Source organism: Salvelinus fontinalis, chromosome 20, assembly GCF_029448725.1.
Source record: "Salvelinus fontinalis isolate EN_2023a chromosome 20, ASM2944872v1, whole genome shotgun sequence".
Taxonomy (NCBI): domain Eukaryota; kingdom Metazoa; phylum Chordata; class Actinopteri; order Salmoniformes; family Salmonidae; genus Salvelinus; species Salvelinus fontinalis.
Genome location: NC_074684.1, coordinates 29595677 through 29667765, shown reverse-complemented (window position 1 = coordinate 29667765; position 72089 = coordinate 29595677). Strand labels below are relative to the sequence as shown.

Genomic DNA, 72089 nt, shown 5'->3' with positions numbered 1-72089 from the left:
GTCAGAAATGTTCCACAGGGATATTGGCCCATGTTGACTCAAATGCATACCACAGTTGTATCAAGTTGGCTGGATGTCCTTTGAGTGGTGGACCATTCTTGATACACACGGGAAACTGTTGAGCGTGAATCAAAACCCAGCAGCGCTGCAGTTCTAGACACAAACCGGCGCGCCTGACACCTACTACCATATCGCATTCAAAGGCACTTACATGTTTTGTCTTGGTCATTCACCCTCTGAATGGAATACATACAACCCATGTCTCAATTGTTTCAATACTTACAAATCCTTCTTTAACCTGTCTCCTCCCCTTCATCTATACTGATTTAAGTGGATTTAACAAGTGACATCAATACGGGATCATAACTTTCCCTATAGATTCATTTGTTTTGTATACTCAGTGTACTCCTACTGCAGCAATGTCATCGTATGTGTGGTTTGCCACTGGCCCACTGCAGTTGGGAAGTAAAGTGAAAGTCGAACAATCACTTCCGTTGTTTGTCTGTGCCCATACCAACATTAGAAAATGAGGTGGATATTATTGATCTGACTGAGTTCTAATCATGCCTGCCTCTTTGCGGACGAGTGGAATCATAAACAGTTGTTTGTTTGTTATGTTCGCCTGCGTCCCCCGGATTTACCTTTTAATTAAGCAGCACATTCACCACTCTCTCAAACATCTAACTCCGCCCTCTCGCGGCATAGGCGAGGACCTGATACGTGAAACGAACTATCCCAGGCTTGAGACGTGAAACGAACTATCCCAGGCTTGAGACGTGAAACGAACTATCCCAGGTCGAAGTCGGCTCAAGTAGGCAACTAGAGACGCTGCTTACAGATATTATTGTGTATAGACTGTACTTTGGCATGAAACAAAACATGTTTGAGCGGTAATTCAAATGAACCTAGATCACTGCAGTTTACAGTCTATACACAATAATTGTGTACTCACTTGATAACAATAAGACATTCAGGATTGCACTATGTTGTTGTAGCCTAAAACGTAGGCCTAATCAATAGCGGAGCTTTGCGTGCCCTAAGGACCGCAGAGCAGAGCACAGACTGAAGGAACACACTGCCGTTTCATAATCTGACGTCCTCAAGTGATTTTTTGTATTTATTTTACTGTTGAAAAGCGATATCCCAGGTATAAATACAGTGAAATAAACACACTAAAGTGTAAATTATGAGAACATTTTTGTTTTTTTAGACACAACTGCAAATTTCAAGGAGTAAGGCAGTCAAGGAGTTGGTCTAATAGAAATCTGTGATGTCATCGATCTCCCCCCTTGCTTGACGAAAAATAGAGGAGAAACAGAGATCAAAAGATGAAAGCCCTCCACTATGTGATGACGTACTTGGTGATGACGTACCTGGACCACCTATGGAGATGTACCTTTTGTTAAGTAAATCAGGTGTTAAATGAAGTGAAAAGGAAACTGGAGTGCCACTTTAACGTTTTCTTGCACTTGACATAATTAGCACACAGCCCTAATATTTAGCTAATGAATGGCCTAATGTCTAGCTAATATTTAGCTTCTTACTTCGGCTCCACATTACTACATTTCAAGGTTTATTAGTCATGTGTACAGGATACACATGACAATAATAGTATTGTAGCAGCAGTTGTGATGTGTGTGGGTGAGTCCATGCATGCTAAGGTGTTGAGAGTCAGAGCAGGTGGTCAGTCCCACTGTTATTATAGTAGCAGAACTACAAGTAGGTCTAGCTAACGTTAGCCAACTTGAATGAAATAAATGTCAAATTACACTTAAACTTATACTTGTTTACTTCACTTTTATGCTCTATAAATTGACTCCTTTGAATAATTTACTCTGGCACATTTGGCACCCGCGCACTGCAGTAGGGAAGTAAAGCAGAAGTTCAATCTCTCCCTTCCATCTAGCTGTGCCCATAGCAACATAAAAAAAGAAGTGGATATTCTTGATCTAACTGAGTTCTAAATGCGCCTGCCTCTTTGAGAACGAGTGGAATCATGAACAGTGGTTTGTTCATTATGTTCGTCTACATCCCCAGGATTTACCTTTTTAGCAGCACATTCACCACTCAAACATTTAACCCCGCCCTCTGGCAGCACATGCTGAGGGCCAGAGACGTGAAACAAACTATCCCAGGTTGGAGTCGGCTCAAGTAGGCAACTAGAGATGCTGCTGACAGCATAATCAGACCTAGTCTGTATGCAGTTACTTTGGCATGAAACAAAACATGTTTGAGTGGTTGTGTAATCACTTGATTTAAAAAAAAAATGTATTTAACATTTATTTTAACTAGGCAAGTCAGTTAAGAACAAATTCTTATTTACAATGACGGACTAGGAACAATGGGTTAACTGCCTTGTTCAGGGGCAGAACAACAGATGTTTACCTTGAGGATTTGATATCGCAACCTTCACGGTTACTAGTCCAACACTCTAACCACTAGGCTACCTGCCTATTGTTTATAACAAGAATAAATTAATCATTGCACTATGTTGTTGTAGCCCAGATACCCTATATATACAAAAGTATGTGGACATCCCTTAAAATGAGTGAATTTGGCTATTTCAGCCTCACCCGTTGCTGACAGGTGTATACAGTGCATACAGCCATACCATCTCCAAACACAAACATTGGCAGTAGAATGGCCTTACTGAAGCGCTCAGTGAATTTCAATCTGGCACCATCATAGGATTCCACCTTTCCAACAATTCAGTTCGTCAAATTTCAGCTCTGCTAGAGTTGCCCCGCTCAACTGTGAGTGCTGTTATTGTGAAGCGGAAACGTCTAGGAGCAACAATAGGCTCAGCCTCGAAGTGTTAGGCCACACACGCTTACAGAACGGAACTGCAGAGTGCTGAAGCGTGTAGCGCGTAAATATCGCCAGTCCTAGGTTGCAACACTCACTACTGAGCTCCAAACTGCCTCTGGAAGCAACGTCAGCACAAGAACTGTTTGTTGGGAGCTTCATGACATGGGTTTCCATGGCCGAGCAGCCGCACACAAGCCTAAGATCACCATGCGCAATGCCAAGCGTCGGCTGGAGTTGTGTAAGCTCACCGCAATTGGACTCTGGAGCAAAAGGCTGTATCACATCCGGCCATGATTGGGAGTCCCATAGGGCGGCGCACAATTGGCCCAGCATCGTCTGGGTTTGGCCGGTGTAGGTCGTCATTGTAAATAAGAATTTGTTCTTAACTGACTTGCCTAGTTAAATAAATGTTAAACAAAAAGAAAAAAAAGAAACACGTTCTCTGTAGTGATGATTCACACTTCACAATCTGGAAGTCCAACGGACGAGTCTGGGTTTAGCGGATGCCTGGAGAACGCTACCTGCCCCAATGCATAGTGCCAACTGTAAACTTTGGTGGAGGAGGAATAATGATCTGGGACTGTTTTTCATTGTTCGGGCTAGGCCACTTAGTTCCAGTGAAGGGAAATCTTAATGCTACAGCATACAATGACATTCTAGACGATTCTGTGCTTCCAACTTTGTGGCAACAGTTTGGGGAAGGCCCTTTCCTGTTTCAGCATGATTATGCCGCCGTGCACAAAGCGAGGTCCATACAGAAATGGTTTGTCGAGATCGGTGTGGAATAACTTGACTGGCATGAACAGAGCCCTGACCTCAACCCAATCAATCACCTTTGGGAGGAATTGGAACGGTGATTGCGAGCCAGGCCTAATCGCCCAACATCAGTGCCAAACCTCACTAACGCTCTTGTGGCTTAATGGAAGCAAGTCCCTGCAGCAATGTTCCAACATCTAGTGTAAAGTCTTCCCAGAAGAGTGGAGACTTTTGTAGCAGCAAATGGGGGACCAACTCCATATTAATGCCCATCATTTTGGAATGAGATGCTCCACATACTTTTGGTCATGCAGTGTAGAATACTTTGCTTGTCTAAAAACGTAGGCCTAGACCTAATCAATAGTGGAGCTGTGCATGCCCGAGGACTGGAGGAACCCACAGATCTGCCATTTCATAATCTGTTAAAGACGTCTTCCAGTGATTTTAGAAATGTTACTGTTGAAAAGTGACATCACAAGGATAAATACAGTAAGTACACACACTAAAGTGTCATAAAATCTGTTATGAGCAAAAAAAATCATGTTTTTTAGCCCCATCTGCAAAGTTCAAGGAGTAGGGCAGTCAACGAGCAGGTCTGATAGAAATCTGTGATGTCATCAGCCTCTCCCCTTGCTTGAGGAACAATAGAGGAGAAATAGAGAACAAGAGAGGAAAGTCCCCCCCCCCTCCCACTATGTGATGACGTACTTGGTGATGATGTACCTGGACCACCTATGGAGATGTACCTTTTGTTAAGTAAATCAGGTGTTAAATGAAGTGAAAAGGAAACTGGAATGCCACTTTAACCTTTTCTTGCACTTGACATAATTAGCCTACAGCCCTAATATTTAGCTAATGAATGGCCTAATGTCTAGCTAATATTTAGCTTCTTACTTCGGCTCCACATCACTACGTTTCAAGATTTATTGGTCTTATGAATAGGATACACATAGCATACACCATCCAATGAAATGCTTACTTGTAGGTTCCTTCTCGACAATGCAACACCAATAACAAATAATAAAAGATAAAAATACGAACATAAAGTAAATGGTTCAGTATAATAGAAAAAACATTTAGCATAAGTAGAATACACAAGGCACAATTTATAGTCCAAAATTTACACGTTTTGGGGAAGAGGAGATTGAGGGACAAGTGTTTAATTAAATTGTGCAGCATTTAGCAATCATAAGAAGAGTCTAGTAGCAAAAGTTGTGATGTGTGTGTGTGTGTGTGTGTGTGTGTGTGTGTGTGTGTGTGTGTGTGTGTGTGTGTGTGTGTGTGTGTGTGTGTGTGTGTGTGTGTGTGTGTGTGTGTGTGTGTGTGTGTGTGTGTGCTAAGGTGTGGAGAATCAGAGCAAGTGGTCAGTCCAAGTGTTCAACAGCCTGATGGCTTGTAGATAGAAACTGTCTCTGATCCTGTTGGTATCAGAGCTCATGCTCCGATATCGTCTGCCCGACAGTAAGAGATTGACCATCTCGTGGCTGGGGTGTTTGGGGTCCTTGGTGATGCTGCAGACCTTCCTCAGGCACCGTTTCTGAGAAGCTGTCCTGGATGGGTGGGAGCACGGTCCCAGTGATATACTGGGCCGTCTTCACCACCCACTGGAGGGCCTTGCAGTCGTGAAATGCGCAATTCCTGTACCAGGCTGTGATGCAACTGGTCAGGATGCTCTCGATGGTGCAGCGGTAGTATTTGTAGAGTACTCAGAGTGGCATGCCGAATTTCTTCACCCGCCTTATGAAGTAGAGACTCTTTTGTGCCCTCTTGACAAGAGTGGTGGTGTTGTTGGTCCATGTCAAGTCCTCGGTGATGTGGGCGCTGAGGAACTTAAAAACTGCTGACTCTCTCTACTGCAATCCCGTTGATGTGGATCGGTTCATGTTCCCTCCTCTGCTTCCTGAAGTCAGCAATCAACTCCTTTGTTTTGCTTTGGTTTTAGAGAAGGAGTGCACAAAATAGACATGTCTGTCAGTCAGATGGCTAGCTGCTTGCAGAGACTTCTATTACAGTAACATTGAAGGGCTCTGGCTAATATTATTTAGCCAGCTAGAAGGATGAAGTAAGAAGCTAACGTTAAACGGCACCTACTTCAGCAGGAGCAAAAAATAGGCTAAAAGCTCTAATAAGATAATAATAATACTACATGGGACTTAAATAGCTCGTCAAGGACCCAAAGTCGCTTTACAATTATCGAGTCAAAACAAATCATCAGACTAAACAAAAACATGAACAAAGACAGGGGTGAAGGGAGAGAGAGTGATGTATCAATGTATCAGTGTATGGGGAGGGTAGGGTTGGGGTTAGGATACAAACATGATTTAACTATAATTAAATGAGTTGACTCTTCACTTGGGATGATTTCAATGAACAACAAAAGGAAGGGAATATTGAATGATCCCCAATTATCCATCGCATCTCCCAAAAATGTTTTTCAACATACATCTGTAAAATGATTATCTAAAAACTAAACCTTTGGTTGTTGCCTGTCAGGCTTCCATGTCTTCTCCCTGGACCTCCTCAATGTCCACTTATTGAACATCAGTGTCAAGTTGGGGTGGGCATTCTACGTTTTGTGTTCTATGTTTTCTATTTTTGTGTGTTCTCAATCAGAGGCAGCTGTCTATCGTTGTCTCTGATTGAGAACCATACTTAGAACCATACTTTCCCACCTGTGTTTTGTGGGTAGTTGTTTTCTGTTTAGTTTGGCTACCTTACAGAACTGTTTGTTTGTCTCTTTGTTATTTTTGTTCGTAGTGTTCTGAGTTAAATAAAAATCATGAACATGTACCACGCTGCGCTTTGGTCCACTCCTCATTCTTCATCAGACGAGCGTTACAATCAGACTCTGAGGCCTCATCTTCACTGTCACTTTCCAACCTTGTTGAGGATGGCTCGTTGTCAGACTCAAAAAGCATCAAATTTGCCCGAACGGCCACCAATTTTTCAACCCTTGTATTGGTCAGCTGGTTGCATGCTTTGGTGTGTGTTTTCCCAAACAAGGACCAGTTGTGCTCTGAGGCGGCTGATGTTGTTGGGATTTGGAAGATGATGGAGGCAACAGGGGAAATAGCCTCAGAACCACAAAGTCCTTTCCACCAGGTGGCTGATGAGATATGTTGGCATGACTGCCATATTGCATCTCCATCCTAAAGCCCTTGCTTGGAAGTGTACTTCGCCAGACTGCAAAGAACCTTGCCATCATCCAGGCCAAGGTGGCGAGCCACTGTAATGATGCCACCATAGGCCTTGTTGATCTCTGCACCAGACAGAAAGCTCTTGCCAGCATACTTGGGGTCCAACATGTACGCTGCGGTGTGTATGGGCTTCAGGCAGAAGTCTTCACGCTTGTTGATGTATTTCAAAACTGCAGTTTCCTCTGCTTGGAGCAACAATGAAGTGGTCAGGGCAGTACAGATTTCTTCTCTTACATCTGCAAGCAGAGTCTGAACATCAGACAGGATGACATTGTCTCCCTAAATCCGTGCAATGGCTACTGCTATAGGTTTCAGGAGTTTCAGGCTGCTTACCACTCTCTCCCAAAATACATCATCCAGGAGGATCCTCTTGGTGGGGCTGTCCATATCGGCAGACTGTGATATGGCCATTTCTTGGAGAGACTCCTTCCCCTCCAGGAGACTGTCAAACATGACGACAACACCACCCCAAAGGGTGTTGCTGGGCAGCTTCAATGTGGTGCTCTTATTCTTCTCACTTTGCTTGGTGAGGTAGATTGTTGCTATAACTTGATGACCCTTCACATACCTAAACAGAAGCTGTTCAGGGGTCTTATGGCTTGGGGGTAGAAGCTATTTAGGAGCCTCTTGTACCTAGACTTTGTGCTCGGGGACCGCTTGCCGTGCGGTAGCAGAGAGAACAGTCTATGACTAGGGTGGCTGGAGTCTTTCTTTTTCTAACAATTGTTAGGGACTTCCTCTGACACCACCTGGTATAGAGTTCCTGGATGGCAAGAAGCTTGGCCCTTGTGATGTACTGGGCCGTACGCATTACCCTTTGTAGTGACTTGTGGTCAGAGGCCAAACAGTTGCCATACCAGGCAGTGATGCAATCCTTCAGGATGCTCTCGATGGTGCAGCTGTAAAACCTTTTGAGGATCTGAGGACCCATGCCAAATCTTTTCAGTCTCCTGAGGGGGAATAGGTTTTGTCGTGCCCTCTTCACAACTTTCTTGGTGTGCTTGGACCATGTTAGTTTGTTGGTGATGTGGACGCCAAGGAACTTGAAGCTCTCAACCAGCTACACTACAGCCCCTTTGATGAGAATGGGGGCATCCTCGGTCCTCCTTTTCCTGTAGTCCACAATCATCTCCTTTGTCTTGATCACGTTGAGGGAGAGGTTGTTGTCCTTGCACCACATGGTCAGGTCTCTGACCTCTGCCCTATAGTATGTCTCATCGTTGTCGGTGATCAGGCCTACCACTGTTGTGTCATCAGAAAACTTAATGATGGTGTTGGAGTTGTGCCTAGCCGAACAGTCATGAGTGAACAGGGAGTACAGGAGGGGGCTGAGCACGCACCCCTGAGGGGCCCCGTGTTGAGGATCAGCGTGGCGGATGTGTTGTTGCCTACCCTTACCACCTGGGGGCGGCCCAACAGGAAGTCTAGGATCCAGTTGCAGAGGGAGGTGTTTAGTCCCAGGGTCCTTGCTTAGTGATGAGCTTTGAGCTTTTTTATAATGTTGAACGCAGAGCTGTAGTCAATGGATAGCGTTCTCACATAAGTGTTCCTTTTGTCCAGGTGTGAAAGTGCAGTGTGGAGTGCAATAGAAATTGTATCATCTGTGGATCTGTTGGTGCGGTATGCAAATTGGAGTGGGTCTAGGGTTTCTGGGATAATGGTGTTGATGTGAGCCATGACCTGTCTTTTAAAGCATTTCATGGATGCAGACGTGAGTGCTACGGGTCATTATTTAAAAAATGTTTACCTTAATTTAACTAGGCAAGTCAGTTAAGAACAAATTCTTATTTACAATGATGGCCTACCAGAGAACAGTGGGTTAACTGCCTTGTTCAGGGGCAGAATGACAGAGTTCTACCTTGTCAGCTCGGGGAATTAGGCAGGTTACCTTAGTGTTCTTGTGCACAGGGACTATGGTGGTCTGCTTGAAACATGTTGGTATGACAGACTCAATCAGGGAGAGGTTGAAAATGTCAGTGAAGACACGTGCCAGTTGGTCAACGCATGCTCGCAGTACACGTTCTGGTAATCCGTCTGGCCCTGCAGCCTTGTGAATGTTGACCTGTTTAAAGGTCTTACTCACATCGGCTGCAGAGAGCGTGATCACACAGTCGTCCAGAACAGCTGATGCTCTCATGCATGTTTCAGTGTTACTTGCCTCGAAGCGAGCACAGAAGTTATTTAGCTCGACTGGTAGGCTCGTGTCACTGGGCAGCTCTCAGCTGTGCTTCCCTTTGTAGTGTGCAGTAGTTTGCAAGCCCTGACACATAGCTGTTATTTAGCTTGTCTGGTAGGCTCGTGTCACTGGGCAGCTGTCAGCTGTGCTTCCCTTCGTAGTCTGTAATAGTTTGCAAGCCCTGCCACATCCGACGAGCATCGGAGCCGATGTAATACGATTTGATCTTAGTCCTGTATTGACACTTTTCCTGTCTGATGGTTCGTCGAAGGGCATAGCAGGATTTCTTATAAGCTTCCGGGTTAGAGTCCCGCTCCTTGAAAGCGGCAGCTCTACCCTTTAGCTCAGTGCGAATGTTGCCTGTAATCCATGGCTTCTGGTTGGGGTATGTACGTACAGTCATTGTGGGGACGACGCCCGCGATGCACTTATTGATAAAGCCAGTGACTGATGTGGTGTACTCCTCAGTGTACTCCAGTCTGTGCTAGCAAAGCAGTCCTGTAGTTTAGCATCTGCTACATCTGACTACTTTTTTACTGACCGAGTCACTGGTGCTTCCTGCTTTAATTTTTGCTTGTAAGCAGGAATCAGGAGAAAATAATTATGGTCATATTTGCCAAATGGAGGGCGAGGGAGAGCTATGTACGCGTCTCTTTGTGTGGAGTGAAGCATTTTTCCCCCTCTGGTTGCACATTTAACATGCTGATAGAAATGAGGTAAAACTGATTTAAGTTTCCCTGCATTAAAGTCCTCGGGCACTAGGAGCGCTGCCTCTGGATGAGCGTTTTCCTGTTTGCTTATGGCGGTATACAGCTCGTTGAATGCGGTTCTAGTGCCAGCATCGATCTGTGGTGGTATGTAGACAGCTACGAAAAATACAGATGAAAACTCTCTAGGTAGATAATGTGGTCTACAGCTTATCATGAGATACTCTAACTCAGGCGAGCAAAATCTCAAGACTTCCTTAGATATCGTCCACCAGCTGTTGTTCACATATATGCATAGATCCCCGCCCCGTGTCTTACCAGAGGCTGCTGTTCTGCCCTGCCGATGGAGTTTATAACTCACCAGCTGTATATGTTCTTAATGTCGTCGTTCAGCCACGACTCGGTGAAACACAAGATATTACAGTTTTTAATGTCCCGTTGGTAGAATATATACTAGCGTTTAAAAGTTGAGTCACTTCGAAATTTCCTTGTTTTTGAAAGAAAAACACTTTGTTTGTCCATTAAAATAACATAAAATTGATCAGAAATACAATGTAGACATTGTTAATGTTGTAAATGACTATTGTAGCTGGAAACGGCAGATTTTTTATGGAATGTCTACATAGCCGTACAGAGGCCCACTCCTGTGCACCAATTGCACGTTGTGTTAGCTATTCCAAGTTTATCATTTAAAAGGCTAATTGATCATTAGAAAACCCTTTTGAAAATATGTTAGCACAGCTGAAAACTGTTGTTCTGATTAAAGAAGCAATATAACTGGCCTTCTTTAGACTAGTTGAGTATCTGGAGCATCAGCATTTGTGGGTTCGATTACAGGCTCAAAATGGCCAGAAACAAATAACTTTCTTCTGAAACTCGTCAATCTATTCTTGTTGTGAGAAATGAAGGCTATTCCATGCAAGAAATTGCCAAGAAACTGAAGATCTCATACAACTCTGTGTACTACTCCTTCACAGAACAGCACAAACTGGCTCTAACCAGAATAGAAAGAGGAGTGGGAGGCCCCTGAGCAAGAGGACAAGTACATTAGAGTGTCTAGTTTGAGAAACAGACGCCTCACAAGTCCTCAACTGGCAGCTTCATTAAATAGTACCCGCAAAACACCAGTCTCAACGTCAACAGTGAAGAGGTGACTCCGGGATGCTGGCGTTCTCTTTAAATATACTTAAATCCTACTTAATATTTTTGAATGTGATAAATATACTTAAGTATATAAAATGATCTAAGTTGGAACAATTTGAAATACATTTAATGCATTTAATGTCAAATGTATTTGTATTTTATTAGCAGTTAAGTATATTAAATACATTTCAAATTATGTAAATTGTGACACTTTTTTGGTACTTTAGTATATTGTTAGTATAGTATACTGAAAAATATATATATAAATGCAACCTGCAGCAATTTCAAAGATTTTACTAAGTTACAGTTCATATAAAGAAATCAGTCAATTTAAATAAATGTATTAGGCCTTAATCTATGGTATTCACATGTTGGTCACAGATACCTTAAAAGATACTGTAGGTCAGTATCTGGTTTGACCACCATTTGTCTCATGCACCGCAACACATCTCCTTTGATGAGTTGATTGGGCTGTTGATTGTGGCCTATGGAATGTTGTCCCTCTCCTCTTCAATGGCTGTGCGAAGTTGCTGGATATTGGTGGGAACTGGAACACACTGTCGTACACATCAGTGGGGATTTTAGCATGTAATCTTGTTTGGCGCAAAAATAAAAAAATGTGGAATGCGTGCCAGCAAAGCCACTACACAACACAACAATTGCACCATAACGTTGACAAACGGTGCCCACAAACTGTTAGGGCCTACATAAAGCTGTCCCGACAACAGAGTCCCAACAACAGGTCCAATACCTTACCACTACTACACGTGGCTATCAGCAGAGCCTTGTCTGGCAGCGAAACAGTTCAAATCAGCCTCATTTACTGCCTTTAAAAAAACATAGCTGATATGGCTGACTTGCTAAAAAAAAATGGTTTCTACTGAAAATTGAGATGTACAAACTATGGCATAAGGGGACGACAAGCGGATAAGAGACAAACCGTAATTTCAATTAAGACAATAATGAGCGAGCTAGGACGGACGTGGTCAATATAACTGTTTGTTTGAAATGTACAGCGAACATGGGCCGTTCTTACAGTGTTCTCCCTGTACACCAAGTCAGAGCCGTAGGATAAATAAAGGGGACATACAAGCAGACAATGAAAGCTCTTACAATATTCAATGATTACATTTCTCTTAAACAGGTTATAGCCTACATGTGCACCACCAAGTCAGAACAGTAGTCAAAATTAAGAGGGGAAAATAGACCAAATTATTATGGTGAGGCACATGGGCTACTAACAGCTTACTACACAACATACACTTAGTATTACTTTACAAGCTACAGTATACATATCTCCCTGGCATATTACATCATTTATGCAGCAGCATACAATACATTTTTGGACTCACCTTGTTGTGCTGTGCTCACTTGAACAGGAAGGTGGCTCGGCGGTCCTTCATTTGTCATCAAACTTTGTCGTCAAAGTCTGGCACTCTCTGGATTTATGGTGCTTTCAGGACAACTGGGATCTCTGTATAAAAGTTTGAATCATGATGACGTCAGTGATCTTCAGGTCGTAGCTCTAGAAAGCAGCCAGAGTTTCCGATTTACAATTAAAGTTTTTTTTTACAATGTCTTGAACTCACTAAAGTCAGATTTTGCAGTTCCGATTTAATAGTTGTTTTGAGCGTGGCACATTGACAGTATGGCCAATGTTGAATGTCATAATTTTAATCTAGGAAAAGAGACCCTTAATCTTAGATTTAGGACCACACAAGCCACTCCGCTGAATAGCAGGCTAATGATTGCTTTGCAATGCTTGCAGTGTCATAGTCAAAGACACGACAGCAGTTAGCCACTGATTCCTTCCAAATCATTGTTGAATTTGCGATTTCCAACTTGTTGTGTCATGCTTATATCCAATGGCCGATGATTTATAATTTCTCTTCATTATTTCTCTTCATATGACAGGGATTAAAAAGGATTTGCCAGTAGATTGTCGACTTGATTCCTGTTGATGACTGCTAGCTAAGATTTTGAAAGTTTGATGTTCACATGATCAGTCCAATCAAAGCTAATGTAGAAATAACTTGATTTGACCTTGAGCCTTCTTGGATGGGCACTTCTAATCTAACTCTATGGCAGCACCCAAGGGGCTTGAATATTCGAGCTTAGACTTGGCGGTACCCTTAGAGTACCCTTAGACTTGGCGGTGAGGCAGTGTCCCCATGAGTGACAGAACACTGAGCCAATCATGGTGCAACGCTCCGTATTTTCTGCTGGCTTGCCCCACCACCACAGAAAGCACTGAGCTAGGCTGAAACACCTGCATTTTGGAGCTCCATTACTCAAGAAAACTAAAAATAGACCATGTTTGTATGCAGCTTTATTAACTTAATGATATATACACTGCTCAAAAAAATAAAGGGAACACTTAAACAACACAATGTAACTCCAAGTCAATCACACTTCTGTGAAATCAAACTGTCCACTTAGGAAGCAACACTGATTGACAAGAAATTTCACATGCTGTTGTGCAAATGGAATAGACAAAAGGTGGAAATTATAGGCAATTAGCAAGACACCCCCAAAAAAGGAGTGATTCTGCAGGTGGTGACCACAGACCACTTCTCAGTTCCTATGCTTCCTGGCTGATGTTTTGGTCACTTTTGAATGCTGGCGGTGCTCTCACTCTAGTGGTAGCATGAGACGGAGTCTACAACCCACACAAGTGGCTCAGGTAGTGCAGTTCATCCAGGATGGCACATCAATGTGAGCTGTGGCAAAAAGGTTTGCTGTGTCTGTCAGCGTAGTGTCCAGAGCATGGAGGCGCTACCAGGAGACAGGCCAGTACATCAGGAGACGTGGAGGAGGCCGTAGGAGGGCAACAACCCAGCAGCAGGACCGCTACCTCCGCCTTTGTGCAAGGAGGTGCACTGCCAGAGCCCTGCAAAATGACCTCCAGCAGGCCACAAATGTGCATGTGTCAGCATATGGTTTCACAAGAGGTCTGAGGATCTCATCTCGGTACCTATTGGCAGTCAGGCTACCTCTGGCGAGCACATGGAGGGCTGTGCGGCCCCACAAAGAAATGCCACCCCACACCATGACTGACCCACCGCCAAACCGGTCATGCTGGAGGATGTTGCAGGCAGCAGAACGTTCTGTCCCATGTGCTCATGTGCTCAGTGTGAACCTGCTTCATCTGTGAAGAGCACAGGGCGCCAGTGGCAAATTTGCCAATCTTGGTGTTCTCTGGCAAATGCCAAACGTCCTGCACGGTGTTGGGCTGTAAGCACAACCCCCACCTGTGGACGTCGGGCCCTCATACCACCCTCATGGAGTCTGTGTCTGACCGTTTGAGCAGACACATGCACATTTGTGGCCTGCTGGAGGTCATTTTGCAGGGCGCTGGCAGTGCACCTCCTTGCACAAAGGTGGAGGTAGCGGTCCTGCTGCTGGGTTGTTGCCCTCCTACGGCCTCCTCCACGTCTCCTGATGTACTGGCCTGTCTCCTGGTAGCGCCTCCATGCTCTGGACACTACGCTGACAGACACAGCAAACCTTTTTGCCACAGCTCGCATTGATGTGCCATCCTGGATGAACTGCACTACCTGAGCCACTTGTGTGGGTTGTAGACTCCTTCTCATGCTACCACTAGAGTGAGAGCACCGCCAGCATTCAAAAGTGACCAAAACATCAGCCAGGAAGCATAGGAACTGAGAAGTGGTCTGTGGTCACCACCTGCAGAATCACTCCTTTTTGGGGGGTGTCTTGCTAATTGCCTATAATTTCCACCTTTTGTCTATTCCATTTGCACAACAGCATGTGAAATTTATTGTCAATCAGCGTTGCTTCCTAAGTGGACAGTTTGATTTCACAGAAGTGTGATTGACTTGGAGTTACATTGTGTTGTTTGTTGTGTTCCCTTTATTTTTTTGAGCAGTGTATATATTATTTTACATTGTTTGTAAACTGATATATGACATGTATTAATGCCAAAATAACATGCAAAACAGGCAAGCCCCCCCCAAAAAACAAACAAACCCAAAAATATTTAGCATTTTTGTTGCTAAAAATGTGGGGCTCAAAACAAGTGGGCCTCTGCCCCACCTGCCCTGAATGATGGGTCGCAACTGGTGCACGTCGATCCAGAGCATCCCAAACATGCTCAATGAGTGACATGTCTTGTGAGTATGCAGGCCATGGAAGAACTGGGACATTCCTGCTGTCAGCATGCCATTTGCACGCCCTCAAAACTTGAGACATCTGAAGCATTGTGTTGTGTGACAAAACTGCACATTTTAAAGTGGCCATTTATTTTCCCCAGCACAAGTTGGCTACTTGATCATGCTGTTTAATCAACTTCTTGATATGCTACACCTGTCAGATGGATGGAATATCTTAGAAAATAAGAAATTCTCACTAACAGCGATTTAAACAAGCAAACAAAATAAGCTTTTTGTGCATATTTCTTTTCAGCTTATGAAACATGGGGCCAACACTTTACATGTTGAGTTTATATTTTTGTTCAATGTAGATATAGAGCAAAACAAATATACTTTGAATTTACCTTAAGTACATTTTATGTATATTATTCATGAATTAGAAGTATACTAAAATGGTTTTGGAATTAAAATTCCTGTTTTTTCTTTACATATAAAGTGTATTCATAATGTGTTTCAAGTATACTTCCACAAATAGACTATTACTCATGAACCACATTAGCTATTGTAATTAGCCATGTAAATGTTACCTTGATTGACCTAAGCATCTTCTCAGACAATGTTACAACACGCTATTTACAAAGCAGTTGTTGCTGCAGCAGCAACTTACAACAGTTTTGATAACTGTGTACCAGTGGCATTTCACACTTTATTTGTTCGCATTACAGTGAAAATTAACATACAAAAATACATGTAATGTGTAATATGTTGGAAAATGATCATCAAAACATTTGAATAAGCTAAATATGAGGAACAACATCAGATTATAAATAAAAAGTAAATTATTTTGCACATGCTTTTTTGAAAGTATACTTAAATATATTTTGTGGACATTTAAGTTAAATATACTTTTTGAAAATATTTCCTAAGTATATTTTTTTGAGATAAGAAAAAGTATACTCTCAGGAAGCATGTTCCTAAGCTGTGCATGTTCCCTAAATAATTTCCGTTGTCAACAGATATTCAGAAAGTAATTCAAAACTCAATACTGGCACTAAAACTATACTTATAGTGTACTTGATCACGCACAAGCAAAGTTTCGTAAAAAAATCTATGCTTCAACTTAAAAACAACTCCAAGTGTATTTTGAATAATATGCTAAATGACAGTTAGAGCATATTAAATTGAAGTACACTTTTAATAAGTGTGTTTAAGTGTAATGACAATGGAGTAACAACAATGTTGTTGATTCATCTTCAGTTTTCTCCTATCGCAGCCATTAAACTCTAACTGTTTTAAAGTCACCATTGGCCTCATGGTGAAACCCCTGAGTTAGGAAGGACGCCTGTGTCTCTGTGGTGACTGGGTGCATTGATACACCATCCAGAGTGTAATTAATAACTTCACCATGCTCAAAGGGATATTCAATGTCTTTTTTTACCCCTCTACCAATAGGTGCCCTTCTTTGCGAGGCATTGGAAAACCTCTATGGTCTTTGTGGTTGAATTTGTGTTTGAAGTTCACTGCTCGACTGAGGGACCTTACAGATAATTGTATGTGTGAGGTAAAGAGATGAGGTAGTCATTACAAAATAATGTTAAACAATATTATTGCACACAGAGTGAGTCCATGCAACTTATTATGTGACTTGTTAAGCAAATGTTTCCTCCTGAACTGATTTAGGCTTGTCATAACAAAGGAGTTGAATACTTATTGACTCAAGGCATCTCAGCTTTTCATTTTTAATGAATTTGTAAAACTTCGACATTATGGGGTATTGTGTTTAAGTCAGTGACCAAAAAAATCTCTATTTAATCAATTTTAAATTTAGGCTGTAATAACAAAAATGTGGGAAAAGTCAAAGGGTGTGAATACTTTCTGAAGGCACTGTATACTTAAAGACTGAAAAACAAAAACAATTAGTATATTAATTGCATACTAATAGTCTGGAAAAACTATTAATTAATAACATTTTAATAAGTGTATTGAAGTGTGATGATAGTATATTTATAGTATACTTAAGATATAGTAGAAAAGTACATCTTGTATTTGAAGTACATTATTAGAATTTGTAGTGTATTTACTATACTTTTGTATACATGTAATATATAAAAATATTTGTTTTTCTCTCGCTTGGGTGGAGAGAAAGGCCTCTGTCTGACCATGGTTTTACTGCTGTGGCTAGTCGTAGCACAGGGGGGGCTCGGATGGGTAGCCTAAGAGAAAATGGCAATATTAGTTCTCACATTTGCTGCATGTTGAATAGGACAGTATTTTACTCTGCTAAACACAGAATTGCAAAATTGAGGGATGAACTCATTGCATTAGCTACATACACACAATCTCTCAATTTTGAAAGCAAGCTAGCTAGCTATTGAAACATAATTATGTTTTGTCCTTACAACTTTACATTAACTGTTATTTGCACTTTTTACTATTACTTTGCAGCATTTTGTATCACATTGGCCAGCAAGCACTTTCTTTTTACTGAAGAGACACCTTGCTGTTTTGGAGACAGCTTCACGTTTGGTAACAAAGGGTGTGTGGTAGCGTTAGTACTAGTATGGATTGTAGTAGTACAGTGCATTTGGAAAGTATTCAGACCCCTTGACTTTTTCTACATTTTGTTACAGCCTTGTTCTAAAATTGATTCAATCGTTTTCCCCTCATCAATCTGCGCACAATACCCCATAATGACAAAGTAAAAACAGGTTTTTAGAAATAAATAAATAAATGTAATATCACATTTACGTAAAAAGTCAAGGGGTCTGAATACTTTCCAAATGCACTGTACATCCTAGCCATGTCATGCTCTCTGTACATCAATCTTAGTCTAGTGTAACCAACATACTGGGTACGAACTCAAGTCTCCTGAGCACCAGAAAAGCATAGGCCTGCTAAGATGAAGCTTAGGCATTTACTCGGGGAGCCAATGCAACTCTTCAGGTCTCAAGCAAGGTTAGGCTAATTCATCATGCATGTGTGGTAACTGGACCACCTCAGTTAAAATTCACCATCCTTTCTCTTACAGAGACCCATCTGATCCAAATATGATTGACAAGCTTCAAACAAGAGTCTTCTGCAAATCAGAAGATTACATAATTCCGCTAAACCAAAGCCTGTAGCCAATGAAACTCTTCAGGTATCAGGCATGGTTACTCACCAATGACTAACCAGAAAGAAGTGGTTCGGTGAACAAGCACATGTGTTAAGTAACTTTGCCTGAGACCAGAAAAAATCCATTGGCTCCCTCAAGCTAAATTGCTTAAGTTTTGACATATCAGGCTAAAATGTTCTTCTGCTGTACAGGACACCAGGTTCAATGCACAGAGAGTGTGACATTGCTAGGATGTACAGTACTACTACATGGGGGTGTGGTGTTGGTGTCCTTGTGCACACCTCCAGGAAGCTATGCCCAGAGATTACCTGTCACGCCCTGCCCATAGAGAGCTTTTTTATTCTCTATATTGGTTGGGTCGGGGTGTGACTAGGGTTGGTGATCTAGGTTGTTTTATTTCTATGTTGGCCTGGTATGGTTCCCAATCAGAGGCAGCTGCTTATTGTTGTCTCTGATTGGGGATCATATTTAGGTAGCCATTTCCACACTGTGTTTTGTGGGATCTTGTTTTGAGTTAGTGCATGTGGCACCTCTGATGTTACAGTTCGTTGTTTGTTTCCTTTTTTGTTTGGAAGTTTCGCGTAAATAAATATGTGGAACTTTAATCACGCTGCGCTTTGATCCGAGTATGCTTACGACGATCGTGACAGAAGATCCCACCAACAAGGGACCAAGCAGAGTGAACATGAGGTGAGGAGGTATTGGACTTGGGAGGACATGAGAGGATGCGAAACCCTTCCTTGGCGGCAGACGGAAGGAAAAAAGGGAGGACAGCGACGACGCCAGGGTTCGCACCCACAGAAAGCCCAAGGACAACCCCAAGATTTTTTGGGGGGGGACAGAGAGGTGGTCGGCGGAGCTAGCGGTCGAGCAGCGGAGAGTGCCAGAGCATGTGTGGGAGTCGATAGAGGAAAGTAATGAGAGATACCGGAGAAAGGTTTTGGCAAGGAGTATGCTGCAGTGCAGGCGTGCTGGAGAGCGCCTTCTCAGCCCGGTACCATCTGTGCCAGCTCCACGCACCAGGCCACCAGTGCGCCTCCCCAGTCCGTTATGTCCTGTGCCTGCTCCCCGCACTTGCCCTAAAGTGCGTGTCACCAGTCCGGTACCACCTGTGCCGGCTCCACGCACCAGGCCTCCAGTGCGCCTCCCCAGACCGGTACGTCCTGTGCCTGCTCCCCGCACTTGCCCTAAAGTGAGTGTTACCAGTCCGGTGCCACTTGTGCCGGCTCCACACACCAGGCTTCCAGTGCGCCTTCCCAGTCTGTTACGTCCTGTGCCTGCTCCTCGCACTTGCCCTGAAATATGTGTCACCAGTCCGGTACCACCGGTGCCGGCTCCACGCACCAGGCTTCCGGCGACGGTTCACAGTCCAGAGCTTCCGGCGACGGTCCCCAGTCCAGAGCTTCCGGCGACGGTACCCAGTCCAGAGCTTCCGGCGACGGTCCCCAGTCCAGAGCTTCCGGCGACGGTCCCCAGTCCAGAGCTTCCGGCGATGGTCCCCAGTCCAGAGCTTCCGGCGACGGTCCCCAGTCCAGAGCTTCCGGCAACAGTTCACAGTCCAGAGCTTCCGGCGACGGTTCACAGTCAGAAACCTCCTGCGACAGTCCACAGTCCAGAACCTCCTACGACGGTCCACAGTCCGGAACCTCCTATGACGGTCGACAGTCAGGCGTCCAGTCTTGCTCCATGGCCGAAGCCTTCTTCTGCGCCGGTTCCCAGTCCAGGCACGGCGTCCAGTCCCGCTCCATGGCAGGAGCCTTCCTCTGCGCCGGTGCCCAGTCCAGGCCCAGTCCAGTCCCGCTCCAAGCAAGCATTTCTGCACTAGGACAGAATTACATTGAAATAGTGTCAGCAACTCTCTCTGGTGGGGTCCTTTAACCTGGTCTGACAACCAACGCTGTAGCTCTACCACGTAGGCCGACATCGGCGGATTTCTCTAGTTTAAACTGATGGATTTTGATGGGGATTTTTTATCATGTTAATTAGATTGACGCACAGTTGTGTCAATAGACTCTTAAGGATTTTAAAGTGTATATTTGCACAGCACATGATGAAGACTGCTTTTTAATCTTCATTTTTACAGGATTATGCCTCAACTTAATATGACATTAAAATTGCAAATGAGTTTGAAAAAGCTCATTAGCCGTTAATATCATGGCTCTGTCACTGGCCGGTTGTCATTACTGTGTGTTTTGCCAAAGTCTTGTTTTTGCCCCCTCTTTTAAAAATAGTAAACACCCAACAGGGAGGGAACCAATCTCCATAAGCAAAGTGCAGAAGTGGGAGTAACCACCCGGACCTGCCTGTTATCCCCTGCCATTGGTCCCCACGAAACCTCCACCAATTTAAAACCAGACACCAGTTGCTCTTCCCCCGTCACACTACCACTACAAGCCCCAAAAGATAGATAGGGAGAGAGGGAGTGAGTGTGCCAGAGATAGAGATAGATAGAGAGAGAGAGAGAGAGAGAGAGAGAGAGAGAGAGAGAGAGAGAGAGAGAGAGAGAGAGAGAGAGAGAGAGAGAGAGAGAGAGAGAGAGAGAGAGAGAGAGAGAGAGAGAGAGAGAGAGAGAGAGAGAGAGAGAGAGAGAGAGAGAGAGGGAGAGCGAGAGGAGAGAGACACACACACAGAATTAGTTAATGCTAGCATGCCTGCTTACTCCACCAACATGAGGCTGAAGTTTCCCATCCTGGCTCTGACTCTGGAGATTATCACCATCATCCTGTTTGCTGTGTTTGTGGTCTACGATGATGGGAAACACGGGGGACACGGGGGACACGGAGCCCACAACACCACACACCATGAGGAGAAAACGGAACAGAATCCTCTGACCCTCTACCCCAGTAAGTGACACCTGAAGGCTTCTCAGTGTTAGCCTGTTCCCAGATCAGTTTGTGTTGTCTTGGCATGACAATGACCATAGCAGTTGGCAAGGCAGAAACAGATCTGGGAGCAGGCTACCTCAGTGTGGTGCTACACATAGTCTGTCAGTGTGTCAGTCTGGCTGTGGCAGCCCGGTTGAAGAATCATGGATCTGTTTGTATTTGGCTTATTGATAGCAGCCATGGTTGCTATGGATGACAGGCTATGAAGTTAATAATGCAATTGAGTCTCAATGATTTGACCCCTCTTCTCTTTATAATTGTGCAGTAGCTCCTGTGATCAATCAGAGGGAAAGGATGTGGGTTAGCATAGTGTGAGCTTGTTGTGCATAGGGTTAGGAGTAAGTGATTACATGTAATCCAATTACAGAAAGAAATGTAGTCAGTTACGTTAACAGCAAAAATATTGTATTCAGATTACAGATACTTTTAAATTCAGAAAAACTAGATGATTACTTTTTGGATCACTTTTAAATTCAGAAAAGTTTGGTAAAAAATACATTATTACACCTTTCTGTTTTCTCAATGACGTTCAATTCAGAATTGAAAAAAGGCACAAGTTTAAGTTTGTTCCACCTGAGCGAGTCTGACCACAAGTCAGAGACCACTATGATAACACACCAAATGTGTTCGATGGATCATTTTTGTCTTCTTCTAATGCCTGTTAAGTGGAAATGTATCCTAAAGTAACTGAATGTAATCAGATTGCGTTACTGTGTTTGGGTAATTAAAAAGTTAGGTTACTGATTACAATTTTGGACAGGTAACTAGTAACTGTAATGGATTACATTTAGAAAGTAACCTACCCAACCCTGGTTGTGCATGTGTCCATTGCAGCCTGAAATGATTCTGTATGGAACGGGCCAGATGCTCCAGCTGTCATAGGGGCACTCCTCTCGCTCATACTGGGCAGGTTCACTGTGGCTACCCCCAGAAGGATTGTACAAAGGGGAAGCCTAGTGGCAGGTAGCCAAGCAGTCAAGAGCGTTGGGCCAGTAACCAAAAGGTTGCTGGTTCAATTCCCAGAGCCAACTAAGTGAAAAGTTGCTCAAAGCACTTAACACTAATTGCTCCTGTAAGTCGCTCGAGATATGAGTGTCTGATGAATGCCATCCACATACTTACAATGTAACTGGATTAACTTGCATATGCGCTGAAGGGAAATAAATTATTAATTTATTTTAATGGGAATTTGATTGAGTTACGGGTAAAAATGTTTGCACATGTGTACATTAATTTGTGTTTGGAGACTATTGTAAATCTTGTGACTTATCAGTTGAAAAGTGACAAAGACCCACCCTTACTACTTTACCTATATGACACCGACATTTCTTTGTACATAAATCTTTATAAAGCATAAATACTTGAAGACTTACAGTATGGAGGTTTAGCCATAAATGGGAGGGGCAGCTGTGACCCAAAGAGATTAGTTCAGTGTTAAGAAATGTTAAAGGGGAAGTTCACCTATTTTTACATGTAGACTTACACTTCACTCTTTTTGTGATTGTAGTTGATCCCCAAAATCATTTGCATTATGAAAATGTGTCTAAAGCATGATAGAAAACACAGACTCATATTACACCAGAATCCCATTCTGAATGATCTCTGAATTCAATTTTAGAAAAACAAATTCCACTGTCCCATAAATCCATATTTGCATATTTTTGTTGTTGTAAACACAATCATTCAAACATGGATTTATGGCACAGTGGACATAAATAATGTTGTGCAAAGACATTCAAAATGGGAGTTGATGTGTTTCCTAACATGTTTGCATATTGCATTATAGTCAATGATGACTCAGCAAAATGTGACCAATTTTCTTTGTAACAAAACAAAACAAAAAACGGTTTGGAGGAATCAAACTACAAGGACAGAAAGAGTGAAAACTAGGCCACGTGTAAAAATGGGTGAACTTCCCCTCTTTGTTTACGTTAAGTCATATCCAAAAACATCCTAATAGTTGTTATAATTATAGGTTGTTCTAAATGATCAGAGAAACAATATAGGGTCAATTCAAAATAAATGGGACACTTTTAGAATGGTCTGTCTTCTGTAACCTCTTTTGTCATCTATCCAACATATAAGCCCAACACATTATACATTTTTGCAAACTTCAAGACGTTTCCTAATCATAGTCACAGCAGGCATGACACACCCATTTGTGTACACTGAGTCAAAACCATATTTTCAGTTTGCATTTGGTAGACTGAGACAGCAGGTTAAATAAACTGGGATACCATTATTATAGTCCCAATTGTACCCCAATAACTATTCTATTCAATTTTGTGTGATAGGAAACATCTGAGGATTTCAGTGTTTATGCTGCTACTACTCACTGTTTATTATCTATGCATAGTCACTTTACCCCTACCGACATGTACATTTACCTCAATTACCTTGACTAACCTGTACCACCGCACATTGACTCGGTACCGGTACCCCCAGTATATAGCCTCGTTATTGTGTTACATTTATTTATTTAGATTGTATTTTTTTTTTTTTTTTTGATAAAATGTTGTTACTTACTTAAAAAGTAAGTAAGCATTTCATAGTAAGGTGTTGTTTTCGGCCCATGTGACAAATACGATTTGATTTGTTGGTCTAATATGTTTGATAGATTTCTGAAGAGGTTACAGAAGACGGAAACGTAAAAAGTGCCCCACTTTTCTGAATTCACTCAAATAACATTACTAATAACAGTACTAATAACAGTACTAATAACAATACTAATAACAGTACAATAACAGTACTAATAACAGTACTAATAACAATACTAATAACAATACTAATAACAGTACTAATAACAGTACTAATAACAGTACTAATAACAATACAAATAACAGTACTAATAACAGTACTAATAACAGTACTAATTACAGTACAAATAACAGTACTTATAACAGTACTAATAACAGTACAATAACAGTACTAATAACAGTACTAATAACAGTACTAATAACAGTACAATAACATTACTAATAACAGTACAAATAACATTACTAATAACAATACCAATAACAGTACTAATAACAGTACTAATAACAGTACTAATAACAATACTAATAACAGTACTAATAACAGTACAAATAACAGTACAATAACATTACTAATAACAGTACTAATAACAGTACAATAACAGTACAATAACAGTACAATAACAGTACAATAACAGTACAATAACAATAACAGTACTAATAACAATACTAATAACAGTACTACAAGAAAAAAGGAACAGGATATAGTACTACAAGAAGCAGAGCCCTGCCTAACCTAAATACAGGGGGTCCCTAAAGTAAACTGGATCTCTGTCCTCCATTGGAAAAGCCTATAAGACAGTCCCACTTTAGTTACTTCATGCTGTTCTACTTTAGCTAGCTATGGTTGGTGAAGCAGAACAACAACAAATGCTGACTGAATTACCAAATAGAAATAGACTTTTTTATGTATTTTGATGCACAAGTACATAGAATGCACATTTCCATCACAATTTGGTACAGTGCAAGTTATTGTGACCTTAACATCAAAACAGAAATAAAGCTGAAGAAAAAAAAATCACTTCCAATGAAGTGATGTGATTTGGATCATGTGGTTTCTCAGCAAGGGCTTAGTCATTTCATTTTATTTTATTTAACCAAGCATGTCAGTTGAGAAGAAATTCTTATTCATAATGACGTCCTACCCCAGCCAAACCCTAACACGGACGACACTGGGCCAATTGTGCGCCGCCCTATGGGACTCCTAATCACGGCAGGTTGTGATACAGCATGGAATCGAACCAGCATCTCTAGTGACGCTGTCACGCTCGTCTGAATGAATGGACCAAGGCGCAGCGTACTTAGAGTTCCACATGTTTAATAAATATGAAACTCACCAAAAACAAAACAGAAGAAAACAAAACGTGACGTTCTGGGCTGCTCACAGGCAGCTACACAAAAAACAAGATCCCACAACAAACAGGTGGGAAAAGGCTGCCTAAATATGATCCCCAATCAGAGACAACGATAGACAGCTGCCTCTGATTGGGAACCATACCAGGCCAATATAGAAATAACAAAACTAGAATGCCCACCCTAGTCACACCCTGACCTAACCAAAGTAGAGAATAAAAAGACTCTCTAAGGTCAGGGCGTGACAGACGCCTCTAGCACTGATATGCAGTGCCTTAGACTGCTACGCCACTCGAGAGCCCTAACAATAGTTTTTATTTTCTCTTGTCAGACGAAGAAATAAAAGCATCAGGATTAAGCTGTCCCAGTTCATATGATATCCCACTGTATCACTGTAGCCGAAAGGCTGCTAGATCGAATCCCCAAGCTGACAAGGTAAAAATCTGTCGTTCTGCCACTGAACAAGACAGTTAAAACCTTTCAGTGATACCCATCCCGGATCCGGGAGCATCCTCATAAAAAAAGCTGACTAGCATAGCCTAGCCTAACGGGACAGGGATATCAAATAATATAATTTTCATGAAATCACAAGTCCAATACAGCAAATGAAAGTTAAACATCTTGTGAATCCACCCATCATTTCCGATTTTTAAAATGTTTTACAGCGAAAACACAATATGTATTTCTATTAGCTAACCACAATAGCCAAAGACTCAATCGCATATTTTCACCATGTTTCTACCGCATAGGTAGCTATCACAAAACCGACCAAATAGAGATATAATTAGTCACTAACCAAGAAACAACTTCATCAGATGACCGTCTTATAACATGTTATACAATACATTTATGTTTTGTTCGAAAACTGTGCATATTTGAGGTATAAATCATAGTTTTACATTGCAGCTACCATCACAAATAGCACTGAAGCAGCCACAATAATTACAGAGAGCAACGTGAAATACCTAAATACTCATCATAAAACATTTATGAAAAATACATGGTGTACAGTAAATGAAAGATAAACATCTTGTGAATCCAGCCAATATTTCTGATTTTTTAAGTGTTTTACAGCGAAAACACAATATATATTTCTATTAGCTCACTACAGTAGCCAAACACACAACGCAATTTACTCCCCGCAAAAATAGCTTGCACAAAACTGACAAAATAGAGATAAAATTAATCACTAACCTTGAACAAATTCATCAGATGACAGTCTTATAACATCAGGTTATACAATACACTTATGTTTTGTTCGAAAATGTGCATATTTAGAGCTACAAATCCTGATTATACATTGTGAATACGTAGCATCGATTCACCAGAATCTCCAGAGATATTTTGGACACTCACCTGATCTGACCAAAGAACTCATCATAAACTTTACATAAAAATACTTGTTGTATGGCAAATGAAAGATACACTGGTTCTTAATGCAACCGCCGTGTTAGATTTTTTAAAATAACTTTACCATAACAAACAGCTTGCGTTATTGCGAGACAGCGCTCGCCAAAACGGCAGAGAATAGGAATCAACATTTTCTACAGAAATACGAAATAACATCATAAATTGTTCTTACTTTTGCTGAGCTTCCATCAGAATCTGGTACAAGGAGTCCTTGGTCCAGAATAAATCGTTGTTTGGTTTTAGAATGTCCTTTTCTTCTGTCAAATTCGCGCCACAATGCTAGCCAAGCTTGATAACGTTCCCATCTTCTCTCTAAGCAAAGAACGGAAAACTCCAAAAGCCCCAATAAACGTTGAATAATCTGATAAAACTCGGTTGAAAAAATATACTTTACGATGTTATTATCACATGTATCAAATAAAATCAGAGCCGGAGATATTCGCCGTGTAAACCGAACGCTTATCAGAAGACAATATCGAGGTGCTTCGCGCGCCTAGGTAGAGAAAGGAAATTCCTGACCTGCCACTCCAAAAGCTCTTGTTTGACCTCAGATCAAGCTAGACACCCCATTCCACCTTCCACTGCCTGTTGACATCTAGTGGAAGGCGTATGAAGTGCATGTATATCGATAAATATAAGCCAGTTGAATAGGCAGGCCCTGAAACAGAGCCCCATTTTCAGAATTTTCACTTCCTGTCTGGAAGTTTGCTGCCAAATGAGTTCTGTTTTACTCACAGATATAATTCAAACAGTTTAAGAAACTTGAGAGTGTTTTCTATCCAATAGTAATACTAATATGCATATTGTATGATCTAGAACAGAGTACGAGGCCGTTTAAATTGGGCACAATTTTTTCCAAAGTGAAAATAGCGCCCCCCTATTGACAAGAAGTTTTAACCCACTGTTCCCCGTCATTGTAAATAAGAAATTGTTTTTAACTGACTTGCCTAGTTAAATAAAGGTTAAATAAATTGTCCGTATTCATCCTACATAAACCACAAAAAATACCTAAAAAGTAATTGTTTAAGGGATTATACAGTTAGATATGCGTATAAAAGTTGGCAATGACTTCCTTTCTCTGCACCCCCTGTCCGTCCATCTATATGGTGCATACCAAAACTCCACAATTACAGGTTCAAAGCAGAGGAAATAAGCAGAGAAATGCAATTTAGAAAAAAAGAACCTATCTTGTTGCTGGGCTTTATCATCAAGGGACAAAATCAGTATTGAAAAAATGTAATTGAGAGTAACCAATGGGTTCTGTAGCTCTGTGAAATATTTGTTTTCCTCAGAGAAGTGGGACCTTAAGAATTTATCCAACACAGAGTTGTTTCACAGCCGTAAAGCCCTATCATCAAAGTCAGGCGCTATTCGGACGGAATTCAATTTTGTAATTACAGTTAACAACATAAAAAGTGACTTGCAGTTAGATTCAGTTAGATGCTAAATTAATCTGGTGCCTTGGAGGTTTGCCCCTACAGTTGAAGTCGGAAGTTGACATACACCTTAGCCAAATACATTTAAACTCAGTTTTTCACAATTCCTGACATTTAATCCTAGTAAAAATTCCCTGTCTTAGGTTAGTTAGGATCACCACTTTATTTTAAGAATGTGAAATGTCAGAATAATAGTAGAGAGAATGATTTATTTCAGCTCATTCCCAGTGGGTCAGAAGTTTACATACACTCAATTAGTATTTGGTAGCATTGCCTTTAAATTGTTTTACTTGGGTCAAACGTTTCGGGTAGCCTTCCAAAAGCTTCTCACAATAAGTTGGATGCATTTTGGCCCATTCCTCCTGACAGAGCTGGTGTAACTGAGTTAGGTTTGTAGGCCTCCTTGCTCGCACATGCTTTTTAAGTTCTGCCCACAAATTTTCTATAGGATTGAGGTCAGGGCTTTGTGATGGCCACTCCAATACCTTGACTTTGCTGTCCTTAAGCCATTTTGCCACAACTTTGGAGTATGCGTGGGGTCATTGTCCATTTGGAAGACCCATTTGCGACCAAGCTTTAGCTTCCTAACTGATGTCTTGAGATGTTGCTTCAATGTATCCACATAATTTTCCTGCCTCATGATGCCATCTATTTTGTGAAGTGCACCAGTCCCTCCTGCAGCAAAGCACCCCCACAACATGATGCTGCCACCCCCGTGCTTCACAGTTGGGATGATGTTCTTCGGCTTGCAAGCGTCTCCATTTTTCCTCCAAACACAACGATGGTCATTATGGCCAAACAGTTCTATATTTGTTTCATCAGACCAAGGGACATTTCTCCAAAAAGTACGATCTTTGTCCCCATGTGCAGTTGCAAACCGTAGTCTGGCTTTTTTATGGCGGTTTTGGAGCAGCGGCTTCTTCCTTGCTGAGCGGCCTTTCAGGTTATGTCGATATAGGACTTGTTTTACTGTGGATATAGATACTTTTGTACTTGTTTCCTCCAGCATCTTCACAAGGTCCTTTGCTGTTGTTCTGGGATTGATTTGCACTTTTCGCACCAAAGTACGTTCATCTCTAGGAGACAGAACGCGTCTCCTTCCTGAGCGTTATGGCGGCTGCGTGGTCCCATGGTGTTTATACTTGCGTACTAATGTTTGTACAGATGAACGTGGTACCTTCAGGCATTTGGAAATTGCTCCCAAGAATGAACCTGACTTGTGAAGGTCTACAATTTTTTTCTGAGGTCTTGGCAGATTTATTTTTATTTTCCCATGATGTCAAGCAAAGAGGCACCGAGTTTGAAGGTAGGCCTTGAAATACATTCACATGTACACCTCCAATTGACTCAAATGATGTCTATTAGCCTATCAGAAGCGTCTAAAGCCATGACATAATTTTCTGGAATTTTCCAAGCTGTTTAAAGGCACAGTCAACTTAGTGTATGTAAACTTCTGACCCACTGGAATTGTGATACAGTGAAATAATCGCTCAGTAAACAATTGTTGGAAAAATTACTTGTGTCATGCACAAAGTAGATGTTCTAACCGACTTGCCAAAACTATAGTTTGTTAACAAGAAATTTGTGGAGTGGTTGTAAAACGAGTTTTAATGACTCCAACCTAAGTGTATGTAAACGTCCAACTTCAACTGTATCTGCATGATCCATACTGTCACTGGCGCCCGCCCTAGTGAATGCAGTGGAGTTGGCACTAGGTCATCATGCCTGGGGGATAGAATGAGCACACTAGGGATTACTGAAATGTTGACGGACGGTTGAGGAACAGCAATTTAATTCCCTTCAATGATATTTGATGCTGACACGTTTCAGAGCAAGCTTCTTCGGCAGATCGTTGTGCATTGACCTCCAAACATGTCAGGATTCAACATCGAAAATAATTAAGTTGCTGGCCTGAAACCATCTCCTTTCAGACTGACACCCCTTCAGACTGCAATCCAGAAAATACTTGAAATCTTGGTTAGAGTGCTAGCACAATACAACTACCATATGGGGGATGACCTAACATGTTGGGCAAAGAGGCCATCTACGAGGCTGAGTTCCAAATGGACCTCTCTAGCTCCCACCACATCCTTTTCTTAGAGACGGAAACTGGTATGATGTCGCCAAGGGATCAAGTATTCGGGTGATATAGCACCGTCCAAGGGCTTCCTCAATGGGTCACTACATAGTGCATACCTTACCAAGCCAAAGAAATAAAACATTAGAGATTTTAGATGACTTAAATGTAGATGACAGTGCTGGTTAAGATGACAATGTGCAGCGGTGGGCCAAAAAAAGAAAGATATGCAATATAGACAAGACAAAAGCTGAGACTTGTTTTGCTGTTATGTTCTAAAGTTTGTTGCTCTGTGCTTGCACCGCCAGGAAGTTATCAGGTACGGCAGTTCTCAGCAGCTTTACACGATACATCGTATATTCTAGTTTGTATTATTAGCATTATTAGCATACGGTCTATTCCCTTGCATCCACCCAGAGATGTTTGATTTGCACATTCCCAATAATAAGTACCCACAATCAGTGCCAAAGAACAGAAAACATTGCATGCAATGTATTAACAATAAAAATGCAGATTTGTTCCGTAACAAAAGTCAAGTCAACACACGGCTATTTGTATATCTTACCTTTTATATATCTTACAAGGCTATTTGTATATCTTACATATCTGACATTGTTCAGACTTCGATATCAGGGAAAAGATTGAATAGATTGGAGTTATTTGTTTGTTCCCGGATGGGCGCGGGTGTTCTGACCAGTGCCAGAGGGGTTATAATGTATCCTATGACGTCTCGGAGGCATTGCGTAAGTAATACTAAACCTGATTAGAATCATGGTGTAGTGTGCTGAATATCATCCATAGCAATACAATGCACTACTGGGGATAAAGAGCCAGTCACATGTAAACACAATAATGAGAGAGAGGAATTCACAGACTTCTAATCTGAGACAATATCTGTTTAGAAGAGCTAACCTTCCTGTTTATCCTGTCTCTATCATGGTGTGGCAGAAACAGGGAGCCTCCAAACAAACTCAACTCTAAAATTAATTGCTAGTTACAACAATCCCTCTACAACTGTACAATGCAGCATCAGTTATACTTATAGCAAGGTCTTGTATTTCAAGACCGCACTATAAGATAGAGATGTATATAAGCTCTAGAATGGCATTCTGGTAGACAGAGTCATACAGTAAATCAAATCCCATTTTATTGATCACATACACATGGCTAGCAGATGTTATTGTGAGTGTAGCGAAATGCTTGTACATAGTAGCCATACATAGTCACAGACAAAAAGAAGACAATGGACGTATGGGCTAGTCTATGCTGCAACTAAGCCCCCAAACCCCCTACACCACACCCTATATTCCATCACTTCCCCAGCCAGGACTTTCTGAGTAGTGACTGTCTGCCTAGGTCCTGCCGTGACACCACAATGCTAACGGCTCACCACAATGCTAACTGCTCACCACAATGCTAACATCTCACCACAATGCTAACTGCTCATCAAAATGCTAACCAGACCTGGAGAAATGAGGCCTATTGTTTTCCCTTTCTGCCACACATTCATATACTTTCCAGATGAGATCCCGTCATCCATCGCACATGGCTATTGGGACTAGGAAGTTCTTGTTGTCAGGCCTTTCAGGGAAGGGAACCTTTTGTGAGCATTGCGCGAGAGTGGAGCTTGGAGAATTAGGATCATTCCTCTGGTGGCAGTGGACATACCGTTCTAAGCTACATACACAGTCATGCGCACACACACATACCAGATGCACACACACATATACGTCTGGTCAGTCTCTTGGGCTAGTAACCTGATCCTTATCTGCAGACAATCGGACAGAGCTCACATCCTACTGTCCACAAACACAGTGAACTAGAGCCCTCATACACCCTCTAAGTAAAGTCTCTGTCCTCTTAAGTAAATCAATCTAAACATACAGTACATAAAGAGCAAGGACAGTGATCCATACACAAGACCCCTGTCCTTATAATTCCAGTAACTGAAACTAATAGTGAGGAATGTGTTTAACTGTGGAGTGTCTGCTTCCCTGAGACCCTCTGATAAGTTCAAAAGACTTGATTAAGATCATGTGAAGTCAGTGAATGGAACAGCGTGAGGTTACTGACACGACACGGTTATCGGGAGCCTCAGTTCTCAGTATCCCATTCACAGACAAATTGAATTGGTCTTCCATCCTCCAACAAGTCCGGATTTACAATGACCCCTTGTGGGGATAGGGGCTACTACGATTGCTGCACAGTCCAATGCGGCTGCTCCGTGAGTCATTCGCGCATCAAAAGGCAAAGCCCTAGGTATTTGATCAATTGCTGGTCTGTCAACCGATTTGAATGTCTTTACAGTTGCATTTCTGTCTTTTTTTTTGCCTTGTTGACACCCTTTATTAGTTTCATTCAGTGTCCTTGTTTTCATCCTCTCTGTTTTCATTCAGTATTCATTCAACGTGATGAATAATTCAAATAGGGCCAGATTGGCCATAATGGACCTTCAATAAAACCATGTTGTGTTAAGGATCAAATAGTCAAACTCCCCTGAGCTGACCTCTGACCTGCATTCTCATTGGTCCACAGTGTTCCAGGATGTCCACGTGATGATCTTCATTGGCTTCGGCTTCCTGATGACCTTGTGTTAAGGATCAAATAGTCAAACTCCCCTGAGCTGACCTCTGACCTGCATTCTCATTGGTCCACAGTGTTCCAGGATGTCCACGTGATGATCTTCATTGGCTTCGGCTTCCTGATGACCTTCCTGAAGAGATATGGCTTCAGCAGCGTGGGCCTCAACCTGCTCCTGGCCGCCTTCGCTCTGCAGTGGGGTCTCCTCGTGCAAGGCCTCTGGCACCTGGACGAAGGAAAGATCAAAGTCTCCATCTTCAAGTAAATACAATTAAACACAATACGGTCAGAAGGAATGTAGCTAGCAGTAGCAGCATTATGTCCACATGATGGAGGACACCCGAGGAAGTGGTCTGTTTTAGTGTTAATAATGCATCTCTCTCTGTCTCTGTCTCTCTCTCCCTGTCTCCCTCCCTGTCTCCCTCGCTCTCTCTCTCTCTCTCTCTCTCTCTGTCTCTGTCTCTCTCTGTCTCTGTCTCTCTCTCTCTCTCTCTCTCTCTCTCTCTCTGTCTCTCTCTCTCTCTCTCTCTCTCTCTCTCTGTCTCTGTCTCTCTCTCTCTCTCTGTCTCTCTCCCTGTCTCCCTCGCTCTCTCTCTCTCTCTCTCTCTCTCTCTCTCTCTCTCTCTCTCTCTCTGTCTCTCTCTGTCTCTCTCTCTGTCTCTCTCTGTCTCTGTCTCTCTCTGTCTCTCTCGCTCTGTCTCCCTCTCTCTCTCTCTCTCTGTCTCCCTCGCTCTCTCTCTCTCTCTTCTCTCTCTCCACCTCCACCTCTTCTTACTCCTCACCAAAAGGATGATCAACGCAGACTTCAGCACAGCCACGGTTCTGATCTCGTTCGGCGCGGTCCTGGGAAAAACCAGCCCAGTCCAGCTCCTCATCATGACCCTCCTTGAGATCACCATCTTCGGCATCAATGAACATCTGGTGGCCGAAGTCCTGAAGGTCAGTGCACTTCACCATAATCTCATAACCCAGAACCAACCCTTATGTTAACAGTCAATCACAACAGACTAACTTCACCCCCATCCACTCATCTAAGCACTCGTGTGCATGAAAGACAACACTATGCAAAAAAAGTATATTAGTTAATACAGTCCAATGAGCAATATTGTGTGCAATCTTGTGAGTAATGGTAAAACATTTTTTGTGAATCTCCTGTTGATCCATGCATAGCTACTTCTTCTTCTTCTTTCTTGGTATCATGGCGGTCCGTAAACAAACTTTTAAGGTGCATGCCACCCCCTACTGTGCATGACTACTACTCGTTTACCTGGGCCCTTACACACACAACCTCACCCCACGACCCCACGATCTGACCCCTAACCCCAGTGAGATTGCTCTCTAGTGGTGAGAAGTGGCAGCCCAAAACAACTAGACAAGATTCATCCTACCAAAAGGGCTCTTATAAATATAATCATGCCGTTAATTCATAGGGATGAGTCTACCATTGAAAAAAAATAATTTAACATCAAGGGGTCAAATTTTATTCTTGAATCTGTCCATTTCTATTCCCAACCAATCAGTGCACTAGTTTTGCTTGGGAATGGGCAGAGGCGGAATGGATGAGTGACAAGTGATTGAGATAACTAGCAGGCTAAGCAGAAAGTTTGTTTGGGAGGGCTTTTATTTGAATTGTTGTATTTTGTTTTACAACACAATGAAGTGGTTTATGTGGTTTGTCCAACTCACAGGCCAATGATGTTGGGGCCTCCATGATTATCCATGCCTTTGGGGCATACTTCGGTCTAGCAGTGGCCCGCATGCTGTACAGGCCAGCTCTGCGGAACAGTCATGAGAACGACGGCTCTGTCTACCACTCTGACCTCTTCGCCATGATCGGTAGGAGCAGCAACTCACATGGCAGTCATCACAGTCAATGCAAAATTCAGTTGATCTTATTACTGTAGTCAGTCACTAACTACTATTAAAAGATAGATCAGCTAAATATTGATCAAATGTCCCCTTATGTATCTTTGGAATGCTAAAAATAGAAATGTTGCAATACGTGCCTAAGGGAATGCCTGGCCTTTTGTATCAAGCATGTCAGACTAGGAGTGCTGATTTACAATCAAGTTCTGACTTTTAGATCAAAATGAATGATATTATATGAACGGGGGACCTGATCCTAGATCAGCACTCCTAAGCTGAGATGCTTGATACATTTAGCCCCTGGTGTCTGTTTGCACGGTATATTTATATTTTACTCACAAGGGAAGGGGTGTTGTATGTGTGTGGCTCAAGTGGAGGCACCTCCACATATCATAGTCACATACGCCACCTAGTGGACAAAAAAGTGAATCGCTTCAGACTAGCAAGCCAACTTCTGTTTGACATAGTTTTAATACATTTAATGCATTCGTTTTTGTTTTATATATTTTAGAATCAATTGAAGTAGCAGACAAATATAAATCTACTTGAATATCTTCTCCAGGTACTGTGTTCCTCTGGATGTTCTGGCCCAGTTTCAACTCTGCCATCGCAGAACCCGGTGCTGATCAGCTCATGGCTGTCACCAACACCTACTTCTCGCTGGCTGCCTGTGTGCTCTCCGCCTACGCCGTCTCCAGTCTGGTGGAGCACAAAGGGAAACTGGACATGGTGAGATATCACATGCTTCACTCAAACCACAAAGAGTCAGAAGAAGCTGTAGATTGTTTACCTCCTCAATTTATTTGACTTGTATATATTCAAACAAGGCTATTGTGTGTTTGTGTGTGTGTTGTGTGTGTGCGTGCATGTGTGTCTCTGGGAGAGACAATAGAATATCACACAGCACCTACTGTAGCATAGCTAATAGATGCTTCCATAGGTCCACATCCAGAATGCCACTCTGGCCGGAGGTGTTGCCGTGGGAACCTGCGCTGACATGGACATCGGGCCTTTCGGTGCCATGATCATCGGATTCGTGGCTGGCATCGTCTCCACCCTGGGCTTCAAGTTCCTCACTGTGAGTACAAAGGTCACACACGTCTGAACCAATAGGAAGACAATCCTGAGATGGACCAGGACACCAAACTGTCTAGAAAATGCCATAGTTAACTAGGGTTGTAATGTGTCTTGTGAGTGGCAATACACCTACATTCTTTTGAATAATACCTTTCTACCAGCATCCTAACTAACTCCTCAGCCTAATGAGAAAAAATGGTTCTGGTTGTGGTAGGTGAAACCAGTTTTGAGTGCTGGGAGAAACTTGCATTTTAGTCAAAACAAACACCTACCATCAGATAGCTAGAACATTTTTGAAATTAGTGGGCTATAGGGAATAATGTAAATGAGACCACATTTCAGCCCATCCTGGCATCCAACCTGGGCATCCAGGACACCTGTGGCGTCCACAATCTGCACGGCATGCCTGGCATCCTTGGGGGTATCGCTGGCATTGTGGCTGTCGCTCTGGGCAAGAAGGATGGGTAAGGCTCATCTAACGACACTCTTCATACTGTACATCTATACAAGCAGATTAAGAAACATAAATGATTTTTATAAAGACTTTTGGTAAATTACAATGTGTAGTCATTTTCATGATCAACAGTAATGGGAAACTCAGCATTTTGACCAGTGGCCATATTTGTGATCTCTGTATAGATACTGTAGTTCTGAAATGTCTATAGTAATTCACTTTTCAGTGAAGGCGTGACCTTGGCCTCAATAATAAGTGTCAAATTAAGGGTCTCTTGAAAAAAACAAAGTACTGTACCCTTCTCATTTTCTCTTCTCCACCCTTCTTCGCTCAGGAGCGCTGCCATGCAGGCTGCAGCCCTGGCCTCATCCCTTGGGTTCGCTTTGGTTGGAGGAGCCATAACAGGTGGGTGAAGAAAACACAGTGAAATGTTTTGTCATTCAAAAAATCGACATCACAAAATCATTTGAACAGACTTCCTTTCGGTTTTCGTATGGTAATAGAAATATTATATTTCTACACTCATCATCAAATCGTTGAGGTCATGACAATTTACTTTATTCCATGAAGACGGGGAAACTTACTGAATAATACTGTAATTGACTTATCTCTTTGTACAGGTCTGATAATGAAACTTCCATTCTGGGGACAGCCTCCAGATCAGAACTGCTTTGATGATTCAATCTATTGGGAGGTAAGACCTTGAGAGATAAAACACATCATACTGTTCCATCCTTGAACATCACTAGCTTACAGATGAATCAAACACCTGAGCTATATAGTACACGGTACATGATGTTTCATGTATTGGTGTGACACTCATATAACATTTGAGATATCCAATACCATAATGTGGCATTAGCCATATATGTCTAAGATGGCATATTGTATTGTATTACATGTCACGTGACCACCTAGTGACATGCAAAAAATATTTTATTTGTAAATAAAAAAATACTATCTTATAACAAATATGATTTGGCGTAGATGAAATTGCGGCTAAACTGTAAGATCTGTTACTGACTGAGATGTGACTGTACTTAGGTTCCGGAAGAGGAAGAGGGCGAGGAGAGTCTGGCTCACGGAGACCATTCCATGAACAAAGCAGAGGCCTAAATCTCCCGCCCTGTGCTGCAAATACTTATCCACAACCCATGGAGCTAAAGATGGGAAAGTGAGAAATCATGAACCAGACATTAGACCTTGGGTGTATGTTAATATTCTTAGCTGGCTTCCTCTCCTCGTCTCCTCTCCTTCGTTTAAGTGGTGGATCCCTACCAGGACTTCCTGCGCCATCTGTCTAATGTCTTGACCATCAGTCCAAACGGAAAGAAGGAGAGGAAGCCAAGTTATGCTATTGAGATCAACCCAGGATGACCAGTGCTATCAACTTGTCAGTTGTTTTTACCCACAGCATAAATGTATTGATTTGAGATCATATCAAATCATATTTGAAGTGGTTCAAGCTACCTTATTTACACATCTCTAATTCAATCCGAACAGCAAGGAAGGTCATGTTGCACTTTTCTGTGTATCAAACTACGTCCTCATTGTCCATAGATTTGTATTAATTGAATAGAATACGTCCACTGAAGAGCATTTGGGAAAGATGTTCTAGCTCATTATAATTCCAACTAAAGTGTAAGAGGTGGGTGTATTACATACAAAACATGTATTATCAGGTCTCAATGTAATTGAAATAACATTGTAAGTATTTTTGTTAACAGAAAATCATATCAAACCTTACATGCTTGCAGAGTTTTGGATGTGTTAGTCTGAAAATTGATTTCAACGAAGCACCATTTTTATATAAATGCTCCTTAATAAGTTGCATATAAGCATGAACTGTTTTTTCACATATTCGGAGGAAAGATACTTTCAGGGATTTTTTTTTTTAACTGAATTTGATGACCAATAATGTGCCACTGTTCTGAGCCACTAGAAACAGTAGAAACAGTATAGAAATAGTAGAAACAGTATATCAAGCTGACGTTCAATCATATCACCAATCCTCCTCAAAATGTTAACAGACATTTGTTTTTCCTCATTAGTTAGGGTTATACATTGTATATTTTTCGCCATCCAACTGACATAACCGATATTGTGTGCTAAGCCTTGTTTTATGAAGAGAATCAAATGCTACTTTGGCCTGCTGCAGAGCAAGGCCGCCTCACTGGAGCCCACTACTCCTACTGGAGAGAATCTGATCCCAGACCTGTGAAGTATAGGCAGGAGCTACCCTCTAGGCACAGATATCATTTCAACATCTAGTTTTGATTTACATGTTTTTGAGTGGTCAACTAACGTGAAATCAACAACAACAACAAAAATACATCAATCAATTTAGGTTAACATTGAAATCACTTTACCTTGATGACTTTTAGTTAATCCAATCAGTTTTCCACGTTGATTCAACGTCATCACATGTAATGTTTTTGTTGAAGTTATGTGGAAACAACGTTGATTCAACCCTTTTTGGCCCAGTGGGTAAGGGACAGTATTCATCAAGCGTCTGACATTGGGGTGCTGATCTAGGATCCGTTTTGCCTTTCTAGATCAGCACTTCTAATCTGAGACGCTTGATAAATATGGGCCAATGGCTCACAGGGATTGGCGCAGGGCAAGGATTGGTCCTACTCTCTCTGTGTGCTCCCAACACTCTGTGGTTTTCCTTCTTCAGCCCCAGTCACCTCAATGCTAAAGTAGAGTGTCTTCCATTTTAATTTCTCCCTCTTAAGTTTTTTCAAATACAGAAAGGCTGCATTGAAATCTGACACGTCCAATTAAAAACCGGATAGGCTACATGTCACAATTATAATATGGATACAGAATAAATGGGGCATGACAAAGATAGTCACTGATAAGCTTTCTTTATTTCTTTCACTTCTTATTGTAACCTCTTAATGTACAGTGTAGTTAGTTACACAATGGCTATAGTTAGTTTCTCTAAATCCCTGCACCTAGGACTAGCAATTGGTACAGAGTGTATCAGATAAAAAAGTATGTCTTTATATATTTCAAACATTTTGTTGAATAAAGCGAAGGTTATACTTTAGAATGCAGTAGGAAAATAGCCTGCAATAGTTCCTGTATTAGACCATTGTTGCAAGGAAAGATTAAACTGACTACAGATAGATGAATAGCCTAGTATTTAATTTGGCTGATGTAGTAGCCAACGTGCGATATAAACGTAGGCCTAAAGCTTAGGACACCAGCAGTCAAGACTTTGTTGAAATGATTGACATGGCATTAGCTTTTTAGGTTACAGTAAATGAATATGTATGACACTGTTGTTAATGTATAAATACTAATACTGGCACTTATAAATATGATTATATATCATATCAGAGTGACTCTGTGTGTGTGGTTTTTGACTTGATTCCATTGCATTATCACCATCAACATTATTTTTACAACCAGAAAGTTGTGGCTAGTAGAAGGGGTGATGGAGTGCTGTATCTTTTCCAGGGTCAAGATCCATGCATTAATGAATGTGCATCCTTTGACCACACAGGATTTGCCAGGATTTGCCAGGGGTTGAAAGGTCTGGTTTATTCTGCACGAGGAGCATTATTACTGTCACTGAATGATTTTGTAGATTCATGACATGTGTGTGCAGTATCCAGTGACTGTATGCTATTAGGGATAGGTTTTTTCTCTCTTTCTGATTGAATGTTGTTTTTGTTAAGGAAATACAGTGTTATTGCCTTACCTCTTCCAAGCCGTCAAATGCAAAAATAATACTTGAGCCCAACGAGGTTTACAACCATAGAAATGTAATTATATTGCTGTTTAAAACATTGCGGTGTTGCTTTAAGAAATCAATGGTGCATTGTGGGATGCAAAATGGCGCAATCGTGTTGTCAGCAAAGTAGCCAACCAGTTGTCTCTTACAGCCATACAGTTATATTTACAAATAAGTACAGTCGATAAAGTATTGCTAATAATTGTGTATCGAATATCACTTTGATAAACAGCAACTTTTTATTGCATTCGCCTCTTTTTGTCGAGACAACAGCCACCATGGTAAGTACCTAGGTACCTAACGTCATCGGGCTAGCAAGCAACTTGTTTTGCATTTAGGAATGCTAATTAGCTAGCTAAATAACGCTACTGATGATCTGTGTTTAAAATCTGACGGGCTTATGATAGAGGTTTGGGCTCACAATGCAGATAGATTTACAAGACATTTCCCTTTACTTTGTCTTTGTTAGTCCAGCAAAGTAGACACAGTGAAAAGTGAGTCCAGTATAAGAAGTTTTGAAAGAAAAAGTACTACTACTGAGTCTGCCACAAGAGGAAACGACAGAAGAAGTACTGAGTCTGCCACAAGAGGAAATGACAGAAGAAGTACTGAGTCTGCCATAAGAGGAAACGACAGAAGAAGTACTGAGTCGGCCACAAGAGGAAACGACAGAAGAAGTACTGAGTCTGCCACAAGAGGAAACGACAGAAGAAGTACTGAGTCGGCCACAAGAGGAAACGACAGAAGAAGTACTGAGTCTGCCATAAGAGGAAACGACAGAAGAAGTACTGAGTCTGCCACAAGAGGAAACGACAGAAGAAGTACTGAGTCTGCCACAAGAGGAAACGACAGAAGAAGTACTGAGTCTGCCACAAGAGGAAACGACAGAAGAAGTACTGAGTCGGCCACAAGAGGAAACGACAGAAGAAGTACTGAGTCTGCCACAAGAGGAAACGACAGAAGAAGTACTGAGTCTGCCACAAGAGGAAATGACAGAAGGACTACTGAGTCTGCCACAAGAGATGACAGAAGATCTACAAGCACAGGTCATTTAATGGTCTATTGTGATCACTTAACTGATATCACAAGTGTGTGTGTGTGCGCCTACCTTGGAGTCATGGTAAATAGTCACTGTTCTCTTGTATTTTTCTATTGAAGGGAAAGAAAAAAGGAAAACGAAACGGAACCGCAGTAGATCATCTTCCTCATCCAGCTCATCATCCTCGTCATCCTCCTCATCCTCATCCCGCTCTTCATCCCGCAGTAGGAGTAGTTCCAGCAGCAGTGGTGAGTGTGCCAGTACTTGTCCCGTAGTTGTAAAGAAGCACATGTACACTGCTTTCGGAAAGTTTTCAGACCCGTTCACTTTTTCCACATTTTGTTACGTTACAGCCTTATTCTAAAATGTATTAAATTGTTTTTTTCTTTCATCAATCTACACACAGTGTCCCAAAATGACAAAGCACAAACTGTTTTTATACATTTTTGCAAGTGAATTTAAAATATATCACATTTACTTAAGTATTCAGACCCTTTTCAGTACTTTGTTGAAGCGACTTGAAGCGATTACAGCCTTGCGTCTTCTTGGGTATGACGCTACAAGCTTGGCACACCTGTATTTGGGGAATTTCTCCAATTCTTCTCTGCAGATCCTCTCAAGCTCTGTCAGGTTGGATGGGAAGCATCGCTGCAGAGCTATTTTCAGGTCTCTCTAGAGATGTTCGATCGGGTTCAAGTCCAGGCTCTGGCTGGGCCACTCAAGGACATTCAGAGACTTGTCCCAAAGCCACTCCTGCATTCTTTTGGCTGTATGCTTAGGATTGTTGTCCTGTTGGAAGGTGAATCTTCACCCCAGTCTGAGGTCCTGAGTGCTCTGGACTAGGTTTTCATCAAGGATCTCTCTGTATTTTGCTCTGTTTATCTTTCCCTTGATCCCGACTAGTCTCCCAGTCCCTGCCACTTTGTCATTATCGGGTATTGTGTGATTGAGGATTTTTTATTTATTTAATCCATATTAGAATAAGGCTGTAATGTAGCAAAATGTAGAAAAAGTGAAGGCGTCTGAATACTTTCTGAATGGACTGTATCTGAAAGATTACCATATTATTTCAGGGCTCTACAGTCACATGTGCTCCTAAATTGAAAAATGTAGCAGCACACAAAGAAATTCAGGAGCACAATGAAAAATATTTGAGGTATTAATGAAATAATTGCCAGCAATTACAAAATACAGGGTTTAGGAGCACAAGCAAATAGATTTTTAAGATTGAGATGTAGGCTACATTGGGCCTATATGAATCCTAGCTACTTTTGAAGCACATCTCCTGAAGAAGCTCTCCCTTGTCCTTTCTTTCTGTGCTACCACGTTTGCATACTTCTGAGGCTGTGGGACAGGGAAGAAATCATTACAACAATTATTAACAGGGTGATTTTTTAAATTTTTCATCTAGGGGCACTGGTGCTCCCAAATAAAAATTTCAGGTAGAACAACAAAATATTTAGGAGCATATGCCTCCAAAATGGTAGCACTGTAGAGCCCTGTATATGTATAGCTAATAGTCAAAGCCTGAAGGACCGTGTTTCAGTTAGATTTTGCTTTCTCCTGTCTAGATTCCCACAGCAAATCCAGAAGGAATTCTAAGAAAAGGAAAAAGGAAAAACAACACAAGAAGGTATTTTTCTTCAAATATTCAGTTTTCAGTATTTATTTTGTTAAAGGTGTGGTTTGCGACTTACGTAAAGTGTCCTCTGTTTAAACTTTTTTTTATAGAAAGGGAAAAAGGAGAAGAAGCATAAACGAAAGAAGGACAAGAAAATGACACCAGAGGAGGAAAGCGCTGGACCTGGACCTATTCAGATCTCCAAGGTAGAATACATTTATGGGACTATTTATCCTTAACCAAGTTAGCTACATCCATACCAGTGGTTTGAAGCTTTCTGAAAGCTGTCATTTTGAAATTAAATATCTATCTTTCAGTATTTAAAGGAGAGGAGGAGAAAAAGCAAGTACAGCATGATCACAGGAAAGAAGATCAAAATGAAATTGAAGAAGTCCAAGAAAGACAAGCTGGTGTGTATGAGTGTGGTGTATGAAGGTTTTTACTTACAATGATTATGAAAAGTGGAGGTTATTTTGCCATAGTTGAAAGCACTGATTGTAAGTCTCTCTAAAATGTAAACTTATGCATACTACACATTGTTTCAACAGAGGGACAAGAATCGCGCCGAACTGCTCGAGTTCCTCAACTCCACGTTGTAATGCAAAGGCCGTCACCGTTGGTTATGTTCCAGAACCTTCCAATTTTTGTCCAGAACAGAACTCAGGGAAAGACGACCCTTTTGATTAAGCTCTGAACTAACATCCATTTACAGGGTTATTATTATCACTGCAAGAGATGTGGGACATGGCCTGTTATCTCAAAATGACAGAATGTGCCATGTCTCTCTTTTAGAAAAAGCGTGCTGTCACTCCTGTGGTTGTCGGCCCCTTTCTTCAGACCAGTAGAGACTGCTGAAGGGAGAACAGCTCATAATAATGGCTGGAACGGAGCCAATGGAATGGCATCAAACCATCTGTATTCGATGCCATTCCACCAATTCCGCTCCCGCCATTACCACAAGCCCGTCCTCCCCAATTAAGGTGCCACCAACCTCCTGTGCTTCACACTGTTTGTAACTGATGTCTGTGTGTTTGGTCTTTAGAATTGTAATTTTACTATAACATCAAAGGAGCCAGTCACCGACTTTTTTTTCAGTATGTTTGCTGCACAAGGTGTTGCTAAGCAAGATAGAACAGTGTTGCTGTGGTGGAGACTACAGATCAGCAAAGATCTGAGTGATGAACAACATACCTGGGTTCAAATAGTATCGGTTTTCTTTTAAGTACTTCAGTTGATTAAGCTTGCCCGGCACAATGAAACAAAAGGAAAAGTGCCAACCCGTCCATCTTTCACGCCAGCAGGCTCAAGCACTTAAAGTATTTGAAAGCAAATACTATTTAAACCCAGGTCTGATGAACAAAGAGATTTGGGTACATTTTATTGTAACGTAATCTGTCAAACAGAACACCAGTCCGGCATTGCATTGTGTTTGATGATCCATGTTTTTCTAGTTGTTTTAAGAAGGTTCAAAACAGTCCTGCAGCTAAACTCGGGTACCCTGGAATGTTGTTATTGTTAGATATATTGATTATCAGAGATTAATGTATAGTATGTACAAATCTGAGACTGGAAACTGGATGTCATCACATGTAATACTATAAATCAATATTATTTTGGATGAGCTTTTTATATTTTGTGAAGCCCACTTGATGTGGCAAACTGCTACAGTCCACCCAATAAAACAGCGCTTCTCTCAACAGCAATAAACTGCTGCTGTTTATAGAGATTCTTTACAATAGTCATCTGAAATGTTACAGTACAATCAAGCATCCATTCCCATTGTGTATGAATTATTGCTGCCATTGTGTGCCTCTTATGAGACACGGTTTGTCCTGTATCCAGGCTTTGTCAATCTTATTGGACAAGGCAAATAGCCCAGGCTCCTCAACCTTGGTTGCTGAGCAATAAAACGGTGCCTTTGTGGTTACCACTTAGCTTTTCTCATGCTTACCCTTAGCTTTGATGTGGATTTCTATGCTTTTCTACTGAGAAATTGCCATAGGAAAGTGATTTGAAATATTTGCCATTTGAAATATTTGCACAGAAATTGTATTTTGCCGATAAGTCAATAGCAATAAAGTAAGACCGACAACACAAAGAGATCAAGATGCACTGTATTCCAACTGTAAAGAGCTAGAACGAAGATTGATATAATCTACAATGTCATGGTAACCACTCCAATAGAGTATTCAGTTTGCTGTTGATTTTTCAAGTTATAAAAAGGTCACTAAAAAGTCATGATTAGCAGCACTTCCCTTTACAGTGCCAAAAAATGCTTGAGAATAAAACAGAACTTGTTGATTGTTTCATGTGTAAGTCTCATTGGTTAACTACAATTTAAATACATTAAGCTCCGGAGTATTATGTTGTTATAAAGATTTTTTTTGCTTTTTGCACAGTAAAAGGAAGTGCATGCAACACAATTTTCTTAGAAACGATCTAATTTACAATAAAGGTACAGCAAAGAATGTGTCTGAAAATCTCAAAACATTGTAAAATATCCTTAGCATAGCTCCCCATATTGAATTCATAAGTCAAAGGCTTTCAATAGTGGATGACCCCACACTGCCGAAGGAGAGGAAGGGAGAAACATGTCTCCTATTTCTCCCCATTCTTGTTCAAAGCAGACTGGGCAGGTTCCAGGGGTTTATTATAGACTACATCTCACTAGCGTCGCTCTATCGTCCACTGAACCACAACACTGTCCTGTGGCTCCCCAGCTCAGAAGGCCTTGGTAGTGTACAGCCCTTTATGTCTGAAGTTGGGCATGCTCCACACCCTCTGGGACCTGTCAGCCCTTTCCTCCAGCGCCTTCTCCACATCTTCTGACACCGTCTTCAGCTCGCACACACCCTCCCCTCCCCCTCCAGTCGAGGTCAGACCCAAGGTGCTGCCAAAGGGGTTGATCTTGACGCGTGACTTGAAGTTCATGAGAGACATGCTCATGGCCCGTTTGTTGTTCCACTGGCGCGAGAGCCGCTGCGCCTCCTGCTCCTCCCTCATGCGGTCCAAGGCCTCGAGGACGACTGTGCGGAAAAGGGCAGACACCTCCTGCACCTCCGGCTCGTTCTCAGTCACCACCTGGCGGAACCTGGATGTCAGAGAGAGAAGTCAAATCGGTCTCAGCTAGACCCATGTGTGACTGGTCGGGTGGCTGTGTTAGGTTAGGCCCCTGAGCTAAAGCCTAGGAATTAACTCAGAGAGCCAACACAGGTCTTCATGTTACTGGCCAGGGTTCAAACCCAGGTATCTTGCGCACCACAAGACTGTTAGCCCACCAAGCTCAGGCCTAGGCATTCATACAAGAAGCCAACACAAGTCTTCAGGACTCATCACGTGAGTCTGGTTCCAAACCTCCCCCAATACATATGCATCAGGATAAATGGATGACTTATCTATAGATTTTAAAATTGTACAAAACCAAGAGACCTTAAGCCGTCCGCTGTAATCGATAGCTTTGTTTCACTTTGCCTAGTTATAGGCACAGGAGAGAAACTATGTGGGCGTCTAGTTTTCTCATAGAGGGTTCAGAGTACATGCGTGGGAAGTACATGAGCTCGTACCATTACGCTCAGCAGCGTTTACCATCGCCACTGTACCACCACAACGTGCTATCACTAATGCACTTGAAAAACCTTTGATCCAAACAAGCCTATTATATCAGAAGAGCTTCTCTCTGCTTTTCCAGCATGCTTTTGTGACAGCATCAGTGCTCTCGAGTCCCTTGCTCATCGGCTGGCCGCTAGCCGATGGGATATTTAATGGTGGCCCCTCTGTCTTCCCATAGAGATGGGATACTTAAAGATACTTACTCCTCTCAAGATTAGGCTGATAAGTTCTTAGGCCTTCAAATAGGTCAGCCCCCACCTGTACCCATGCTCCTGTTGATTTGGCCGATTGGCCTCCACCTCTTTTTATATTCTCTCTGTCTCTCTCTCTCTCTCTCTCTGCCTCACATTACTGTCACACAACCTTGGTCAGAGTAAGAGGGTAATCAATTATGAGGACAGCATTGAATCAATGGGGGTCGGAGGTCAGGGGTTGTATAGAGAACTTGACCAGAAAGCCAGTGTAGATTAGGGGGATAACACTCTCCGCTGGGTCGGAAGAAAGCAGATGTTTCTGGTTTTCAGAATACAGTATTATTCCCTGAAAAACGGATGTGGGGACTCTGCTCTGTCGTCTTTTTATGCCAGATACGTTAGGTTAGGGGGTTAAGTACAGAGTACAGAAGGTCAAAGGTTACTCACCTCAGTATGACAGCTCCGCAGTAGGATGGATGCACCTTGGAGCACAGGTCCTCCAGGCCCAGCTTCTCACCAGGTAACACGTCGTAGTTGTTGCGTGGCGTGTTGACCAGCCAGCTGTAGTCCACGCCAGTCTGGAGGCGCCGGTACTCGCTGTCCCTCTCACGCTGCATCCTCTCGGCCTCCTTCAGCTGCCAGTTGAGCTCCAGCATCAGGGTGTCCGTGACCACGTCAGACGGGTCCCGCCGCGGACTCCGGTAGTCCGGCTCGCTGCTCCAACTGAACCACGAGGCCATCGCCACCGACGCCTTGTCCCCCTCGTGCCCCGTGCTGCATGGGAGGAACCAGACGGGAGTGTGAGGAGAGGCCATGGTGTAAATCTGTAGTAGAGTGCCTCTCTAGTACAGTGCATGCAATAAAATAAAAGTCTACTGTGTTTGCTAGGTTGTGGTATGGACTGTTTGTCTTATAGGGTTGGTTTTCCACAATGAGGTTTTCTCAATATTTCTTTGATGAAAAAGATCATTGTAAATGGAAGGGAAGGGAATCCTACAAAGTACTCCTATTGATATTCTCCATATTGAATAAGAGAGGATCATTTGTAATCTTACGATTTATTGGATGGATTGTGTGGATGTCTAGATAGTCTGTTAGCCTGGGTTGCCATCACATCAATGTAATTCATGAGAGGTACAGGTAACGTGCGTACCTCGCTAGCTAACATCTGTTTGTTGCCAACAGCTTGGAGGCTTTCTACACCTTTCTCCCCTGGACAGGCTATTATCACAGATCAAAAGAACATTCCCAAAGGAGAACAGCACAAAGAGAGAGGTGTTTCACAGCCACAACCCTTTTATTCAGGTGTCTGTCTGTACAAGCTAAAGCCTTTCATATCCAGTCCCTTCCTTCACATCCACTCTCATTGCGTCTTTGTCCTAAATGGCACCCTATTCCCTACATAGTGCACTACCCTATAGGCTCTGGTCAACAATAGTGCTATATAGGGAATAGGGTACCATTTGGGATGCTGTCTTCTCTGCTTCATGACTCCCACTTCCTGTCAACCTCTTTCAGGGGTGTCCATTAAAACTGAAGGGGGCTGTTCTATGCATTTATAAAACTGAAAAAATACACAAGATATTGTTTGTTATACGCATAAATAATCGGAATAAACTAATTTGACCATCAGTGCCTCTGTGTTGGCATGATTTTTTATTGTTTTTATTACCGAAAGTGGGATTTTGATTAAAAATATATATATATTTTGTACGTTTGTGTTGGTTTTTATTGTAAATGATGTAGATGAACAATGTATGTGTTTATTAACAGGGGCTTATTGAACAGATAGAGAGACAGCATGAGATTAGTCCCATCCCTGCTCTCTATATGATCAGATCAGTGCAGCTTTTTGGTAGGTAGCTTTTCGACTTAAATGGTACATATTGATTTATTTGGATCCCCATTAGCTTTTGCCAAAGCAGTAGCTATTCTTCCTGGGGTCCACAAAAAAACACAAAACATGACAAGTAACAAAACACTGATAGACTGATAGACAAGGACAGTAACACAAATTAAAATACAACGATATACAAACAATACAACAAAAAAAACATTATAGTAAAAACAAGATTATGTCTGTCTATATGTGCGTGTTTTTGTGTGTCCCCTTACAGCCCCCGACGTTCCATTAAATGCTGTTTAATCTTTTTTTAAAGATAATTTTGCTGTTTGCTTGAGTAATTAGTGATGAAAGGGAGTTCCATCCGATCATGGCTCTGTATAATACTGTGCGTTGCCACTGGAGTCAGACAGTTTCTCTGGACCCCGAATGTTATGTTTAGCTTTGCTTTGGCTAATGGATAAATGTTTATTGGTAGATCTATTCGGTCGTAATTTTCTCATGTTAAGCGTAACATTTCACAATCTTTACAATGTGTCGCAATGTTGCCATTTTTAGACTGTTGGCAATAATATAATGACTAGTTCAATAGGCTAATTAAAGTTGGAAATTCAAACATTGCAGATTGTACCTGACCCTGCATGACATGAGCCGTCCTCGCGCTCTCTCCCAGCTTGGGTGGAAAGTTGTTTGTAAAACCAGTCTATTAATGTCAAATAATCAGTAGCAACCCATCATTCAGTGCAGAGCCCCACCTGTTTTAAGCCCCACATTATTTGGGGGGAGTTGCCTGTTTTGCATGTAATTTTGGAAGTAATAAGTGTCACATATCAATTTGCAAACAATGTAAACAAAAACATCATTATAATAATTGAGTTAATAAAGCAGCATAGTCTCTTTTTTGTTTTCTTGAGTAAGGCAGCACTCAAAGGCAGGTGTTTCAGCCTAGCTCAGTGCTTTCTGTGGTGTGGGGCAGCCAGCGGAAAATACGGAGCGTAGGGGTTGGTAATGATTTCTGCCACGCTCAAAACAACTGTTAACTGAAATCTGACTTCAGTGAGTTCAATACAACGGGGAACTCGGGAAAAAAACGAGATCCGACTGGGAAAATAAGTTTTCAACGGTCACCATACTCGGAAATGTAAGTCGGGAACTCAAGCCTCTTTCTAGAGAGTTCTAGATCACTGACGTCATCATGATTCGACCTTGTTTTTTTCCAAGTTCCCAGTTGTATTGAAAGCACCATAAATCAAGAGAATGCCAGATTGATGACAAAGTTTGATGGCAAAATTTGCACATGAAGGACCGCCACGCCTTCTTCCTGTTCAAGAGAGCACAGCACAATAAGATGAGTCCAAAAATGTATTGTATGCCGCTGCATAAATGATGTAATATGCCAGGGAGATATGCATACTGTAGCTAAGAAAGTAATACTAAGTGTATGTTGTGTAGTAAGCTGTTTGTATCCCATGTGCCTCACCCTAATAATTTGGTCTATTTACCCCTCTTAATTTCGCCTACTGTTCTGACTTGGTGGTGCACATGTAGCCTATAATCTGATTCAGAGAAATGTAATCATCGAATATTGTAAGAGCTTTCATTGTCTGCTTATATGCCCCCTTTATTTTTCCTACGGTTCTGACTTGGTGTACACGAAGAAAACTGTAAGAATGGCCAATGTTCTGAATTCTGTCCTGTACATTTCAAAAGCACTGAACAAATAGTTATATTGATTACATGATTTACATCCGCCCTAGCTCACTCATTACTGTTTTAATCGAAATTACAGATTGCCTCTTATCCGCTTGTCATCCCCTTATGCCATAGTTTGTACATCTCAATTGTCAGTAGAAACCACATTTGTTTAAACAAGTCAACCATATCAGCTGTTTTTTTTAATGGCAGTAAATGAAACTGTTTCGCTGCCAGACAAGGCCCTGCTGTTAGCCAGGTGTAGTGGTGGTAAGGTGTTCGGCCTGCTGTTGGGACTCTGCTATTGGGACAACTTGATTTATGTAGTCCCTAACAGATTGTGGGCAAAGTTTGTCACCGTTATAGTGCAATTTATGTATTGTTTAGTGTTGTGTTGTGGCTTTGCTGGCATGCATCCCCCACCCCAAAAATGGTTTGCGACCAAGATTTACATGCTAAAATTGCCACTGCAAATATTAGTCAGTCCACCCTCAAAACACTAGTTCACGAGGGATTGTTTCATTATGCAGTGTACTATATATAGCTATATACCATATTTAGTTGCTATTTAGCTGCTATTTATAAACTTTTAATACAAATTACATATCAAATAGCATAACAATTAGGAAGAAACAGTAGTCGGCTTAAGGATAAATTCAGCCACTACTCAGCGGGTTTTGTCTTGCTATATTCAAGATAAATTAAATCAAATTAAATCCAACCAACAAATTTTGGGCTGTTGAGTATCCAGACAATCTGTCCCCAGAGCATCCTATACAGTTAATCTCTTTCTGTAACGTGTTGAGGCCAGCAATTAAGGAGAATGAGAGGCTCAATTAGGCTTAAGATGTTGCAGAACTGCTGTATTTGAAGCACCACTCACTTATGTTTCCCTGATGTTGCTAGTACGGCAATCAAGCTGTTTTTACCATCCCTGTAACTGTCGTTTCTGCTGATAGATCGTTTTCTAAACTGAACCTCATAAAAAACTACCTAAGAAGCATTAATCTTTCGGTCTGATATGGCTTTTGAACACCTGAGTAAGCTCCACTCATTGGACTGGCGCCGTCGTAGCCTTAACCACAGCATACAGTACTGTCAAAAGTATTTATTACATTTAAAAAAATAAAATAAATAGACATTGATGACCGGCGCATATGGGCCCCAAGAGCTTGAACATGATACGTGACCATCCAATGTTATATCTAGGAGTTTTACTCCCTTAACTTGCTCAATGGTCACACCCTTTATACACATCTCCAGCTAAGGTTTAGGTTTTAGAAAATATTTTGAACCAAATACAATGATTTGAGTTTGATGTATTTAAGACCAGTTTATTATTAATCACCTATTATGATACCGACTGCAACTCCTTATTTAGAATTTCATTGAGCTCATATGTATATGATTATAATGATAATAATGTTATAATGAGTATTCATAAACGCTTAATGGAGTATTTCTATCCTGCCATCAGTGCCAATCCCAACCACTTTCCATATTGATGAAGTGTAATTGTAAGGTTAACTCATGAATATGCAAGTATTTCCTAAGCCTTGTTTATACCTGACCTTAACATGCATCCTTCGTTCTGGTCTTGACCTGATCTTGTGTTTACACTTTTAAGATCTGATCACAATCAGATCACAATGTTTCTTTTGATCATCTACACTTGTCTAAAAATGTTGGCACAATCAGAATGTGGACAAGATCAAGACAAAGACTGCATCTCAAAACCAGGTATAAACAGGGCTCCTGCATTGACTCCTGTTTCCTGGAATGTGTCCCACTCCTTCTGTCCTCCTGCCCAGAATAGCCCTGCTTATATCTGGTGCTAACATGTGACCTTCGTCCTGAATTTGCCCGTTTACACAGATTTGAAATGTAGACTTCATCAAAATCAGTTCACAATTAATATTTTAATTGTCTATACCTGTCTGAAAATGTGGGAACAATCAGAATGTGGATATGATCCAGAAACAAGCTGCATGTTAGCACCAGGTATAAACGGTGCTAATGTTGTACTAATTTGCTCAAACACACTACTCCTATGGATCAAACTGAACACATTGGATAACATGGAATAGAAGGGTGATTTTTCATGGAACTTTCCAGAAGTAGATAGGCTTCCCTGTTATTTAATTTGTATGTAATTGTAGGTAGGTGTGATTAGATTTAAGGTTAAAGACGTTCTCATCTAGTGTATAGTGAGTCTTTCTTAGACAATAAATATATATATGCATGTTACTGATTTGGATAAATTATATATTTTAAAACTATATTGTCCACTTTTAACATCCTGACTATCAGAAACCTCACTTGGCACATATTGTAGTCCCTACTAATACTGCACATCTCCCCTTAAACTAAAACAAAACATTGTATGATTAAACTCTGCTTACCTGAACTCTCGTCAGTCTTGGAAGCTATAGCAGGAGTGAATTCACAAGGGAGTGAATATATGATGTATATTATGACCAAAAGATAGATGAAGAGAGAGATGTTGTTGGAAGATGTGTTGCTGTCGGTCGCACGGACTCTGATAGTTCTCCTCTTGCTTGTGAAGTCTTTGAGCACACACACTCTCACTTAGTCTTATACAGTAAACCCCACCCCTTTCACACACAGTCCCCTCCTACCTGGAGCCATAGCCTGTGGTTGATTCCACACACACACACACACACACACACACACACACACACACACACACACACACACACACACACACACCCACACACACACACACACACACACACACACACACACACACACACACACACACACACACACACACACACACACACACACACACACACACACACACACACACACACACACGCACACACACACACACACCCCTCCTCCCCGGAGGCATGGCCTGTCATTGCTTGTTTCCAGAGATTGGGGGCAATGTCTCAGAGGGCAACGGCAGATCACAGCCCCAGATGAAGTGCCTTGTGAAGCCTCTTACGGACTCCCTGTTGCCATAGCGATGCTCCTAAGCCTATTTGGCCACAATAAGCTTTATCAGCTGAGAGGGAGGCAGAGAGAGATGGGGATGGAGATGGAGGGAGGGAGATTAAAGGAGGGGGTAGGAGAGAGAGTAAGATGATGAGAGAGATAGTGTATGTGGGCTTAACATGACAAGACAGCTTACTGATGGTCGCCTTTTAATAGCTTTTTAAAGGTCAGTCCAATATCAATTATTTTGTCCCATACCTAATGAGCTCAGTCGGCACAGTTTGTTCCTGCATGATCATCAAAGCAACAGTTTGTTCATATGCTGTATGTGTTCAGTATGTTACAAATACAGAAGGAAATGAGCTTCAGTATTATATGTATGTGCATTCGTGTGCATGTGTGAGAGCGTTTACATTGAAGTCTGTGTGTGGGTGTTTTTTTTGTTTGCTTGTTCGCTTGCTTGCACTGTAGGGTTAGTGAGTAGGAGTGTGGTTGTCCATGGAATAAACACTTGTGAGAATAAACACCTGCAAGCTCTTCTCCAGAGCATACTAAAAGAGAGATTCTTCCTGTCTCTCTCCCTGTAGGCCCTGGTCAAAAGTAGTTCACTACATAGGGAACAGGGTGCCACTTGGGATGCAGTCAGCATCTCTCCATCTTTCCCCTTCCCGTGAGTGACGATTCCCAAATCTAGGTCGTGTTGACATGGCCGTAAGGCCGTCTCTCTGCCTTGGCGAGAACTGCCGAGACTCAGCCTGGAGCTGACAGATTGGCAGGTGAGATCATGAAGATCAGGTAGCCATGTGACCAAGTGACTCACTCTCAGGTCCATGGTGGTGACGGAGTTGTCCCACAGTTTCTAGATTTTGGGTGCTATATGTAGGAGGATGATGGAGGGATGATGTGGTGTTTACTCCAGAGATAGCCTTTTATAGATTAAAGACAAACTTTACTCTGGGGTTTAGCCCAATCCCCAAGTACACGTCACTAGCTTCCTGACCCACCCATCCTTTAAATAGAAAGGATGTGTCTGGAAAAATGTAAAATACAGTACACTGGGATTTGTATTAGACTTCTTTGAAATCAATTTAGAGTTTATTCATCTGAACAGTGAAGAGTCATTTCATAACAGTGATGTTGAACAGTACCGTACTTTGAAAATTTCACTGATCAAATGACAACATTGTCTGCAGACAAATCAGCTTCTGTGAGTTAAACCAGTCCATATATCAATCAATGTTGGTTAACTTAAAATATTCATATCACTCTTTGATGCAGAGCAAGAGAATAGTGTATCTTATTAGTTTATCTCATAGGGGCAGGGTGGGAAATTAAATGCAGGTAGATTTAGGCATTGGTGGGTAAAAATGTATTTTTCACCAGCCACATTGGCGGGTGGTCACACAGAGCATATGGGAACTTTTTTTCAAACCAAAGCCTAAATGTAGGCCTAAAATGTTTTAAAGAATTTATGATTTGTATTTCTTACAACTTTCTTAAGAAGTTACGCCATGGGAATAATGGGTTAGCTGAGAACATCACAAAAACGCAGCTTCGGTGGGGAAGAAGTCCATGTGTTGTATTTCTGAATGGCCAGATAGCTACCAACAATGACAAGAAACTGCAACGTTGGCAATCATAAGTGGCTGGTTTCAGCTAGTTTCATCTTGTTCTTGATACCATCTCTTGTTTTGGGGTGTTTTGGCTGATTTCATGTCAATGCTAATATGGCAAAAATTCACTAGCTAGATAACCAACAACTGTAACGATGTATTTGAGAGACAACAAGTGCTCATTGTGCACATTTATTTATGTTTTCAAAAAAACATTAGCTACGAAATATTGATTTACACGTTGTCAACAATCTAAGCCAACCCACTCTGTTTTGCCCCATAGCTGCGCATGCGTCAGTTTCGTTGCTAACAACCAACCCATAACAGTCTCATGTAGTTCTTAGCAAGAAGTCTACGCTATTCACAGCTCCACCACTAGAGAGAGCTCTTTCATAACTTTCTGTAAATTCATATTCAACACGAGTGCTCTGTCGTCGGTCACCTATCATCCACAAAACAAGCAAGTTTGAATCAAGGTGCTGTTGAAGTTAACACCTAAGCATTGTTTTGTTTGTTATTTATTTAAGTATTTTATTTATTTATGACTTATGGTAGAAACTCATTTGCAGTTTTTTTTTCTAGTAAGGGCACACAATAAAAGAAGTAGCAAAAAAAAGACATGTTACCCTTTTTTAAAGTTAGCCTTTTAAAATGTTGTCTTAATGAATCAACATTGATTTTACATTCCTATGTGGGGAATTTCACGCTGTCCCTAAAATGTTGAGTCAGAAGGTACGTTATCAGGAAGTAACCCAGTGAGCAAAATTGGTTGAAAGACATCTTTTCCACGTATTTTCAACGACTTTTGAAACAAAAATTGTGCTCATAGGGAAGGAGGGAATGATCAGCTCATTCCCAAGACTGCAATCTGCACACCAAACCTAGTAAGCAAATACATTTTCCTTGAACGTGGTATTTCCACGTATTCAACAGGCACACAAAAGCAACCATCTAAGTTATGAATCTTATGAAAACTGAACAGCTCATTGTTTACAGTTAACTGCCATTGAACGTACAGTACCAGTCAAAAGTTTGGAGACACCTACTCATTCAAAGGTTTTTCCTTATTTTTACTACTTTCTACATTGTAGAATAATAGTGAAGACAACAAAACTATGTAATAACACATATGGAATCATGTAGTAACCAAAAAAGTGTTAAACAAATCAAAATATGTTTTATATTTGAGATTCTTCAAAGCAGCCACCAATTGCCTTGATGACAGCTTTGCATGCTCTTGGCATTCTCTCAACCAGCATAATGAGGTAGTCACCTGGAATGCACGACTGCGTGGCCAAACACGACTCCAACACCATCATTAAGTTTGCTGACGACACAACAGTGGTAGGCTTGATCACCGACAACGATGAGACAGCCTATAGGGAGGAGGTCAGAGACCTGGCAGTGTGGTGCCAGGACAACAACCTCTCCTACAATGTGAGCAAGACAAAGGAGCTGGTCATGGACTACAGGAAAAGGCGGGCCGAACAGGCCCCCATTAACATCAATAGGGCTGTAGTGGAGCGCTCGAAAGTTTCAAGTTCCTTGGTGTACACATCACCAACGAACTATCATGGTCTAAACACACCAAGACAGTCGTGAAGAGGGCACGACAACACCTTTTCCCCCTCAGGAGACTGAAAAGATTTGGCATGGGTCCCCAGATCCTCAAAAAGTTTTACAGCTGCACCATCGAGAGCATCCTGACCGGTTGCATCACCGCCTGGTATGGCAACTGCTCGGCATCTGACCGTAAGGCGCTACAGAGGGTAATGCGTAAGGCCCAGTACATCACTTGGGCCAAGCTTCCTGCCATCCAATACCTATATAATAGGCAGTGTCAGAGGAAAGCCCCAAAAATTGTCAGAGACTCCAGTCACCCAAGAAACAAAGAGATCTTCTGTTAAATCTGACAATTCATCTTGATGGTTGTAAAGTCGTCTCAAATAAAACTGTGAAGGACCTCGGCGTTACTCTTGACCCTGATCTCTCTTTTGACGAACATATCAAGACTGTTTCAAGGACAGCTTTTTTCCATCTACGTAACATTGCAAAAATCAGACATTTTCTGTCCAAAAATGATGCAGAAAAATTAATCCATGCATTTGTTACTTCTAGGTTAGACTACTGCAATGCTCTACTTTCCGGCTACCCGGATAAAGCACTAAATAAATTTCAGTTAGTGCTAAATACGGCTGCTAGAATCCTGACTAGAACCAAGAAATTTGATCATATTACTCCAGTGCTAGCTTCCCTACACTGGCTTCCTGTTAAGGCAAGGGCTGATTTCAAGGTTTTACTGTTAACCTATAAAGCGTTACATGGGCTTGCTCCTACCTATCTTTCCGAGTTGGTCCTGCCGTACATACCAATACGTACGCTACGGTCACAAGACGCAGGCCTCCTAATTGTCCCTAGAATTTCTAAGCAAACAGCGGGAGGCAGGGCTTTCTCCTATAGATCTCCATTTTTATGGAACAGTCTGCCTACCCATGTGAGAGACGCAGACTCGGTCTCAACCTTTAAGTCTTTACTGAAGACTTATCTCTTCAGTAGGTCATATGATTGAGTGTAGTCTGGCCCAGGAGTGTGAAGGTGAACGGAAAGGCTCTGGAGCAACGAACCGCCCTTGCTGTCTCTGCCTGGCCGGTTCCCCTCTCTCCACTGGGATTCTCTGCCTCTAACCCTGTTACAGGGGCTGAGTCACTGGCTTACTGGTGCTCTTTCATGCCGTCCCTGGGAGGGGTGCGTCACTTGAGTGGGTTGAGTTACTGACGTGATCTTCCTGTCTGGGTTGGCGCCCCCCCTTGGTTTGTGCTGTGGTGGAGATCTTTGTTGGCTGTACTCGGCCTTGTCTCAGGATTATAAGTTGGTGGTTGAAGATATCCCTCCAGTGGTGCGGGGGCTGTGCTTTGGCAAAGTGGGTGGGGTTATATCCTTCCTATTTGGCCCTGTCCGGGAGTATCTTCGGATGGGGCCACAGTGTCTCCTGACCGCTCCTGTCTCAGCCTCCAGTATTTATGCTGCAGTAGTTTGTGTCGGGGGGCTAGGGTCAGTTGGTTATACCTGGAGTACTTCTCCTGTCTTATGTGTAAATATCTGCATCATTTCCAATCCCACACATTTTTTGGCTGTATATATATATACAGTACCAGTCAAGGGTTTTTTTGTTTTTTTTGCTATTTTCTACATTGTGGAATAATGGTGAATAATGGTCCTGTGTGAATTTAAGTATGCTTTCTCTAATTCTCTCGTTCTCTCTTTCTTTCTCTCTCTGAGAACCTGAGCCCTAGGACCATACGTCAGGACTACCGGGCATGACGACTCCCTGCTGCCCCCAGTCCGCCTGGCCTTGCAGCTATTCCAGTTTCAACGGTTCTGCCTGCGGTTACGGAACCCCTACCTGTCCCAGACCTGCTGTTTTCAACTCTTAATGATCGGCTATGAAAAGCCAACAGATTTATTCCTGATTATTATTTGACCATGCTTGTCATTTATGAACATTTTGAAAATCTTGGCTCTCTCTAATTTTCTCCTTCTCTCTTTCTTTCTCTCGGAGGACCTGAGCCCTGGGACCATACGTCGGGACTGCCAGGCGTGGTGGCTCCTTGCTGTCCCCAGTCCGCCTGGCCTTGCTGCTGTTCTGCCTGCGGTTATGGAACCGCCACCTGTCCCAGACCTGTTGTTTTTCAACTCTTAATGATCGGCTATGAAAAGCCAACTGAATATTATTCATGATTATTATTTGACCATGCTTGTCACTTATGAACATTTTTGAACATCTTGGCATAGTTCTGTTATAATCTCCACCCGGCACAGCCAGAAGAGGACTGGCCACCACTCATAGCCTGGTTCCTCTCTAGGTTTCTTCCTAGGTTTTGGCCTTTCTAGGGAGTTTTTCCTAGCCACCGTGCTTCTACACCTGCATTCTAGCTGTTTGGGGTTTTAGGCTGGGTCTCTGTACAGCACTTCGAGATATTAGCTGATGTACGAAGGGCTGTATAAAATAAACTTGATTGATAGACTGTTTTCTCTGCTACCGCACGGAAAGGGGTACCAGAGCGCCAAGTCTAGGACCAAAAGGCTCCTTAACAGCTTCTACTCCCAAGCCATAAGACTGATGAACAATTAATCAAATGGCCAGGGGACTATTTATATTGACCCCCCCCCATTTGTTTTGTACACTGCTGCTACTTGCTGTTTATTATCTATGCATAGTCACTTCACCCCTACCTACATGTACAAATTACCTGTATATAACCTCTTTATAGTTATTTTATTGTGTTACTTTTTATTAATGTTTTTAAAGAGATAAGAGACAAGTCAGACACACCACTGTAAGCCACACGGGAATGGAAAATTACTGCTGAGCCCTTAGAAAACACTGGACTATTGTTTTCTCCTGAAAGTTTGTATAACTGTATATGCATGGGCTTGGTCTCATGAGTAGAAGATGTTGACGTATGATGAATGGAATGAATGATTGATGAATAAATGTAGTACTCCGGAGTGGTAGAGTTATTTTGCAGAGGTGGCTCTTCTTTAGAACTTAGAGGACCACAAAGGAAAATTATTTTATTTTTTACTTTTTTGTGTTATCCTTGATTATTTTAAATGCCTTGTATCCAATCAAATAAAAAAAACATATTTTGTTTTTATCTTTTATCATAACTGGGTTCTGATTTAATATCACTGTACCTAGAACATGTACTGACAAAAATAATTACAAGCACAATGTAAATAACTGAAGAGTTTCATTCCAAAATGCTACATATCTACAGCGCCTTAAGAAAGTATTCACACACAGACATATTTACAAATTGATAAAAAATGAAAAGCTGAAATGTCTTGAATCAACAAGTATTCAACCCCTTTGTTATGGCAAGCCTAAATAAGTTCAGGAGTAAAAATGGCCTTAACAAGTCACATAAGTTGCATGGAACTCACTCTGTGTGCAATAATAGTGTTGAACATTCTTTTTTAAATAACTACCTCATCTCTGTACCCCACACGTACAATTATCTGTAAGGTCCCTCAGTCGAGCAGTGAATTTCAAACAAAGATTCAATCGCAAAGAAGGGCACCTATTGGTAGATGGGTAAAAATAAAAAAGCAAACATTGAATATCCCTTTGAGCATGGTGAAGTTGTTAATTACTCTTTGGATGGTGTCTCAATACACCCAGTCACTACACAGATACAGGTGTCTTTCCTAACTCCGTTACCAGAGAGGAAGGAAAGAGCTCAGGGATTTCACCATGAAACCAATGGTGACTTTAAAACAGTTACAGAGTTGATTGGCTGTGATAGGAGAAAAGGGTATGCGTGTAATCATTACGTTTTTCAGGATAAAAAATACACAGAATGGAGCTAAGCACAGGCAAAATCCTAGAGGAAAACCTGGTTCAATCTGCTTTCCATCAGACACTGGGAGATTAATTCACCATTCAGCAAGACAATAACCTAAAACACAAGAACAAATCTACACTGGAGTTGCTTACCAAAAGTCAGTGAATGTTCATGTGTAGCCGAGTTACAGTTTTGACTTAAATCTGCATGAAAATCTATGGGAAGACTTGAAAATGGTTGTCTAGCAATGATCAACAACCAATTTGACAGAGCTTGAAGATTTTGAACAGCATAATGGGCAAATGTTGCACAATCCAGGTGTGCAAAGTTCTTATAGAGTTACCCAGTAAAACTCACAGCTGTAATTGCTGCCATTTGTGATTCTAACATGTATTTACTCAAGGCTTTGAATACTTATCTAAATAAGATATTTCAATAAATGTGCAAAAAAAAATGTAAAACATGTTTTCCCTTTGTCATTATTCGGGTATTGTGTGTAGATGGGTGAGATTTGTTGTTGGCTGTAACACTACAAAATGTGGAATTAGTCAAGCGGTATTTATTACTATTATTTAATTTTTTTACCTTTATTTAACTAGGCAAGTCATTTAAGAACACATTCTTATTTACAATGAAGGCCTACCCCGGCCAAACCCGGACGATGCTGGGCCAATTGTGCGCCGCCCTATGAATACTTTCTGAAGGCACTGTAGTTTCATAAATATTGGTAAATGAGCTTTTATTGTTTAAAGAAATGATGAAAGAGATACGAGTGTTTTTTCACTATCTAATCATGGTGTATGGTTGTTTAGATGCTCTTATCCAGAGTGACACAGTAAGTGCATTCATCTTACGATAGATGAGACATTCACATATCACAGTCAAATATACAGGATAAGAACATTCCATTCCAGCTAAACAATGGATGGATACTGTAGCGTTTTGCAGAACAACACATTCATACACATGTAAAATCTATGAATTAAACCTGTCATATTTTACACACATACTGTATGAAGGTGCCCGTAAGCAATCATTTTTTATGAAAAGACACAAATGAAAAATATTGGTGGATATGGCGTTTTGGAAATAAACTCTTCAACTATCCATACTAGATTCATAATGAAATTACCATATCATAAGACAGCAAAATGTGTGATTTGTCATGTTCCTGTAGCTATGCTATAGGGAAGGAAGTTCGGTGCCGATCACATGACGAGCACTGCTGTGAAAAATCTCTGGATTTGCTGACATCCCCTTTCTTAGTTGGCATTTGCCCAATGCCCTGTTTTGATAGCTTGGGCCTTTGTGGATTATGCAGAAGACAAAAGATTTACGTGCCTTTGAACAGGGTATGATAGTAGGTGCCAGGCGCACCGGTTTGAGTGTGTCAAGAACTGCACCGCTGCTGTTTTTTTTAATGCTTGACAGTTTCCCGTGTGTATCAAGAATGGTCCATGGGGCCAGCATCCCTGTGGAATGCTTTAGACACCTTGTAGAGTCCATTCCCTGATGAATTGAGGCTGTTCTGAGGGCAAAAGGGGGTTGCAACTCAATATTAGGAAGTCATTGATTCTTGAAGAATATGTATTATAAATGCATCATGAATTTAGGGCTCTATTCACTCCATATTGTGGAAGTTCAGAAGTTTAGAGACTGCATTCACTTGAAACACTGTATATATCATCTTAATTGGAAGTTAACTTTACATTTCTATCAAATAATCTGCAACGCTTTAGGGATGCAGATTGAATAGAGCCCTTAGATCAACTGTCTAACCCCATCATGCACCAAAATATAAGCTTGTATTACTCTGTTGTGTGTAAGCAATGTAATTAGAAACAAACACTGTATAGCTTCATTACATGGTTAAAACTACAATATTGATCTCATGGATGGTCCTTGCATCCATAGTTCCATCTATGAATTCGGTTACATTTCACCAGACCCATCCCTAAGCTGATTACTCAAAAAGGGGGTGGGGTGTTACTTTGTTGTTGTTTGAACTGCAGATTGCCTCTTTAAGTTTTTTTTTTTTGCAAACTAATCAAAACACATTTGGAGGAAACAAAAACCCCATAGGGAAGTCAAATATCAACTAAAACTTCAAAAAAGTTAACTATATTATCCGGCATGTACAAAATCGATGATTCATGCAAAAGCTGTTGCTCCTTTAGTTTATTATAACATTTGATTTAGTGAATAGGCACATTTTTCTCAGTGGAGAACCGTGTGCCAGGCAAGCTTGCCTTAGTCAGAGTGATTCTGTTTCTAATGGAGTCCCTGGAGCCCATATTACAGCCTGTTACATGAGCAAACCCAGAGAAGAACAGATGGCTGGAAATGTTTTGAAATGAAGTAATAAATTCACCCATAACAAGTCTCTCAGCATACACATGCCCTGCTGCCACATGCTGTATTATCTTACTGGCCTGTAAGTTAAAGGGATACTTTGGGATTTTAGCAATGAGGCCCTTGATCTACTTCCCCATAGTCAGATGAACTCGTGGGTATCTCTGTGTCCAGTATGAAGGAAGTTTAAGGTAGTTTATTCAGTAGATACCCATAGACTTCCAATCATTGCTCTAACGCTAGTTAGCATTGGCTCGCAAAACCATCTGTTAACATCCTTCATACTGGACACACGGTAGATGAAAAGCCTCATTGCCAAAATTCGGAAGTATCCCTTTAAAGATAATGGGACTAATGTTTATGGCTAATTGTTGGATAGATACTCCACTGTGACATCCATCCACAGTTCCTCGTGTGGTGGCAAGATTTACAATAACACCAGTTGTTGTTGTTGTTGTTGTTGTTGTGTCAGTAGCACTATACCTACTCTTGTATATATGTCAATATGTAAATCATGTATATTGATATGTAATGTAAATCATCAATCCATCACATTCTCTGATTTACGAATGTTCTACTGTTAAGGCTTCTTCCCCACCTACTGAATGTACTGTGCAGAGCTGCATTAGTCACTTCAATTTACCTCATTATTCTCATTCAGTCTGTACCACACACACACACACACACACACACACACACACACACACACACACACACACATCAGAGCTACGTCAGTGCATTCGGTCTCTTTGCACTCAGCCCTCTTTTCCTGTCTCTTTCATCCCAGCATCATCTGACAAAACCGCAGCAGCCCACAGCTTCTCACACCAGCAGTGGCGGACTTACCATTAGGCAGAAGAGGCTACTATCTCGGGCACCACATCATCAAGTTGTGCTGGGCATTCATTTTTTTATAAAAATAAAATAAAAACTCAGCTTGAGGCCCCCTCCCCCTGATTGGGGAGGGTTTTCCTGGCCACTGTTCCCAGGTTAATGAGGCCACATTGTTGACAAAAAAGGCCTCCACAAAGGTACATTTGGAGCTAGTTTCTTATGACAAATGTTTTTTGTTTTTAGTGGTGTGACTGCATCTAGGGTATTACGCAAGGTTAAATTTAGTTCCTCAGTTAGGTGGTTAACCGATTTTTGTACTCTGACTTACTTGGGTAGGTGGAGGGAGTCTAGAAGGGCATCTAGGAATCTTTTGGTTGTCTGAGAATTTATAGCACGGCTTTTGATGATCCTTGGTTGGCGTCTGAGCAGATTATTTGTTGCGATTGCAAACGTAATAAAATGGTGGTCCGATAGTCCTGTTATGGCTAGGCGTGGCGCTAGCGACCTACCTCGACAACATCCGGTGAAATTGCAGAGCGCGAAACTCAAATTACAGAAATAGTAATATTTAACATTAATGAAAATACAAATGTCATAGATCAGAAAAAAGCGTAACTTCTTGTTAATCCAGCCGCTGTGTCAGATTTCAAAAAGGCTTTACGGCGAAAACACACCATGCGATTATATGAGGACAGCGACCCCACACAAAAGCATTAAAAACATTTTTCAACCAGGCAGGTGCGCCACAAAAGTCAGAAATAGCGATAAAATAAATGCCTTACCTTTGAAGATCTTCTTCTGTTGGCACTCCAAAATATTTATATCCCCAAAAACTCAGTTTAGCTGGCGCGCTTCATTCAATAATCCACTGGTTTCCCTCCTTCAAAATGCATAATTAATCCCAAACGTTACCAATAAACTTCTCCAAACAAGTCAAACAACGTTTATAATCAAACCTCAGGTACCCTAATATGTAAATAAATGATCAAATTTAAGACGGAGAATTGTTATTGTCTTTACCGGAGATAAACAACAAAGAACGTGCTCTCATTCACACGCATGAAAACACTACAGCCAAAATGGGAGCCACTTAGAAAAACTACAGATTCTAGCTAATTTTTACAAAAACAAGCCTGAAACTCTTTCTAAAGACTGCTGACATCTAGTGGAAGCCCTAGGAACTGCAATCTGGGAGGTTTTCCCTTCATATTAAACATGACAGCCATTGGAAACAGTGGTAGGCTGAACTCAGACATTATTTTAACCGTTTTAGAAACTTTAGAGTGTTTTCTATCCAAATCTACCAATTATATGCATATCCTAGCTTCTGGGCCTGAGTAACAGGCAGTTTACTTTGGGCAAGCTTTTCATCCAGACGTCAAAATACTGCCCCCTAGCCCAAAGAGGATTTATTAATATCCACAATATTTATTCAACGGGACAAAATAACAACCCAATGTTTATATCCCAGCACAAATAAGCTAGCAATAGCAAGCTAGCTAGCTATTTCCATAAATGTTTAATACTTTTCGACCTGTCCCCAAATTAATATAGTTGGTTCAGAGTTTGTTTTGATATTTCAACCTGTGTCCTGATCGCGTCTGGTGTGGGTGTACAAAATCAAAATGCGCGCAATGGCGCACGCAGACGCACGCGTGCATGCGGTCTGGTCAGCATGTAATGCAAAAAATATATATAACTTTTAATTCAATAGGTAAACTAACGCATACAAAGCAGAAAGAGGACCATTTCCAAATAATCTGTGGGACAACAAAAAATATTTTCATCCCAAGATTGTCTGTCTGACCGCCCACTCCCGCCTGTAGCATGAAAAATGCCTATTCCCCTGGGGCCTGCTGGCATCCGGTGGGAATGCAGGCCTCTAGTGCAGCAAGTACACAACACTATGCTCATCATGTCCTAGTAGGATCAGATGGTGACAGAGGTCCCAGCAGGGCCAGACAGCCAGGTAAGACCAGTCTACAGAGCTCAAGTGAATTTTGCAGGAGGCCTATATCAACAATATCAGTGAATTATACATTCCATCTTGAATTGATGGGTAGACCTACAGTAGACTACAAGACAGCAGCTTAAACTTAAAGCTACAGTCTGGGATCTGGGAATAACGGTCATTTCAATTATTGAACCATTGATTCTATTCTTAAATAATATCATGAATAAATGTACACGAAGGTAATTCTTTGTCATGCCTCATTTTAGGAGGATCAGATGGTGACAGGGGTCTCAGCAGGGACAGGCAGCCAGGGAAGAACAGTCTGTGACGAAGGTAAGGTGAAATATTGCAAATACAACACTTTATTCTCTCTGTGCAGCAAACACTGGACAAGCCAGATACATTTTAAGGCTGTCAAACCACCAAAGTTGATTTCCAAACTGTACCAAGGGTTGATAGAGGCTTTTCCCAATGACACAAAACATGTAAAATAAAAATGTGAGGAAGACCTAGTAGAAGCTACTGATGATGATGAATGGATACAGATATGTTTGAATGTCCAGTCAGGTTCATGTAATCTCAGAAATAAATTACTGCAGTTTAAGGCCATCCATAGGACGTACTATATGCCAGTGAAACTGAATTACATGCAGTCATAAATGTCATTCCTCTGCTTGAGGTGTAAAACACAAAAAGGGACATATTTGCATATGTTATGGTGTGAAATCTGGCAACGAGTATGTTATTTTATCTCAGCAGGTCTACAGATTCTCACTTATCCCTGTTTTTGTTTGCTTGGAACTGTTGATACTGGAGACTGTTATCTGAAGAAACTGTGTCACCAAACATTTATAGCGGCTAAGAAATGCCTTGCCATTAATTGGAAGGTTGGTTATCCTCCCACAATGTCAAGTTATGTATCACTATATTAGATGCATTATAAGATTAAGGGTATACTGAGCAACTTTCATAAGGAGTCTGTATTGAAAACATGCCCACGTCAGGGGAGATACCTATTTAGGCTGCTGGGCTGGTCTTTTCCTGGCCCTGGGGGTCTGGCGTCCTGTGGGTTGTCACTCTGGCCTTTGCCTAACACACACAAAACCAATAATTAACGTTTCACTAAGATCCTAAAGCAGGCTGGGGAGTGTTGGGTTGGGGCGCTTGCAGGGTTGTGAACCCCTAGGGAGAGGACGGGGCGACCCAGCTGTGTGCAAGTAAAAATAGCTCTACAGTACTGTTCGTCCTATGAGACTAATTATATGGAGGATTTGCTGTTTCTGTGTGTTAATGTATATATATATATATATATATATATATATATATATATATATATATATATATATATTTAAACCTTTCCCTTGGGTGTGAACTGGGAAGGAAATTGTGTTGGGAGAGAGTTGAGTTATTGACTAGACTTGTGTGGGTCGGGCGTGCAGACGGCTCGGTCTGGCTGGTCGGCTGGCTGGTCGGCTGGCTGGTCGGGCTGGCTGGTCGGTCTGGCTGCTCGGTCTGGCTGCTCGGTCTGGCTGCTCGGTCTGGCTGCTCGGTCTGGCTGCTCGGTCTGGCCGGTCGGCTGGCTGGTCGGTCTGGCCGGTCGGTCTGGCCGGTCGGTCTGGCCGGTCGGCTGGCCGGTCGGTCTGGCTGGTCGGTCTGGCTGGTCGGCTGGTCTGGCCGGTCGGCTGGCCGGTCGGTCTGGCTGGTCGGTCTGGCTGGTCGGCTGGTCTGGCTGGTCGGCTGGCTGGTCGGTCTGGCTGGTCGGCTGGCTGGTCGGTCTGGCTGGTCGGTCTGGCTGCTCGGTCTGGCTGCTTGGTCTGGCTGGTCGGTCTGGCTGGTCGGTCTGGCTGGTCGGTCTGGCTGGTCGGTCTGGCTGGTCGGTCTGGCTGGTCGGCTGGCTGCTCGGTCTGGCTGGTCGGTTTGGCTGCTCGGTCTGGCTGCTTGGTCTGGCTGCTTGGTCTGGCTGGTCGGTCTGGCTGGTCGGTCTGGCTGGTCGGTCTGGCTGGTTGGTCTGGCTGGTCGGCTGGCTGCTCGGTCTGGCTGGTCGGTCTGGCTGCTCGGTCTGGCTGCTCGGTCTGGCTGCTTGGTCTGGCTGGTCGGTCTGGCTGGTCGGTCTGGCTGGTTGGTCTGGCTGGTCGGCTGGCTGCTCGGTCTGGCTGGGCGGTCTGGCTGAAATTTGATATAGAGGAGGTCTTAATAAAGACAATCAAGTCTTTGACTTTGTTCAAGAGTTAATTTGTTCATTTGTTAGGCTATTGGTTAAAGGTGCAACACAATATGTATTATTGAATTACCTTTGATCTAGTTCAGTCTTATTAATCACTTAAACATATTTAAAAATTATCTCCTACCTAGCTTGATGACGATGGGCATTTTTGTTTACTTTTTGTTTTAAATGGAGACTGCATATTGGATTGTGTAAAAATTCAGGAAATAAGCTTAGGATGCCCCAAAAAAGTGTATATCTTTGTCTTATAGAACCACAACAATAAGAGTCCAAGTCATTCAGATTACCAAAATCACATAAACATCTTCAAATGGAAACTGCTGTGTCTGCGTGTACATGTGTGATGGGGACTATCAAGAGTACAGTGATGGGCCTCAACATCATCTTATAACCGGACAGCACTAAAGTGGGCAGAACCAAACCAATCAGTTATAAGTATATAGCGGGTGAGGGCATTCACAGCCGACCGCTCAGATGGGTGAGGGCATACCAGCCAACCGTTTTCCATGGTCCTTCTAAACGGATTTAGTGTCCAACAGTTTTTTACATGGACCGTAATTTCTCCAGAATTAGCGACCAAACATTTTTACAATTAGTGAACATTTGAGAAAGTTTGAAAATCACTAAATAAATGACCGTTATCTTGGCAAGAGTATCCAAATGGAACTGATAACTCTGGTTCCACAAAAAACAATAGAGGCAATTGTTGAGAAGATTAAGAAGGCAAAATACTTTGCTGTCATCATAGACTGCACGCCAGATATAAGCCATGCTGAAGAGCTGTCAGTGGTATTACAGAGTGTACAATATTTGCACATTGTTGATCATTGCTAGACAGCCATTTTCAAGCCGATTTAAGTCAAAACTGTAACTAGTCCAATCAGGAACATTCAATGTCGTCTTGGTAAGCAACTCCAGTGTATATTTGTCCTTGTGTTTTGGGTTATTGTCTTGCTAAAAGGTGAATTTGTCTCCCAGTGTCTGTTGGAAAGCAGCCTGAACCAGGTTTTCCTCTAGGATTTGTCTTGTGTTTAGCCAATGACAAGCATACCAAGAGCATACCCATAACATGATGCAGCCAACACCATGCTTGAAAATATAAAGTTGAGAGTTGTACTCAGTAATATGTTGTGTTGGATTTGCACCAAACATAACGCTTTGTATTCAGGACATAAAGTTAATTTCTTTGCCAATTTGTTTTGCAGTTTTACTTTAGGGCCTTGTTGCAAACAGGATGTATGTTTTGGATTTTTATTCTGTCATTTAGGTTAGTATTGCGGAGTAACTACAATGTTGTTTATCCATCCTCAGTTTTCTCCTATCACATTAAACTATGTAACTATTTTAAAGTCACCATTGGCCTCTTGGTGAAATCCCTGAGTAGTGTCCTTCCTCTCCGGCAACTGAGTTAAGAAGGACACCTGTATATTTGTAGTTACTGGGTGTATTGTTACACCATCCAAAGTGCAATTAATAACTTCAATATGCTCAAAGGGATATTTAATGTCAGATTTTTTTTACCCATCTACCAATAGATTTCCTTCTTTGCGAGGCATTGGAAAACCTCCCGGGTCGTTGTTGAATCTGTGTTTGAAATTCACTGCTCGACTGAGGGACCTTACAGATAATTTTATGTGTGGTGTACCGAGATGAGGTTGTCATTCAAAATCATGTTAAACACAGACTGGCCTCTGCCTGGGGCCTCCAAATCACTAAGTCCACCCCTGCACACAAGAGGAGGTGTGCACATTGTGGCAACACACAGCAGGTGACTCATCAGTGGGTCCAAATGAAAGAAGAATCTAATTCAGTCTTGTGACCAGTGACCACAGGGTTGGCTGCAGGGTCATGGATGAAAATATGTGAAATTGAGAAATATTCATAATACAAACATTGCTCAAGTGGTTTACTGGGTCACTTGAATGAGCTACGATGGGAATGATTTGCTATTGGTAAGATAAACAAATGAAAAGAATCAAACAAATGTGTTTGAGTTCTGATAGCTGTGTTCTGATGGCTGTGTTCTGATAGCTGTGTTCTGATGGCTGTGTTCTGATGGCTGTGTTCTGATGGCTGTGTTCTGATGGCTGTGTTCTGGGCTGTGTACTGATGGCTGTGTTCTGATAGCTGTGTTCTGATGGCTGTGTTCTGATGGCTGTGTTCTGATAGCTGTGTTCTGATGGCTGTGTTCTGATAGCTGTGTTCTGATGGCTGTGTTCTGATGGCTGTGTTCTGGGCTGTGTACTGATGGCTGTGTTCTGATGAATTATTGGATAGTCAAACAACATTTTTCAATCCATTGATTTCACGGAAAGTGAGCCTTCCTTCAGTTAACCAACTATGGCAGTGTTGTGCATTTGTGGCCCCTCTCTCTTGGATAAGTGGATTCAGCAAGGTGTCAAAATAACAAGGTGGTGGGCAGTGTAATTGACTACTCACTGTCTTTTTCCTGGCCTTTCACACAAGCTGGCTTGCTGCTTCAGAGCCTGGTGTTTGCGCTAGGGGTGATGGCCCCCTCAGACTGTTGCTGTGATAGCGAGGGCTCAGTCATTATGCAAGAGAGGGATGGGGCACCAGGAGGACTGTGGGTTTGTGGCTGCAAATATTCTATCAAAGCCCCTTGGTTTTGGGTATTCTTTAAAGAGGAATACATCAGGGTTGTATTTTGTGACCTCTCCAATTCAAAAACAGTGGACTACATTGAACTCGCACATCAATTTCGAGCTATACTACTGCTTTTGGTTTGCCAACAGCTAACACTTGTTGGCTTATTATGAGTGTATAATAGACTGAAAGGCTCCTTAGATGTTTGACGAGCAGGTGTCCACATACTTTTGTCCATGTAGTGTATATCCCAAAAAAGCACAATCCCTAAACAATTATTCTATTCATGACCACAATATAATTTGAGTGTTAGTCTAATCACATAGACAAAATACAAGATCTTGTGACCTTAGATGGAAATCCATCAGAGCAGATGTAATTTAAGATGTGCTGTGTCAATGACCTTTGCTCGTCCATATACTTATATGTACATATTCTCATTCACCCCTTTAGATTTGTGTGTACTAGGTAGTTGTTGGGGAATTGTTAGATTACTTGTTAGATATTACTGCACTGTTGGAACTAGAAGCACAAGCATTTCGCTACACTCACATTAACATCTGCTAACCATGTGTATGTGACCAATAAAATTTGATTTGACCTCAAGCAGAATCCTGTCCCTCTGCTGAGGTTGACCCTGGGGTCGGTAGGATCAGGGGCCTCATTTATGAACATAGATATTTATATACAGTACCAGTCAAAAGTTTGGACACACCTACTCATTCAAGGGTTTTTCTTTATTTGTATGAGAACTTTTGACTGTGCAAAGGTTTTAGACGTGTGAAAAAATGCTGTAAAGTAAGAAATCTTTAAAAAAATAGACATGTCAATAGATTATATTTATCAATTAACAAAATGCAAAGCGAGTGAACTGCAGAAAAATCTACATCAAATCCAAATTTGGTGTGACCACCCTTTGCCTTCAAAATAGCATACATTTTTCTAGGTGCACTTGCACATAGTTTTTGAAGGAACTCGGCAGGTAGGTTGGCCCAAACATCTTGGAGAACTAACCACAGTTCTTCTGTGGATTTAGGCAGCCTCAGGTGCTTCTCTCTCTTCATGTAACCCCAGACAGACTCGATGATGTTGAGATCAGGGCTCTGTGGGGGCCATACCATCACTTCCAGGACTCCTTGTTCTTCTTTACGCTGAAGATAGTTCTTAATGACTTTCGCTGTATGTTTGGGGTTGTTGTCATGCTGCAGAATACATTTGGGACCAATCAGATGCCTCCCTGATGGTATTGCATGATGAATAAGTAACTGCCTGTACTTCTCAGCATTGATGAGACCATTAATTCTGACCAAATCCCCAACTCCATTTGCAAAAATGCAGCCCCACAATGCTTCACTGTTGCCTGCAGACACTCATTTGTGTACCGCTCTCCAGCCCTTCGACGAACAAACTGATTTCTGCTACAGCCAAATATTTAACATTTTGACTCATCAGTCCAGAGCACCTGCTGCCATGTTTCTGCATGCCAGTTCCTGTGTTTTTGTGCATAGTTGAGTCGCTTGGCCTTGTTTTCACGTCGGAGGTATCCCTTTTTGGCCGCAAGTCTTCCATGATGGCCACTTCCGACCAGACTCCTCCGGACAGTAGATGGATGTACCAGGGTCAACACTGTTTTCTGCCAATTCTGAGCTGATGGCACTGCTGGACATCTTCAGATTGCGAAAGGAAGTAAGCATGACGTGTCTTTCATCTGCTGCAGTAAGTTTCCTTGGCCGACCACTGCGTCTACGGTCCTCAACGTTGCCCGTTTCTCTATGCTTCTTTAACAGAGCTTGGACAGCACATCTGGAAACCCATGTCTGCCTTGACATTTCTGCTTGGGAGAAACCTTGCTGATGCAGTATAACTACATTGTGTCTTGTTGCTGTGCTCTGTCTTGCCAAGGTGTATGACTTTTGACAGTAAACTGTCTTCAGCAACCTCACCTTGTTTGCTGAGTTTGGCTGTTCCTCACCCAGTTTTATTCCTCCTACACAGCTGTTTCTGTTTCAGTTAATGATTGTGTTTCAACCTACATATTGAATTGATGATCATTAGCACCTGTTTGGTATAATTGTTTAATCATACACTTGACTATATGCCTATAAAATCCATGACTTTGTGCAAGTGTACCTACAAGAATTGATGCTGTTTTGAAGCCAAAGGGTGGTCACACTAAATATGGATTTGATTTTTCTTCTGTTCACTCACTTTGCATTTAGTTAATAGATAAATATAAACTATTAAGATGTATATTTTTGAAAGAGCACTGTTTCACGCATGCCTTAAACTTTTGCACAGTACTATATATATAAATACATTTTTTCTCAATTGCGCTAAAGCAATATTTGGATATGTGTTGAAACGTATCTATATCAATGATCAAATGCTCAAATACATTTACAGAACTTCTAGTACCTGATTTGAATATCTTAGACCACCTTTTGCAAAACATTAAATACAAATGTCACCATTGAATATCCAATTATTTGTTAGGTTTTGTTGAAAATAATATTAACATACTGTTTTTATCAGAAAATAAATGTGTGCATTTGTGTTCACTGTTTCCGGGAGTGAACACAAATGAAATTCTAAATCACTCCACCCGTGTCAAAGTAACAGGAACTGTCTAATTGTTATGATTTTTAACAGTATTGCGGACTTGTAGAGAATAAAGTTGGGTTACATCTTTTTATTTATTTTTCACCCCCTTTTTTGTGATATCCAATTGCGATCTTGTCTCATCACTGCAACTCACCAACGGGCTCGGGAG

At 41.8% G+C, this 72089-nt stretch overlaps 3 protein-coding genes across 3 annotated transcripts; 2 read left to right on the top strand and 1 right to left on the bottom strand.

Moving 5' to 3' along the window:
- Positions 1-20407: 20407 nt before the first annotated feature.
- Positions 20408-39033, top strand: rhag (Rh associated glycoprotein). Its single transcript, XM_055873138.1, has 10 exons — positions 20408-20857; positions 32367-32550; positions 33078-33228; positions 33978-34125; positions 34718-34884; positions 35096-35233; positions 35575-35696; positions 36021-36091; positions 36307-36380; positions 36731-39033. Exons 1-10 carry the CDS (start codon positions 20662-20664, stop codon positions 36800-36802), a joined length of 1323 nt encoding a protein of 440 aa, XP_055729113.1. The 5' UTR covers positions 20408-20661; the 3' UTR covers positions 36803-39033.
- Positions 39034-39508: 475 nt separating this feature from the next.
- On the top strand, positions 39509-44397 carry si:ch211-22i13.2 (uncharacterized protein LOC553945 homolog). The gene is made up of 7 exons (XM_055873139.1): positions 39509-39712; positions 39901-40477; positions 40590-40718; positions 42042-42103; positions 42202-42297; positions 42409-42501; positions 42640-44397. Exons 1-7 carry the CDS (start codon positions 39710-39712, stop codon positions 42688-42690), a joined length of 1011 nt encoding a protein of 336 aa, XP_055729114.1. The 5' UTR covers positions 39509-39709; the 3' UTR covers positions 42691-44397.
- Positions 44188-52025, bottom strand: rd3 (retinal degeneration 3, GUCY2D regulator). The gene is made up of 3 exons (XM_055873140.1): positions 51832-52025; positions 46342-46668; positions 44188-45182 (listed from the first exon to the last, which is right to left on the bottom strand). The coding sequence occupies exons 2-3, from the start codon at positions 46632-46634 to the stop codon at positions 44813-44815; spliced, it is 663 nt and encodes a 220-aa protein (XP_055729115.1). The 5' UTR covers positions 46635-46668; positions 51832-52025; the 3' UTR covers positions 44188-44812.
- Positions 52026-72089: the final 20064 nt, after the last annotated feature.

Bases quoted from the DNA above. Each gene is read 5' to 3' on its own strand.
- rd3 (XM_055873140.1), bottom strand. From the start codon at position 46,634: ATGGCCTCGTGGTTCAGTTGGAGCAGCGAGCCGGACTACCGGAGTCCG. The intron at 45,183-46,341 runs GTGAGTAACCTT...TCTGACATCCAG, and splicing joins TGCGGAGCTGTCATACTGAG to GTTCCGCCAGGTGGTGACTG.
- rhag (XM_055873138.1), top strand. From the start codon at position 20,662: ATGCCTGCTTACTCCACCAACATGAGGCTGAAGTTTCCCATCCTGGCT. The intron at 20,858-32,366 runs GTAAGTGACACC...ATTGGTCCACAG, and splicing joins TCCTCTGACCCTCTACCCCA to TGTTCCAGGATGTCCACGTG. The intron at 36,092-36,306 runs GTGGGTGAAGAA...CTCTTTGTACAG, and splicing joins GGTTGGAGGAGCCATAACAG to GTCTGATAATGAAACTTCCA.
- si:ch211-22i13.2 (XM_055873139.1), top strand. The intron at 42,104-42,201 runs GTATTTTTCTTC...TTTTTTTTATAG, and splicing joins AGGAAAAACAACACAAGAAG to AAAGGGAAAAAGGAGAAGAA. The intron at 42,298-42,408 runs GTAGAATACATT...TCTATCTTTCAG, and splicing joins GACCTATTCAGATCTCCAAG to TATTTAAAGGAGAGGAGGAG.